Source organism: Ciconia boyciana, chromosome 4, assembly GCF_034638445.1.
Source record: "Ciconia boyciana chromosome 4, ASM3463844v1, whole genome shotgun sequence".
In the NCBI taxonomy this organism is placed as follows: Eukaryota; Metazoa; Chordata; class Aves; order Ciconiiformes; family Ciconiidae; genus Ciconia; species Ciconia boyciana.
The window spans coordinates 93,747,582-93,819,670 of NC_132937.1; positions in this window are offsets into that span (position 1 = coordinate 93,747,582).

A 72,089-nucleotide genomic window follows, 5' to 3' on the forward strand; every position below is an offset into this window, starting at 1 on the left:
GTGTACCCCTGCCTGTTTGGATTTTTTTTTGAACCTGCTGTGTGTTACTGTCCATTTGTCAACATCCAATTTTAGTCACCCTATGTCAGACCATTTGCAGAGCAATTCCAAATCCTTATGAAACCTGTCTGCAGCTGTCTTGGGGTTCAGCACTTCACTTTCTCCATCAACACTCCATGGAATTTATCTACATAGAAGAAAACAACAAGGGCTTCAGTTCTTGTCCTCTTTGAAACCTCTTTTAATACTTGGCCCAGCTAGAAGAGGTCCTTCAGTATCCTGCTGTGTTCTGTTTTGTGAACTGTTACCTTATTTAGTTTTTTAGCTGGGATCCTCAATACCAAGTGTTGTGCAGAAGCTTGGCAGAAAGTGAAACTTTTTCAAATTCATATACTCTATGCTATTATGTGAGCTGTTAGTCTGTCTTGGTAGTACTAGCAGGGATGTAATTTCCTGTTTGTCTTTTATTTAAATCTGTTCCTGAGGTTTTATTTAAGCCCTACCAAAAGAAATACATTCCAAATCACAGCAAATGGCTTTTCTAAAAGTGTTCACTATAAGTACTAATATCTGAATTAAACTACACATATATGTGTTTGTGGCTGAAGAGATGAATTAAAAGCAGAAATACAGAGTTTTCTTTTAGGTATATTATGAGAATAAATCCAGTGTGCTGGCAGCAAAATACTGTCCTTGTTAATAGAAATTCTGTTTAAAAATATTGTCGTGTTCTTCAGAAATCTTAAGCATCAGAGGTGACCATGGATAGTCCTGCTCCCAAAGAAACGAAGGGCAGATTTTCCACTCCTTTCAAAAGAAGTCTTCACTGAATAGTGTTTTAGAGAACTAATTGTACTGGATTAAAGACAAAATGGTGCAGGCATGTTGCTTACCTGAAACTTTTAAATTATTGATGTTTTGAAGAGTGGACTTGCCATTTGTTCCTTTTCTGTGTGCTTGAATACACTCTCTAATCAAGAAGGACTGATCTTCTCAACCTCTCACCATGTTATACATTACACGTCTCCCCCTGGTAAAATTGTACTCTCCCTTTTCCCCATGTTTCATACCAAATTGGCAATTTGTAATTGAAATGTATTGAAAAAATACAGAATGATGACTAGGAAAAGAAAGTCAGAGAAAACCTTTTTGGGCATCAGTTTCCTGTAGTGAACAACTCTCTGCAAATCTCTCAAGTGAGGTTTGCGCTTCTGCCGTATCCAGGGCATTTTCTGTGCAAACTGTGCCTTTGCTTTTGAGCTTCCTAATGTGGCTTCTTCGGCAGTAAAGATTACTGATGGCTTCTTCTCATGTGTCACGCTGCAGCTACGTCATCTCTAGACAACTTGTGCTTGCAATCAAACACGTTCAAGCCATAGAAGAGTGGCTGGTTTCTGAGTTCAAGGAAGATGGGAATGGTTACATTTTTCATCTGCACACATGCCAGTGCCAGCCAGAGCGCTACTTGTATGAGCACCGGTAGCAGCACTGACTGGTAGCGGTCACTGCACGCTGTGACGTTACTGTGTGGTGGACTGTGACCTCGCGTCCCTGGCTGCTTATCTTCAGGCGCTGGCAGAGCCTGGCCCAGCCTGGCTCGTGCCTGGACTCCTGCCGAGCGTGCCCGCGAGGTCTGGAGGGTCGAGCGAGGCTTTCCCTGGTGCTGAGTGGTGCTTTGGGGGCTGCCGTCGGCAGTGCTGTGCAGGGAAACGTCCCCCCGGGGCAGCCATGGGGTGGGTGACGGGGCTCGGGGAGCTGGGAGGGTGTCCTTCCTTCTCGAGGGGCCTGGGCATTTCTTCCTGCCCTGCAGGGGACAGCGAGGGACCATGGCCTCTCTCCCTTTTGCAGTGTGTGACACCAGCGAGGGGGAGCAGGGCCGTGTCCTTGTCTCTCCCCAGCCTGCCACAAGAAGCAAACATGGCCACGGAGGCAGGGTGGAGCTGCCCCATCTGCCGTGAGGCTCAAGAGGACGTCGCTTATGTGACCCCCTGCCTCCACTCGTTCTGCCTGGGCTGCATTGTGCGGTGGGCAAAGAGGAGCCCGACGTGCCCCCTTTGCAGGCAGACCGTCAACACCGTCATTTACTCTGTGCGGTCAGAGGATGACTTCTTGGAGATGGTTATTCCGCACGTCTCGGATCCATCGGTTGCTGGCCACCAGAAGGAGCAGGGGGCTGTGGAGCCGGTGCCCAGGACTTATGTGGCAGGCTTACAGCCCGAGGTCTGGGCTGGCCTTTTCCGGGACTCCCGGGAGATCCTCGAGCCTCTGCTGCCCTGGCTGAACCAGGAGCTGTCGGTGCTGTACGGGGCCCGCTGGTGGGAGGCGGCTGCGGCACAGGGCACCATCACAGTATATCTGTGCCGCTGCGGGCTGGACGAGGAGGCCCTGGTCCGGGAGCTGCAGCCCATCCTGCAACACCAGATGATGATGTTTGTGCGCCAGCTCATCGATGTCGCCACAGAGCAGTGTTGAGAGCAACCCTAACCCGGCAGCACTAGGGTGCCCCAGGAGCCGGTGAAACCACGGCCAGGTCAGCAGCTGGGGCATGCGCCAGCCCCCAGGGGGACTTGGAGGCACTTGTTAGTAATTCTAATTATTAAAGAAGAAAATAAAACTATGAATACTGCAGGAAAAGTCTTGGTCTCTCATTACAAGCAGCGCAGCCAGCATTGCTGTCGCCACCACCTGTGATGCTTTCTCCTCCTTCTCCTGGTGCTGTGCACACCTTCCCCTTCATGAGTCTGCTGCAGCCTGAGGTCAGTGCGGCCCGTCTGGTGGGAGAGGGTACAGCTGTGCAGCCCTTTGCTGGAGTGGGGAGGTGTCCGGGCCCAGCCTGTGCCCTGTCGCTCATTAGCCCAGGCCTGGCTTCCTTCTTACTTCACCCTCTGCCCTGACGTCTTGGGGCTCTGCTCTCCTGCCAGCCTTCGCTGCTCGCTGCACCCTTGATATAGTTGCCCCCAATACCTCCTTCTGCACAGAAACACATCTTGGTGCTGGGGTCTGTGTACAACCACACTTGTACGGTACTGAGGTGAGCAACAGCGCAATGAAGGCACTGTGGCTGCCTGGTCGGCAGAGTAAGAGCTGTGGCAGCTCAGCCCAGTGAAAGCCCAGCTCCAGGCCAGCCAGGCCGCATCCTGGCAGAACAAGCCTGAGCAGTGTCAGCTGGGAGGCCATGTGCACTCCATGCAGAGCCTGTGCCCTGCTGCTGGCAATGGCCATATGCTGTTCCTGGGTTATGTGGCTCAAGGGTTGGGGTGCAGGAACACCCCTCTGGGCACATGGATGGAAGACAGGGTGGGGCTCAGGTCCCAGGAGGAGCAGAGGCACAATCACCTGTGCTTTGATCACCCTGGCAGAAGATGGGAATGCCTTGCACAAAACTCTTCCTTGGGGATGCTCTGGCTTTAGCGAAGGTGTTCTTTACTGGAAACATCTTCCCGGTGTGATCTGGGTGTGTTAGAAGCGGTTTGGGGAGGTCTGTGTGGAGCCCTGGTGTGGATGCACTTTGCGGTGCAGGAAGAGAGAGCGTTGCTAGCCTGGGACTTGGCAAGAGCTTCCGAACACATGGGAGCCCCCAGCAACTGCAATTGGTCTGTGCTGTCTTCTCATCTCCCCACTCTTTGCAAATGTGTGTGTGGCCTTTTCTGGGGAGAGATCTGCTGTTTATTTCATTTCCATCTTGGTGTTCAGAACCAATGCCTGCAGCCAGAAGTGACATGCCTGGGGGCTTGTTCTGACCTGACAGCGGAAAAACAGCACAGCTGACAACAGCAATGGAAGTTGAACTGTGCCGTCGCCTGGTCTGTCCCTTGCGCCGTCCCCCAAAGGCCTGATGTCTCCCCCGCCTGCCTTCCCAGCCGGAGTGAGAGCACAGGGACACCGTCCACCCACTTCGGAGCTCTTGACTATTACATCGTTTCTGGAAGCAGGTGTCAAAAATTTCCCTTTAGATCACTAAATCAGTAAGAACTGCTGTTTTGAAACCTGAGTTGCTAAGTGGCCAAGTATGTCAGGATGCAGTTGGGAACAATGTGAGCTCTTTCCTGGGATTCTCGTACCCAGAGACAACTTCCAGCAGTTGCAAAGGTGCAGAACTTGTACTGCAGTTTGATATCCTACGTAACTTCCCTCTTTTGTCTGTGTAATAAAAAATGTGCCCGTGAATTGAATAATGAAACTTAAATTTATGCTGAGGCTATGACCTTTGCTTATTGTCAAAATTTCTAATGAGTAACAAGACACTGAAAACATAACTGCTGTTAATAGTGGGGAAGAAATTTGCAGATGTAAATCATTCCACAGAAGATAGTGAGAATGTGATCATGCAGCACCCTGTTCTTCTGTAAGATAACGGTTGTCTGCAGTTCAGTTTTATTTCCTTCTGCCTTTGCTCCCCCGACTGCTGGTTGCTTTGCCAAACCCAGACTTAAAAAGTACTCAGCATCCTGATGTTAAACAGCTTTCATGAGCCCTGTAGAGTTAACTGTTCACATGCATCATTTATGCTCCACACTGTGATAAATGTGCTTTCCTGTCAGTCTCTCAGGACACAGGTACTGCTGAATGAGCCCAAAATAAATAGCAGTCAGTCATAATGGTATAAACACAAGACCTTCCAAATACAAAAAGTTTCAGAATTTATAGTGAGCTGATCAGATGATGGCTATTTGACACTGTTCAGCAGAATCTTTAAAAGATCTAAGGTAAAAAAGCTATAGCAGACTGAATTCAAGAAACCTTTCCTGTCTTTCCCCATTTTGTATGAAACTTAACCTAATTGTCATGATTACCATAGAATAAATAAATAAAGAAAGCAGAAAGGAAAGAGAAAAGGAAAAGAAGGAAAAAGAGGGCAAAGGAAAGGGAGAGGAGAGAGAGGAAGGAAGAAGGAAACAATTCCTGCAATCTCTATATGTGGGGGCAAAGCATATTCTCACATCCTGATGTGCAAAATGTTTTTGTATGTGTTTTGTGATAACAAAAAGAACAATGTTTTGAACTTTGATATGTGGAAACTGCTACAGAGAGATGAAGTTTGGTACAAAACAAACATCCAGGCACTCTAGCTTCCCTAAGACATTACTGTATTCCTCAAGCCTCAGTAACAAAGAGATGCTGCTTATGGAGAAAAATAGTCTTGGCTTTTCCATTTGGATTTTCTACTGGAAAAAAGAGAATGTAAACTCAAGAGTCTTGTTTATGACAAATCTGTATTTCTAAAAAAGATTTTTCTTTTCACAATAAGTAGCCAAAGGCCTTACTGAATTCTACCGTGTGTTAGGACATCTTAGGCAGACTAAATGCCTCCAGAAATACTTGAGTTCATAGAGTTCATAAATACCAGGTACGAATGAAAGGTGGGATACTGAGTCTTCTCCCATTAAGAATTTGAATTTATTAAAGCTGTCAAGCTTAAAAGAAGAATCATTCATTCACACATAAAGCATTGGAGGTTAGCCAGTTAACTAAAAGGAGATTTTCTTCCTTTCAATTGTTCCCATAGTTTTTCCCTCTTAATAAAGTTGCTGTTGAGTTGTCTCATTTTAACCAAACTAAAAAAGATGGAAGAATTTATTTTGTTACAGTAGATGTTCGATCAGTCGAAACATAGCAAAAATAACATGCCGGGGAGCTAGTTCAGCTTTTGATAAAGGGAAACTTAGTTTTTTAGCTCGCTCTGAAGAGCATACCAGGTGCTCTGCATACCAGGCTGCATGTGGAAAAGAAACTTTACCTAGAGAAAGAGAAAGGCTCTGTGCTTGCTAAGGTGGACTTGAGTTCTAGCTGGGCTTTTGCCTTTCTAATCTTCTCTCTGCTTGACTTGACGAGATCTCTGTACTCTTCTTGAGTTGCCTGCCCCTTCTTCCAAAAGTGGTAAACTCTCCTTTTTTTCCTGAGTTCCAGCCAAAGCTCTCTGTTCAGCCGGGCCGGTCGTCTTCCCCGCCGGTTCGTCTTAGGGCACATGGGGACAGCCTGCTCTTGCGCCTTTAAGACTGCCTTCTTCAAGAACGCCCAGCCTTCCTGGACCCCTTTGCCCTTCAGGGCTGTCTCCCAAGGGACTCTCTCAACCAGTCCTGAACAGGCCAAAGTCTGCCCTCTGCAAGTCCATGGTAGGGGTTTTGCTCACCCCCTTCCTTCCTTCGCCCCGAGTCGAGAACTCTATCATATCATGGTCATTCTGGTCGCTCTGGAATAGCTCTGGTTACACTGCAAAAAGTGTTTTTCTAAGAGCAAAGAAACCGGAAGCTAAAGGAAAGAGCAATGGGAGGGGAAAATACTGGGAATGACTAAAAATGTGAAGGGAGGCTGTGACATATGCCGGCATACCCATTCAGAGTTTTTGTGGCACTCGACTCGAGATTCAAACACTCATGCTGTGCTTAACCTAATTATTCTGTGCACTGCGTTTTGGCCCGCATGGGAAAGGGGAATCGGCCGCAGGCGGCTGATGTGAGAAGCGAGTACCACGTACCGGAGAGGCGACAGCACCGTGCGCGGATCAGAGGGCAGTGCGTGGGGAGGAAGGGAGCGGGGGCACGGGCACGTGGTGTGCCGGAGCTCTGACGCCGTTTGGGGAAATTTGTTAGCCGAACGTTCTTGGTCTGACTAGCGTGCCGGTAAACGCTCACGATACTGGGACTGTGTCTCTCTTGGGTTCTTCTCTCTGGTCTGGGATAGGAGCAAGTGGTGACGAGTGCAGAAAAGGCAGGAAAGCAATGCAAATATTGGAAGACGTTAATTCCGGGTTTGGGGAAAATGGTATGCCAAAACATTGCTGTGTGGTAAAATAAAGATATTCAGATTTTTTTTTATATGTGGTACCCATGGCAAGGTTTCAGGTCTCACAAGGGTCAGCATTGGTTACAAGTATCCCAAAGAGGAGCACCAGTATCTCTCCCTGTGCTAGCTGGAGGTGGCTGGTGTGATACATGTGCCACAGTTTGGAAATGCAGAAAGCAGGATGTTAGAGCCAGGCATTAACTGTTTTGCAAATCTTGACATAACTTTGCAAATCCAATAATCCTTTTCAAATCCATCTTTTTTCAAAAAAGTATTCTTCTATGGTCTCTTCTAAACCCTCTTATAAAAAGCTTTGAAACTTCCACATTGTCTATTGTAGCTTGCCCTGAAGCCCTGATTCCTCAGGTAGAGAGCATATTTCTGACTGGTTCTTCAGGAGATTATACTATTTTAACTATTGCCATCTCAAGTCTTACTTCCATGTGTCTCCGTTTGTTATCAAACCGATGAACTCCAGGCAAACAGAATTTTCCGTTGTACTGCCATTTACATTTGACTTAAGCTACATATGACGACTAGGAAAAGAAAGTCAGAGAAAACCTTTTTGGGCATCAGTTTCCTGTAGTGAGCAACTCTCCGCAAATCTCTGAAGTGAGGTTTGCGCTTCTGCCGTATCCAGGGCATTTTCTGTGCAAACTGTGCCTTTGCTTTTGAGCTTCCTAACGTGGCTTCTTCGGCAGTAAAGATTACTGATGGCTTCTTCTCATGTGTCACGCTGCAGCTACGTCATCTCTAGACAACTTGTGCTTGCAATCAAACACGTTCAAGCCATAGAAGAGTGGCTGGTTTCTGAGTTCAAGGAAGATGGGAATGGTTACAGTTCTCATCTGCACGCGTGCCAGTGCCAGCCAGAGCGCTAATCGTATGAGCACGGGTAGCAGCAGGTGGCACACTGTGACGTCACCATGTGGTGATCTATGACATCAGCGAGCGATGGATTGTGACCATGTCGTGTCCCTGGCTGCTTATCTTCAGGCGCCGGCAGAGCCCGGCCCAGCCTGGCTCGTGCCTGGACTCCTGCCGAGCGTGCCCGCGAGGTCTGGAGGGTCGAGCGAGGCTTTCCCTGGTGCTGGGTGGTGCTTTGGGGGCTGCCGTCGGCAGCTCTCGGTGCCCGTCCCGGAGCCATCGCCTGTGTTTCCCCGGCCCTGCCTGCTTCAGGCAGCCGGGCTCCGCGGGACGTGCTTGCAGCAGCGGAGGTGAGCTGTGCGGGGAAACGTCCCCCCGGGGCGGCCGTGGGGTGGGCCATGGGGCTCGGGGAGCTGGGAGGGTGTCCTTCCTTCTCGAGGGGCCTGGGCATTTCTTCCTGCCCTGCGGGGGACAGCGAGGGACCATGGCCTCTCTCCCTTTTGCAGTGTGTGACACCAGCGAGGGGGAGCAGGGCCGTGTCCTTGTCTCTCCTGCCACAAGAAGCAAACATGGCCACGGAGGCAGGGTGGAGCTGCCCCATCTGCCGTGAGGCTCAAGAGGACGTCGCTTATGCGACCCCCTGCCTCCACTCGTTCTGCCTGGGCTGCATTGTGCGGTGGGCAAAGAGGAGCCCGACGTGCCCCCTTTGCAGGCAGACTGTCAACACCGTCGTTTACTCTGTGCGGTCAGAGGATGACTTCTTGGAGATGGTTATTCCGCACATCTCGGATCCATCGGTTGCTGGCCACCAGGAGGAGCAGGGGGCTGTGGAGCCGGTGCCCAGGACTTATGTGGCAGGCTTACAGCCCGAGGTCTGGGCTGGCCTTTTCCGGGACTCCCGGGAGATCCTCGAGCCTCTGCTGCCCTGGCTGAACCAGGAGCTGTCGGTGCTGTACGGGGCCCGCTGGTGGGAGGCGGCTGCGGCACAGGGCACCATCACAGTATATCTGTGCCGCTGCGGGCTGGACGAGGAGGCCCTGGTCCGGGAGCTGCAGCCCATCCTGCAACACCAGACGGTGACGTTTGTGCGCCAGCTCGTCGACGTCGCCGCAGACCGGTGCAGCGAGCAGATCCTGCGGCAGCTGGAGCTCCTGGACTCCCATGCTGCTGAGGAGCGGGAGGACAGCCCCGCGGCCACCCCTGGCCCCGCCGCCTCCCCGGGGGGGACTCTTGCCCCCAACGCCAGAGCGCAGGAGGAGCCCCATGAGGAGCCGGTGCAGGCGGTGGCAGATCCCTCCGTCGCTGGCCGGGGCAGGGCCTGCTCACCTGGGCGGCCCCGGCGCCCCCCAAAGAGGAGGGCCAGCGGCTCCCGGGCCTCTGCAGCCCACAAGAGGCCACGCCGCCGGCAGCACTAGGGTGCCCCAGGAGCCGGTGAAACCAGGGCCGGGACAGCAGCTGGGGCATGCGCCGGCCCCCACGGGGACCTGGAGGCAGTTGTTAGTAATTCTAATTATCAAAGAAGAAAATAAAACTATGAACACTGCAGGAAAAGTCTTGGTCTCTCCTTACAAGCAGCGCAGCCAGCATTGCTGTCGCCACCACCATGATGCTTCCTCCTCGTTCTCCTGGTGCTGTGCACACCTTCCCCCTCATGAGTCTGCTGCAGCTTCCACATCGTCTATCGTAGCTTGCCCTGAAGCTTCAATTAATCAGTCAAAGCATGTATTTCTCAGAGGTTCTTCAAAAGATTATACTATTTTAACTATTGCCATCTCAAGTCTTACTTCCAATGTGTCTCTCAGTTTATTAACCGATCAATGAATTCCAGGCAAACAGAATGTTCCATTGTACTGCCATTTAAATTTAACTTAAGCTATATTTTATTGTCTTCTGTGATCTGCTAATAATGATAAAGGGAAATTAGTTATGGCATTTGACTTCTCCCCCTTTTTAATTTTTTCCTTGAGTTGTTTGTATAGACTTCCTGTGAGTGTACAGACTTAATTCTTTCTATAGAGAGATTAACATATTGCTAATCCTCCAGAAACAGGTCTTTAGCTTTTTTAAAAAATAAGGAGTAATAGTAGGATGTTTGAAATGGAGCTTTTATTCAACAAAACAGCAATAATTCTGGAAACAAATGGTCTTGAGCCTACACGCGGCCAGACCAAAGAAAGGCGGCTGCTCTCTGCCTTGGCTGGAGGGTTATTTCCCTGAAGCACTGCACCTCTGTCCTGTTTCCAGCTTTCTTCACCTGCAATTCATATGTGCCAGTCCCAGGGGGACGATGTGTGTTGCAGCAGCTGGAACACAGCAAGGAGAGCTGGCACTGGAGCTGGACACTGTGCCTGGGAAACAGACACAGGTGGTCTTCCAGAAACCAGCTCCACAGGTGAAGAATTGGCTCTTTGTGGAGAAACATCAGTATGGCATTACCATCTTTTTCCATGAGATTTCTTTCCTATCCTGGGAGTCATGCAGCGTGGCTATCTTTTCATGATAAACAGCCAAGGCCATCACCCTGTGGTGAGGGTCATTCTGTGCCTGCAGAGCTTGAAGACGGGGCGGGTGAAGAAGAGATCCAACTTCAGCTTACAATGTCTGCTCAAATCAAAGGCAAAATTCCCAGTACTTCAGCACTGGAGGACTGCACCTGTAGTCTGTGGTTTTACGATGAAATCACTCTCTTGGACAAAGCTAAGCATGCACAGAGATGTTCACACGTCCCCAGCATTAAATTTAAAAATACGCATATAGAATTTCTATAGTAATTTTCCATTTAATATCTGTTCCTTATTTTTTCCCCCAGATTCACATGTGGACTTTTCACACTCTTTTTTGGTGTGTTAAAGCCGCAGCATCATTCCCAGTTGTTTTGTTTGTGCTACTGAGAATTACTTCAACAATTTTCTTAATCAGGTCTGCGTAGAAGGTTTCGTTTTTTTGACGATCTTTTTCTTTAATAAATACATTTTGCACTAGTGCACTTAAATGATGGTAATAACAGAGCACTTGTAAGAAAACTGCCTTTTTTTATAAATTCCCATTTCCCCGTCTAGATACTTTGAACATCTCTTTGGGGTTTTATTACTTTGGTTTCCATTCTCTGTCCTGTTAAGGAATAAAGCCTTTACCAGGTTTACTTGACTCTGAAAAGCAAAAGGCAGTATGGTGTCATTGACTTAATACGACTGGAAGCCACTGTCTGCTGCTTCCTTCTCCTCGCTTTTCAACTGAATCACTGGACAAAATTTGCAGGGTTTGAGATGTACTCACCATCCAACTATTCCCATTAATGATAATGATACTTGGGGTGCTGGGCAGATTTGCAAACTATGATTTTCTATTCAACTTGTATTTAAATGAAGTCACACCATTGCTTTACATTGATGATGGGTAGGTGATGCTTGCAGCAGGTTTTAAAGCTGGTAAGTCTTTCCATTGCTTGTGTCTCTCTCCTCTATACAGTTATCCCATCTTCTTTCTTTGCTGCTTTCTTAATGGTGTTTTTTTTCTTCTATTATTCTTATGAAGTTCTGCCTCTTGTTATTTTAGAGGGATCCTGTTATATTTCCAAAGAGCTCCCTTCCTCTCCAGACACCTAATCCAGATGCCACTTTCAGCTTGGACATGTCCTCTAGCTTTTCATATTGTCTCAGCAGAGCAGCCATGGGATAAGCTGAATTATGTTGGTCTGATGCTCGTGTCAGTCTCTGCAAGCTCACTTAAAACCACGTGAACGCCCTGCAAGCACAGAAAACCTGTGTGTAGGCCATAAGTAGGGGTAACACAGGTGTTATCTGCCTTTTCAATCTGGTTAAGAACAAGGTGTTGATGACTTGCTGTAAAGACAGACCTGTGTGAACCTACTCTGCTTATGTGAACCTACTCTACTGATGTGAAATTCACTTTGTACTCTTAGTGTTCTCAGTATTGTTAAGTCTTTTCTAAGTGTAAATTTATTATATAAATAGCCTTACAGAAATGCCAAAGCAGTACAGGCTCATGCTTAAAACTATTGGATATAAATTCCCCATACCTTGTTCTTTCTGCTGTCTCACCGCCTTACTCCCATTGAAGAGCATTCACATCCCAAGAAGTACTTTTGGAATAATCTAACAGTACACCAACAAGGGCTGTAGAAATAGTTATAGGAACTAATTTTTCAGATCCCAAGCCATAGTCTTGGGATCTGAATTACTCTTCCAGAATATTGATTCAGTGATCTTTTCCGTCATTCTGCTTACCCAAATGGTGCTGAGGAGCAAAGACTGTGGCATTGTTTCTTATGCTCCCCTGGGCTCAAACGCACAGGGTTTGATAAGGGGTAGAAGGAGGAAGGGATGTTGAAGGAAGTTCAAGCTGAAACAGATCATAGCATACAGAACTAAGGTGATGCATCCAGAGGAACCCAAATATGCAGCAAGCACTATGTCTTCTGAGTCCCAGTCCAAAACTTCAACTAGAAAATTAACCTTTGCTTTTTCAGTGGAGCCAGAACTCAGCTTTTACAGAGACAAAGAAACTGTGAGAAATAAACTCTGTTTTCATTTCCCTCAAAGTTCTCTTGGCATTTATATCAATTTTGCAGCATATATGAATGAGACTAATACAAATATAACAGAAACAAAAAAGGGAGAAAAAGCTTGGGGGGAGGGGTTGTTTTGTTGGGGTTTTTTTTAACATGGGTTTGGTTAAAGTAAGTATTTTTGTTCAAGAACTTAAAAGAGATTAAAAAAACAATGATGTCTTCTGGATTATCAAAGTGTGGGAATGGAGCTGCTTTTACATCCAGAGCTCTTTAAGAGTTTGCCTTTACCCAGCAAGATGCCTTTGAGCGTTTACATAAGGCTTTGATCTCGGTGTCTGAATAGGACACAACGGACAGACGGTGTGCTAGGGCATTATCATTAAGTGTTCTGGATTTGTTCTCTCAGCTGCTGACTTTGCATTGTAACACGCTGCTGTTTTTCGTACAATTCCCAGTCCCCAGGCAGACACTGGCACAGGTGAATCCTCCCTGCAACTATCACTGAGCAAAGGTTTCTAAGAGCCAAACAAAATATTGATTCACCACTTTCTATAAAACTACATTTACGCACTTTTTTTCAAAACAGTTTCCTTATACTGCCAACTCTTCAAACTCTTCAACTACTTCAACTCTTCACCAAATAACTCTTCAATTTAAATTCACTTCAAATTCACTTCATCTCTTTCTCTCAAAGATTTAATTAGATAAAATGGTATCAAGAGGTCCACACCGACCCCAGGATACGATGATTTTTAAGTAGGGAGCTATTGTGAAAGTTTTCCTTTGGCAGCTTCCCTGAGTTCCCTGCAGACTCCATCCCCCAGCACCGAGCAGTCTATAGACAGAAATGAATATTTCTTGAGGAAGTAGAAGGTATTAGCAAATTACAGGAACATTAGCCAAGTTACAGAATTCACAATCAGTTACAGTTGTGCTTCCTCTTTGGAGTGCTGGGAGGTGTGCGGACGTCTTGATAACAAATGTGAGGCTGTTCCAAAGAGATTACTCAGAATAAAAAAAGTTTCAGCAGCAGAATACTTGCACGGAGAATATACATCTACCTGCTACAAGAAGTGAGATGTCAGAAAAATATCAGAGAGAACAAATTATGACAAATTGAGACTTATGAGATGAAATGAGTGATGGAATTAGTAAATTTCCTCCATTAGCTTGCCTACTTAGGAAGGATACACCTAAGTAAAAAATAAACTGCCAAGCCACAGTAATGTAAGAATGTGAATGCCTGTGTGAGAGATGTGTGTCACCTTATGCAAAATTAGATGTATGAGCAATAAGTAGGGCAGGGGCAGATTAATAGAACGGGCAGAGAAAGCAGCTCTAGATTTCCTTTTCTGACATGGTAAAAAAAAGGATCAAATTGGAAGGCACATATTGCATATGGTAGCAGGTGAAAATTATATCATAATACAAACAGACATTCACTGCAAAAGAGAAATCTAGCCACAAATAATTAAGTCATCCAATTACCTTTTCTTTTGTTATTTTTGGATGACACTTCTTTGCAGCATTTTGACCTTGCAAGGGAAAAAAAAAGAAAGTGGAGTAGAGTTGAAGGGAAAAGTTGATTCTGATGTTCTGACACGGGGGCTTTCCAAAGCCCTTAGCAGTTACCCAAGCACCTTTCTGATGACAGCAGCGGTGGATGCTACCTGACTGAGAGTTATCTGTAGTGAACAGAAGTCTGAATGAGGATTAATCAGAACAGTAATGTGCTGCAAAGGAGAAAGCTTTGGAAGAAAATTGCCCATGAAGGGGGGAACTAGAACAAATGGGGAAGAATGGGAAATACGCGGGGCAGGTCATACACCGTTACTTTCTACCCTCAGGTCTGTGGTTTTATAAAATCAGAAATGCTTCTGCTTATTTGCAAAGAATGTGTGGTGAAAGCAAAAGTGTTTGCTCGGCTGCAGGTTGGCAAAATTGCCTGTAAAGGTAATTCTTAGTATTTAGCCATTACGGCCCAAGTAGGTAAAGGGCAGTCCTGTGGCAAGGCTACAGCAGTGGGCAAAGGGATCTTTGTCCTCTCGTTAGACCTAGTCAAACAAGTTGCTTCAGTCTTCACCACTACCTTACATCTCCCAGTGACTCTGTCTCTTAAAGGAGAATAACATTATCAGCTAAGAGCCGGTGAGATTTACATGGCGTTATTGTAGTACTCTCAGCCTGTGCTGTAGGAAACAACAGCATTTCAGGCTGTGGCTGTATTACCACATTAGCTGAAGGTTTGACTCAGGGTCCCAGCTTGACCCCACTGCTTCCTCTTTGCTTTAGCACTAGCCTAGCATAGGCAGCTGGCTTCAGGCCTGAGGTTTGTCTCAAGTTTGAGCTGCACAAAGGGGGTGAAGGCATGGCTGCTGATAGCCACTCCAAGGGCAAGTTTTCTTTTTAAATGCTCCTCTCAGAATGGTCTTGGAGGAGTGAGCTTCCACCAAGCCAAGTATGTTAAACTTGAGAAAGCACAGAGAGGTCTTTGAAATGGAAGAGGTTCTACTAACCTGGCAAACGAGTGTTGTTATTTCCACACTGCTGATTGCTGAGAGTTTATAAAAAATCAGAAGTAGTTGTGGTCCTGCTTTGGAGGGGAAGAGGATGCAGGAAGAACAGGGTTGCACAGTGGCACGCCATTTTCACAGTCATTTAATGAAGATCATGTCTCCCACGCCAGGTTGCTAACAGAGGATCATAAATCCTTTCATTGTCACCTTTTGACGGCTTGGACATATCTCTCCACATGAGAGAGGGGAGTAAGGGGCAGAGCTCCTTGGATAGCAGGTGTGGTTTAGTTACGCAAAGTTCCCATGGACAGAGAGCTCTTGGAAATTATGCCGTCACTGAAAGCTAATGACAGCCCTTTGGTCCTGTGCTGGACTCTGTCATGTAAGCAATGGGGTCCCATCCCCACAAGTGCAATGTGGTGCTTCCTCAGGAGTAATAGTGCTGATGCAGCCTGTTCTTAAAAACAAGAAGGTGTGCTGTGGGGTGATGCCGTGTATACATAGCGTGCATATGCAGATACTATGTGGTGTTTCTGTTGTCAAAAGGGGCAGAAGATTGCATATGCTTCATTTAGAAGCTTCCTGACATCCAGTTCAGCATCTGCACTGAACTCTTGACTCAATGAACTGGCTCTAATGGCCTATGATTTAATTTTACTGCAGATTAAATATTGACAACCTAGAAGTGTTACTCTCTGCTGACACCTTGATAAATGTTTATGGCTTGATGTGTAGAATGTGAGATCGGCTGTCTTCCTTAACATTACTTTGAACGCAGAAAATAAACTCTTGCAAATAAGATTATAGTGAACAGCATATCACTGTGAATGTTGCCACATTGTGCTAATTAGATGTGGAAATTCCGATAGTTTCTGTGATACATATAATTAATTTGTATGCCTTTCAAAGCTTTTGTGGAACGGATATCCTGCTGAGATTAAGACATTAGCACAAAATACAGAACAAAATATCTTGCTCTATTTTTCATTTCACAGCGTTGAAAGCTAATCAGGCACCTTTGCATAGCATTGAAAAAAAAAATTTCGGATGCATTTTGCTGGATTAAATAGCAAATCCAACCCTTGACATGGACATGTGGGCTTATGTTATAAATTAGCATTCTATTAATTGCAGTGGTGTTATGTAGATTGTTATATCAATGTCAAATGCAGCCAAGGGTTCAGGGATCAGCTTCCCAAAGGAGGAATGATGACCGGGAAACAAAACAACCCTGGAGTAAAGTAGCTTGTCTTGAGAGCTGTTCTCCAGCCTGCAGAAAGGGGAGAAAGATGATTTTACTTGAGTACTTAGTTTTTTACATGTTTCTGGGAGCGTTGGAAAAGGTGTGCAATTGCTGCTTTGAAGACAACCTCTACTGAAGTTACAGAAGGAGAGGAACATCCATGCTCTGCTCAAAGGCAGCTACCTTGATCTGGCACTAGCAGCTTCGGCTTAGTTCATGGTGCTAGAAGGCTCTTTCAAGAAGACCCAGACTATTAAGCATTAGGTTGTGTGCAGTTCCTCACAGGTGTCTCTGTCTGCTCCATAAAATAGAACCGTTTCCACGTGACATCTTTTGCATTGTCAGATCTTACTCAGATGCGATTTAAACATCTTCAGAACAGCAAGTCTCTTTCCACAATTGCATACAGATGCTCAGCAGCATCCATGCTTGTGTTTAACCATGCATGGATCATGTCATTGATTCACAGCATATGTTCAACTATGTAGCTTCTGGTGGTTTATTTCTTTTTTTCTAAGTTCTTTCACAGAGATAATTTTCTGAGATTTCCATTAGGCAGCAATTGCTGTGCGTCCAAAAGGTAGCTGTGTAAACCTTCAGACTGCCAGCAAGTGATGAACACCTACTTACCTGTAGCTCACTCAGATGTGATGGCAGTCCAGATTTCTACAAGTTACTTCCCATTTCTCAGAGCTGATTCTTTTTTAATTCCTGCAGCCCTGCCTAATTTGTCACGTGCATAATTGCAAACAATTGAAACTGGTAACAGAACTCAAGTCAATTAATAACAACGCTGCCAGATAGAAATGGTTAGCTTCATTACACCTGCCACTTACAGCAGATACTGCAATGGATGGTGATCCTAACAGTCACTTTTTGGAATGGGTGGGGCAGCTGCGCTACCCACTCTGCTCGACATTCAGCCTCCAGGTAGCTCTTGCTGTGGCAGCTGGAGGCATGGGCTCCTGCACCAGGGCAGAGTGCATTAGAAAGTGCATTAGAAACAGCTCACCTTTGGAAGGAGACTGCCTTTTCCCCAGCAACCAGTATTTCTTCATTGCAACAGCTGATATTTTTCCAGGTTTGATAACACAAATACGCACTAATCTTAATCATTGCAAGCTGTCCTAGCTCCTTGAGTAGCTGTTCTGTAGCTGTGGGTTTGCCCCTCAGGAATGACAGGTTTGAGCTTTACATATTCCCTGCAACCCACAGGGCTTTGCGGGAAAGTACAGTCTGCATGTGGAGACAATTTCAGTCGATGGTTGCAATGTGCTGGTGGCTACGAGCTTTCTAGTTTGAGGGCTGTGCATTTTTAAGTCAATAGGCAGTGGGCTGTGCATGTGACAGCTTTTTCTCAAGTAGAGGTCATGTAGGATGAGGATTGGTAAAACTTTACACGTTTGCTCCATTTGAGCCATTCCACCAGTGGCCACCATCGTTGCTTGTATTTCTATTCATAAGTAATGTCTGCCTGTGCTTCATCCCTGCCTGCTGGCCTGAACTCTTTGGGGGTGTCCCAGCAGCAAGGCCAGGCTGGCAGCCCTGAAAAAGAGCAGGAGAAGGAAGGTTTATGTGCTGTATGGCTGGGTGTGATCAAAAGGAACGAGATCTCTATGCGCCTGACTCTAAAATCCTGGAGGAGAGTCCACTTGCTCAGCATGCTGCTTGAGATGGAACAGAGAGGAAAAATACGGTCGGGTCCTGAAGAGTCTTCTCTGCCTGTGGTAGGCAGGGATTGTTTTGAGGAGAGTGGTCTCAATCTCATCTAACCTTTACCAAAACTGCTGGTTTGGAGGAAGGACCATTTCTCCTTCTTGCAAGTCAGGCTGACGTTCAGAGCTGTTCTTCATTTGTACCCCAGTTATTCCAGCAAGGCTCCACCTCAGGAAGGAGAAGTTGCCTTCGCTGTGCCCGCGAGGAGCCGAGACGCAGCAGAGAGCGCAGGGGCAGGAGCTGGGAGAGCTGCGTTTCGCCTCCAACTTCGGCAGTGGCCTGAGCTGCCGAACCTCACTTCCACCGGTGCCTCATTTTCCCCATCTAAGAACCTCAGAGAGTCATGTGTCCTTGAGGACTTTGGGATTTACAGAGGAAAGTGCTATGGAAGAGGTGGTTATTTCAGTGCTGGTGACGTTAAATGCCAACTGCTCAAAATATGCTGCTGGAAAACCCACAGATCCAAAAAGCTGTATTTCTAAGTGTTACATTTTTAATGCTGTGTAGGTGGGGAGAGTGGGAAGGCCAAGGATGACAGGAAATAAGTGAGGAATAATAGCAGTTTGGGCTTGCAAGAACTAGCTAACATTAGTGGTATTTGGTGCACATCATTGTGGTATGTGAGTACTGACCCGCTCCTGCTTGTCCGTCCATGCATAAGGAGCAGGAGGAGTGGAACTTACTGAGTGTAATTCCCTTATGAAATATTGATGTGGAGACAAAATAGAGCATTTAATCCATTGAGATTTTCCATTTGCTGCTTTGTTAAGGAGGGCGTAAAGTAACAAAGCCAAGACAGCTTTAAGAGGTAAAGGTTGTGGGAAAAAAATTATATTTCAAAAGATTCACTGCTGATAGCTAGAATAAAGCATACAAGGTTGCAGGTCCAGTTAGCCTGCTCTTTGCCTTTCTTGTTTGACAGAAAAAAAAGTGTAATCTGTTTCTGTTACTTATTTATTTTACTTCTTGCTCCTCAACGACATTTTTCAACAACAAAAATGTATACAGGCAAAACTTTTGGACCAGCTCCACATGAATCTATCTTTTTACTATTATTGGACTTTTGAATTTAGGGTGTAATTTCTGATCTCTTATTTCAAAATTGTCAGCTGAAAATAGCTTTTGCTGAACTGATTTCCTGACATGAGAGATTATGAAGGAATCACTTCTAAGTGGTGCTCTAAGCAACAAAATACACTCTTTACTGAAACGTCATCATCTTATTTATGTTTTGAGAATGGTAACATTTTTTTGAACTGCCAGTTTCACTGTATTTCTAATCTGTGCTCATTTCAAAACATTTGGAGAAAAAAGAATAAAAGCATATATGCACTAAGGAACAGGTCTGATGAGACTGCACAGGAGATTGCTACTTGAAACTACTCTTTTTATAGCATGACAAGTGTCTTGAGCATCTGATGACAGGCACAAATGAACACGTTACTCATCATTTCTGAACTGAACAAAGTAAATAACCTAGTTAAGGTCAATGACAATGATTGATGGATCTGCTCAAGACTTTCACAGATTCATTGCAACTCTGTCATCCTTGTCTTTTAAAAGGGCCTTCAATCAATGAATGAACAGCGGTACAATGCACTGGAATCAGAAGCATTGAGCAGTTAACAGAAATTCATGCTCCTTCTGTTAGGCCAGAAAATTAACCGTGCAGATAAACTGCTCTTTTTGTTCCCTCCTGTCAACATGCCGATAACACACTCTCCTTCCATGATCTCTGCATCATGTTGTTTTGGGTGCATGATAAAGGGCACACAACGAGAGCAGTGCTGTGGTTTCTGAAGAGCTTTCCCCGTAGTGACTCGCCCCAGACAAACGTTTCATTCACAGACAGTAAATGATGCTGTCTCAGCCAGAGTGGGTACAGGGAGGAATGTGTTATAAAATAAGCAGAGAATGTACCTACCAAAAGTTACCACACAGCTTAGGTTCCAGGGTATTCAAATTCATTTGCCTTGAAACGAATTTGTAATTCAGCTCTGGGCTGAACACCATCACGGCTGTACGCTAGGATGCTGCGGCTTTTCCTGCATCGGGGTGCACTCTCCGGCATGTAAGAGCATGTGAACCAGGGAAGACCTGGGCTTGTGTCAGCTTCTCCCAGACTTCCGTCTCTGTGCAAAGGAAACCCAGGCACAAAGCGCAGACTGGCATCTTGGTGGGCATACACCGTTAGCTAGATTTAGAAGTAGCCTATAAATTTAGGCTTACAGGCTTACCAGACTTGCATTTTCTTTGGGCTTTGTCTTTTCTTTCCAGTAGGTCTTGTTTTGAGGCGAGGCCCTAAATTGTCACAGTTTACAGTTACCTTGTTCTTGGTAGAAGAACGCCATGTTGACACAGTGCTGGCCTCTCGTGAGAGATCAGCGTTTCATGCAGATATCTAAGCTGGTCCGGAGTTAAGAGAATGAGAAAGCAATAGTGGTACTCTGTCAGGCTCTTCCAGGAGATGATGTTCTGCTCCCTTTGCTAGAAATGCGATGCAGACATGCGAAATGTGTCCGGCATTGTCAGCTGCTCCTTGCTTTCTCTGTACCCCATCCCGGACGTATTTCCATCTGCATGGAGAGCGAGGAGGAACAGGACCCAAAGGCCAGGTAGCTGACCTGGTTGGCAGCATACTCCAGTTAACGACCTCTCCTGAGAAGCAGTGTATTTGATCTCCAGCAAGATCTCCATGGAGTCCTGCACCTGTGGGCTCCCAGCAGGCTTGGTGCAATAGAAGAAGAGTGAGCTCCCACAGGCCTGTGGTCTACTAACTGCTCCCCAGCTCATTGCATCCTCTTCTCAGTGGGGTTAAATGGAAAGGATTTTTCTCCAGAAAGATCGAGGTCTCTTTGTGTTTGGTTTATGTCTGTATAGCCTGGGTCTTCTAGTGGATTTATAGAATGGATTTCTTTTACTGCTTCAAATCATTGGCCTACTTCTCTGGCCTTTTGAGCCTTTAGGGTGTGAAATAGATGAAGAAGGAGGTGCATCTTCTCCAAATGAGTTTATTTGCAGAGCCAAATGAGATGCCAAGTGCTATAGATTGGAAAATCTATAGGCTTGTCTGTTTCTTTGCTAATTCTTTTTGGCCTGCAATGAAATAGTGAGGTGGGACAGAAGTTTTACACCACTTTTTGTTGATAAGAACTATCAAGTTTCTGCAGCAAAAAACCCCAGGAAACTCCTTATTGAGCCTTATGGAAGGCTCTTGTAACTAGCTGTGATTCTGATTCGGGAGAAAAAGACAGCACCTTCACAAACTGCAATCGTGAAAAAGAAGGCTGGAGGATGTTTTGAGACATCATCCAGTGAGACTCCTCACTTTCCTCCAGAAACAGTAATCCCACAAACTCTCTGGATAATTACACCGTACGTTTCCCCTTAATTTCTTTCCTAGACCTTCCTTACTCCAGTTTTAGTTCCTGATTTCTTTTCCAGTAAGCTATACTCTTTAAGGAAGTTTATTACTTTCTCATCAGAAGCTATCTTCTGCATATTGGAAGCTGTCTTCTGCATATTGGAAGACTTGTATCTCTGGCTGATATCTCTAGACTTGTATATCTGGCTGTATCTCTAGACAAAGTACTACTGCTTCTTCAACCATTCATCAGAGGCTACATTTTGCAGAGCAGTCCTTATTCTGGATTTCCATCAGTTGGTTCACAATCACCAGTTCGAAGTGTGCTGAACTGAACTTCACCAGTACTGGATAGGAGAGAAGTATTAGTTATCTCACAAGATCTCACCCCACCCCATCCAATTCATTAATATCTATCAATGACTTCAGGATCCTGCCTTGCTGACTGTAGTTATATTTTATTCTGCTATATACCATTATAGGGAAAAAAAAAATCCGTTAACACATAGAGTGATTAAAAGAATAAAGGACTGTCGTAGTCAGAGAAGCAAAAGTAGCTGATGTATCACTTGTAAGAGCTCTGCAATGTGTTTAATGGGACAATAAACAGGCTGCAAAATGTTCACAGTAATACTCTGACTGGCAATATAACCTTGAACTAGACTGAGGAATTCTTCTTCTCCCCAGAGTTTGGTGGACTCTACCTCCAAATATGAGGGTATGACAAACCAAATTCTGTATCCAGTCACAGAAGTGTAGGTCTGGAGGGTTTCCTCTGAATAAAAGAAAGGCATTTGGATTTGCACCAAGATCAGGATCAGGAGGGATCAGGATTTGTCCATCAGGGGGGTATTATAGCAGAAAGAAAGGTACTGCTCCAAGCTGTATTATCCGATGAGGCTAGGGCTCTTTTCCCATGGTATACATGCAGCACTCTGTGCAGATCAGTTTGCAGTACATTCAGAAGACAAGCTAAGCAGTTGTCCCCGTGAAACTTACAGGTCATTTTAGCCGAATTTCCCTGAAGAGCCAAAGCTCTGCTAAATCCAAAATTAATTTCAATTCTATTATCTTGTAAAAGATTTAAAGATTTTTCCCTAGCTTCCCCCTTTTCCTCCCTTTCCTCCTCCCTACTTTTTTTCTTTCTTTTTCAGAGAAATAAGATTAGAAGCTTTTCTTCCAAGAGGTCAGACTAAAGAAATATATAGTTCACACTAAAAAAATTCCCAAAACCCCAAGTGCCCACAAGAATGAATAATGCATGGTGGAATTTTCTCCATTAGGAGAGATGAAAATATGGGAAGCAGTCCTACATTTTATGCTGTATTGCAGGCACAGATCAACAACAAGCATGGTACAAAGTCAGCAGTGACTCCATTAGTGTGATAATTTTGCCTCAGAGTTGCCTGTATGAACAGGAGATTTTTATTAGCATTGCAAAAGCCAAGATGTACTCTGTGCTTTTGTGTGTGTGTGCACACTAAAAGGGAGGTGTTGAATTACCTGTTCACTCTTTTCTCTCTTCATGGAGTGTGAATCCCCTTTAAATTCTCAACACCTGAAGCTGAAGTCCAGAAAACCTGAAGTAACTTTTAGAGGGATGTCACAGAATCTCTCCATGATCTAGCCCTCTGGCCCCTCCAGCCTGCACAACCATCACTTTAACCGACTGTTACAAACCGGGCAATGTCTGTAGTTCATTTGGTAGCATGGAATTAAACAAAAAAGGCTATGAAAAGCTCCTGAAAGGAATGATGCAGAAAAAATGGAAATTTTCCAGTAATCTCTGGAGCACAGGTTGGAAGGCATGAAAAGGATGCAGCCACTTCAGCTTCTCATGATGAGAAGATACTACTGCTTTTAAGGTGAGTGGAAGGGGTACGTGGCAAAATGTCTGTCAGAGACTGGAAGGACTCGCACAAAGGCAGAGCAGTCACATACCTCACTATGTCTTTCCCACTCAGATAGGACGACTGGCTAGAGCTCCTGGAGGTGAGGAAATAAGGAAACAAATAAATGCATTCTAGTATACTAGAATATTTTTTTATCCTTGGCCTTGCGATGCTTTGCACCTTTGAGAGCATGGGGCAACAAAGCCCTGTTTAAAAGGGGATTTCTTTTTTTTTCTTTTCTTTTGAGTTGTACTGCCAGCTGCTGAGTTTTCAGGAGATGACCTTTGGAAGGTGTAATTCAACTGATTCTGCTGAAGTAGCAATAATTAGTACTGGGGTGGGGAGTATCCCCTTATCTGTTATATAAGTAAGTGTGAACTACAAAAACATCCCCCAAAGGAAACTGAAAGGTGCTCAAAAATTTGGTCCTGAAGGTCACCCTTCTAATACTTTCCCCTTGCAAAAGCATAGAGTCAGTCATGGTGCAGTTCAGAAATCGAAGTGACAGTGGAAAGAATTGACAACTGAATATTAAATGTGGTCCATTTCCTAAGAGTTGGTTTATTTTTCAGATGATGTTTCTATCCCACTATATGTTGGAACATTTGAAGTGTTTTCTGAACAGTGCTTTTGGTGAAAATTTTTTGTGGTATTTCTGAATAATCAGGTCATTCTTCTACTCTAAAGAAGAAAACAGAAGTGGTGAACTTCTATTTATGACATAACTATTTAAAAATTAATAACTGGAATAGACAATTTCCATACTAGTGCTTATTATAGTCCAGAACATTTTCTTGAAGAGTGACATTACAATGTTGCAAATCCATAGTAGCTGGATGTGGCTTTAACCCTGGAGAATGGGATTTAGTACTTGTTTCTTTTCAGTTGATAGTTTCTGGAGGTGGTTAGGTCTTAACTTTGGTGGCATTATGAGATGGAGACCTACATCTGCTATAAAAAGTAAAATCTGACACTTTTTTTTTTTTTCCATTCACCATCTCTTATTACTACAGGCAGAGGCAGGGGAAACAGAGGTGCCAGAGATATGTGATGCATTTCACCCTTGGCATTCATTATTTTTGTGCATTTGGGCCTCTTTTTAAGTCTCCTTGTTTTACAGTGGGCAGTCTTCGTCTTTTCAAGGGATATTTGCACTTGCCACATTTCTCCCTCCCCCCAGTAATTCTGCAGAATTCTCCACCAGCCCCATTCTGAATCCACTGACTGAGGTAATCACAAGTGCTGTTGTGCTAATGCAGGCAGGAGCAATTACAGTTCCTCTCCCCTTGCACAATACACAGTACTGTCTCCCCTTTCCAGGCACAGGATTTTGCTTACACGCTTTTTCACTGGAGCTGCATTAAAAGTTTACAGTCTAGCAGTGTTGCCATGCTTGATTCGTGCTGTGTACATGTATGACATGAGGTGACAAACGAGAGTGGCTCGTGGCTGATCCTCCTCCTCCTGCACAGAGATTAATTGCCTTCCCATTATTAGCAGGAGGTAGTAGGGTGAAATTAAATGACTGTTCAGCCTTCAGTCAAGTCACAGGGCTTCAGCATAGCCTGGTGGCAGTGGCTGCTGCAGCCAGTTGCTGAGCACAGTGTGCTTTCTGTGAAGTGTTTCGTGATGGGCTTGTCCTTCGTGTGAGTAACTTCAGATCGCTCCATAGCTAGGCAGGCACTCCTGTCCACACTTCTTCACTTGAAGCTTACTTCTGCCTCCTGCTTATGACCTTCCTGATGTCTTCTAGACATTTGGTAGCAATCCAGGTAGAAAGTACCTTGCAGCTGCTGAATACCTCATTGTTTAGCCAAAGCATCATTTTCTAATTCTACAGGTTTGCTATTCAGATTTGCATACAGATTTCAGTAGGAAACTTTTCTTAACAACATTTTCCTTACACAGGTCAGTCTTCATTTTTACATGAGGCATGCAAGTATCACGGTAGAGTTATTGTGCTAATGTCAGTTTCTCATTAAAAAAGAAGTATGCTGCAGGAAACTTGCATCTATGTGGAATTTCACTGACCTTGTGGCCAGGTTCTGCTGCTGTCTACCCTGCAGTACTTCTGAAGCAGCTTGAAGAGTTTCACTGGACTACTCCTAGATTTCTGTGGCATCAGTGGAGATGAGGGTCTGTGCCCACACTCACATACGCTGTGCTACTGAAACTCTTTCCTGTGCAACTTGCTCACCGAAGGGACACACGCTGCTATCATTAGTTCCCCGGAAGAACCAGTTGCTTTGCATGGAAGAGGAACACTTTCACTCCTTTCACACTTTCACACAGTGTATTCAAGGATCTTCTTGAGGAGCTTGCCATAACTGGTGCCTCTGCAACATTTTGCAGGTTGCTGTGGATCTTCCAAAGGGCCGTATTTGCAATTTCTTAATTATTGTCCTTGGTTTTGTTGACTACAGATTTTCTGAACCATAGCCAATGATATTTAAAGCTATAAACATGTTCATCTAGGATATCCTTATATAGGGGACATAGTTCTGCGTTCCATTGACTAGCACTCACGAATAGCACTGAGTTGTTACACCAGCAAATATTTCACGGGTAGGTCAGGGAGGTGACCGTTTTGGCTAAGTATTGCAGACGTGTGTGCATGACTGAGACTCCAGGGAAACTTTGTCAGTATGGGAAACACTAACACAATTTTCTCCAGCTTCTGAATATTAAAGTCTCCTGGCATTTTTGGCTGACTTCCTGATTGAGAGACTAATTGAAGACAAGCTGGTCCTATTGCAAATGTTTTCAGCAGTTATTTTCCAAGCCTGGTGAGGAAAGACTGCAAACCAGAAGAATTATTTTCTAGTGTTTTATGCAGGCATGATTAACATCTGCTGTACTGGAGAAAATGGCCAAGATGCTTGTGGTACCACATAGGCAGATTTTTCCCTTCTGTATTAAAAGATTTAAACCCATAAGATGAGGGTTTCCTTTACGATGCCCCAGCCTTGACCTCAGGGTTTTTATTTTAATATGTCTAACCTCATCATCTCATGGTACCATGTCTTCAATACACTGCTTGTGATCAAGGCTACTAAAACATTTTTTCTGGTATTAATCATGCCTTTTTGTGCAGATAAAGGAGCTTCCTTTTAAGTGGAAAAGTGTACATATAGTTCTAGCTTTTACAACAGAGATTCACAGCAAATTCATTATCCTGTGTCCTAACATGTGTTGGTCTGTGTTTTGTGCTATGTCCAAGAAAATGAATGCATAGCCTTGTAATTGGTTGAGTTGTATAAGAAGTGAAAATGAGTTAAGCCACCATCCTTTCCTAATGAAGTCAGTGGGAAAACTCTCATTGAATTCAGGGGGAACAAATTCCTGGCAAAAAGCAAATTTAGAAAAAGACTGATCGGCTGTGCCTAGTTAGACATAGTCAAGGGTGGCAGTTAGAAGTAAAACTCTGCAGCTCCTAATCTGTCCTTTCAGACATGTCAAGAGCATTTTGTGCAGTTAATTTTCATTGATACTTAAGGGAATAGGTTTCAGTAGAAACCCTTTGAAATTACTGGAGTGTTATTTATGTAAGAGAGTGTGGCTAATTGAGATAAATATAAGTTTAAACTTATGGACAATTATATTGCTGTCCCTCTGAAATCAGACTTGTGACCTGTATTATTGTTATGACTACATCATATTACACACACTATAATATTCATTTATGTACATGGAGGTTCCACTCTTATTTTCTAGTTAAATTCACAAGGAGGTGGAGAGAACTGGGGGAGGCTGAGACAGAGGAAGAGGAGAGGGATTAGTTAATTGTCATGAATTATGATTTAGTATTCTCTATACTGAATTCCTTTTAATATTCAAGAACAATAAAAGATATTTATTGCTTTGATTGCATATTTTTCCCCTATAACTGGCACATGTGTGCGCTACATGAATGTTCATTGTTATCGTTCAGTTATAGTTAATATATTGCTTTTTATGCACAAGTGTATTATGTTTAGTGGACAGCTCTATGATTTTATCAAACTGTGGAATATTAATCCCATGTCATGCCTTTATAGAAATTTAATACCTCAATATTTTTGTGATTTTTATTTAGCACAGCAACACATAAATTAAGAAGAAAGTAATAGGAATAGTAAAAATACATGAAATCTATTTCAAGAGATCACATCAGTCACAATAATAATAAAATGAAGGAGATAAAATTATTGGCAATCAGAATGAGGCAGAATCAATACAAAATACACAAATTCATAAACTAAAAGCACAGCACTTTGCCAGAAGTTGAGGAGGAAGCCAATATTTCGTAAAAGATCAGGCTGTTACTCATAGAGGGCAAGAGCCTTTTTTCTCATTAATCATAGAATCATAGGATCATAGAATGGTTTGGGTTGGAAGGGACCTTTAAGGGTCAGCTAGTCCAACCCCGCTGCAATGAGCAGGGACATCTTCAACTAGATCAGGTTGCTCAGAGCCCCATCCAACCTGGCCTTGAACACTTCCAGGGATGTGGGCATCCACAACTTCTCTGGGCAACCTGTTCCAGTGCCTCACCACCCTCATGGTGAAGAATTTCTTTCGTATATCTAATCTAAATCTACCCTCTTTCAGTTTAAAGCCATTACCCCTTGTCCTTTCACTACGTGCCCTTGTAAAAAGTCCCTCTCCAGCTTTCTTGTAGGCCCTCTTTAGGTACTGGAAGGCTGCTATAAGGTCTCCATGGAGCATTCTTTTCTCCAGACTGAACAACCCCAACTCTCTCAGCCTGTCTTCATAGGACAATATATTCATAGGATAATATATTTCTCCTAAAACAGCTCCATCAAGTAGTGAACCAATTTGTTGCTCAAGGAGCAATCTGGCAAGAGTATCAGTCTCCAAATGTAGTCCATGACTGCTAAGCTTGCTAGCTGAGGGGTAAATCACTGCTATGGCTTAGTCTTGTGAATGGGACAGATGGTGCTGGTCCCGGATATTAAGCAGTGGGGATAGACAGTGTCCTGTTTGTGGCTGTTTGGCAGAGAGTGTAGGGAATAGATCAGAGAGATGTCACTTTTGCTCTGGTAACCTTGCACATGCACAATTTCTTTGGACCAGAATGAGTGATGAGAACAGAGTAAAACATGTCCTGTAATGAACTGGCAGCATCTGTACAGTTTGTGCTGCAGACTGCAGTGCACAAAACAGCTGGCAGAAGGGAGTTTTGCAAGGCATGTTTCAGCCCGCTGCAGCTGACGCAAGAAGTACTTGCCTGGATGGAGAAAAATGACAGAAAGATGCACTTCAGGGTTGAGCACATGAAAGCCATTGCTGATGGAGTGCGTGGAAGACGTGAAACCCTTTGTTTCTCTAGCTGTTCACCCATTCTTTTTCTTTTCCTGCCCCTCTACTACTTACCTAGTGCTTTGCCAGGGAGTTCACTGGGTGCCATTTCTGTATGGCATAGCCACATAGTCAGTGCGGATTTCATAGGATGCAATCTTCAAAAGCACTTGCTGTTGGCTTAATCTTGTCCTCGTTGATACCACTGAGAATTTTACTGTTGCCTTCCATAGAGGAAGGAGTCTGGCTGCTTAAATTTTGCCTGTTGCCGTTTCCTTTAAAAGCATCAGTGCCTCTATGGATATGTATCATTTGCTCATGAAAATGATTTTAGGATCTCTCTGAAACTTAATTAGAAGAACATTTTGTACTTTGCAAAACATTAAGTAATTTTCTTCTTCCATGTCCTAATTAATGGTGTTGAGAAAAAAACAAGTTCGTCCCTCAGCTTTAGTGTTGCTGAGTGCTCGGGTGACTTTTTTACAGGTGTCCTCAAGCAGACAATTCACAGGCATGAGGCTGTGGCAAAAATATGCCTATTACTAGCAAAAATTCAGTCTTCAGAACAAGAGCTTTCCTCTGTTTATTTTAAAGCTTCTCTCAGATTTCAAAGGTGGAGGAGTTGAAACTTTCTGGTTAAAAGGAAATCCAAAACTCCTGTTCAAAAGACAAGCATTTTGAGCCTTAGAGGTGTTCCCTTGTCCTGTATTCCCGTGCTTTTGTCTGTGATTCTGTCCTTTGAGTCCAGCTCGTTGACTCGGGAGATGTTAAGCTTGTGATCAGAAATACTAAACCATGGTGTGGATCCTGGCTTCCCGTACAGTTAATCTTGCTTAAGCCAGGAAATACGAGTAACATTTATGAGAGCTCTGTAAGTGTCCATGCTGTCCAAACCTGCCTGTTCTGTTTAGAACAGGAATTCACTTGTGTGATTCTCGAATTCTGTCAAGACTTAAGGTTCCAGAAAAAAGATTTTTTCTTGTATTGACAATCAAAATAGACCCAAGATGACTGACTAAATTACTTCAGTGTCCTAATTTCTGAATACCTTTCTAGTGTATAAACTTGAAGTCTGAGAGCCTCCACCATCACACAGTCTACGAAGGCCTTAATTGTAACTATTCAATACAAGATGTCTGTAGTCCGGGCCTGGCTAGCCAGTCATCTTTCTTTCTATAATCCCCTATGTCTTTCCACAGGTTTCCCAAGTTCCTTTAGTCAGAGGCTATATACAGGATTGATGAGTGAATCTACAACTCTTCTATTATTATCTTCTATTATTGCCTAGTCAAATATATATTTAAACTACGGATGCTTCTGAGAATTAAATTAATAGTGATTTAAGTATGGGAAAAGATAATTAACTAGCAGACTCCAGGGATCCTCTATCATCTCCTCACTTTTTTCTTTCTTGCCTAAACATAGCTTGGGCATTTTATTAATTCAAAGATTTGCAAAACCAGGACACGTTTACCTAGTTCTCATGTGGAATTAACCTTTGATATGTCTGTTCTAGTTGGTCATTTCATGTCTTTGCTCTATGCAGAATTGTATAACTCCTCTTCTCTCTCTAGGAAGGGAATGAGAAACACCAGGGAGATATTGATCAGAGTCAGAGTAAATGTGAAACTTCAGAAGCCAGAAGAAAAACATTAACTTCTCATTTTCTTTTGCTTATGGGCTTTTTTTGTTTTATTTTATCAGTCAATTTATTTTTAAAAAGTATTTGATCAATGAACTGAGAAAAAAACCCCCACAAAATATGATTATTCATGCAACTCTGCTATTTCGATTATTTGGGTGATTAATATTTCAATTATTTAGTGTTTTACACTTGGATTAAGGGAAATACATAACAATGATATATTAATTGAAGACATAAAAGAACATTAAAAATCTCCGTTTTGAGCAGGCTCTTTTCCTAGAATAGAACTTCAATTTATAGCATACCCTAGAAACACAGTTAACTGCTGTATTCCTTTTTTCTGTAACCTTCTAAACCTCAGCAGAATGATAGAGTTTTAAAGACTTATTACATTAAACTGCCTTCTTTTGATTCTTTTTTTTTTTTTTCACTGTGCTATGAAGGCATTCCTAGGTTGTGTAGATAATTGTTTTTCAGAGGAAGAAAGAAATATTTGAGGACAACACTGGAGTAGTTTATAGTGTAGTGTCTTCCTTTATGATTTTTGAAGAAAATGAGAAGGAAATTGAAAGGAGCCAGATAAAAATCCTGAAGAACTGAGTCAGAAAGAGCAAAGAGGGCAATGCTGCTTCAGAGTGTAGGTGATGTGGGATAATCCCAACATGTTTCTGTCCAAGTTGGATGGCTCAACGTTACTTGACTCCACTCTTTACAGTAACGTAATCACACCATTGTGATATTCCTCAGTGTATTTGTCCTATTGCTATTTTCAAACGCAGTGCACATTTATCAAACACAATCAGCTATTCAAAGAAATAAGCAGGCAATTTTGTTGTGAATAGCATTTGATTCCAGAACTCTTGTGGGACTCACTAGATGCGCTATATCCACACTTTATGAAAGTGGATAAAAATCCACACTAAATGAAGCTGTACCCTAGAGACCGCTAACAATACGCAGACGTGCAACCAGAGCACATATGCACCTCTGTAAATCAAAATATTTTTTAAGTACCTGATAGTACTGTGATTTTAAACTATATCTCTAATGGTGCCAAGATAATGATAAGGTAATTGTAAGGCCTGTGCCATGAAGAAGGTACTTAAATTTTCTCCTATTTTATTAGATATATAAGATTTCCTTCAATATCCTTTGATTATGGGATGAATGTTTCAGAAGATCAGCCTTGCAAAAAGGTACCCTTCAGTCACATCAGTAGAAGCACAGCTGGCTGAATATTTTTCAAATTACTTTTTCAGAAGAAAGTACTTCAGTCATTAAAACACAAACTGATTGGGCATAAAGGTCCCTTTCAATGAGATTACCATTACAAAAAAAAAAAAGCGAACATTTAAATTTGAAGAACAGCTTTGAGAATATACAAAACAAATGCTTATTGGAGTTGAAACATGATCTATAGCAAGTACTACAGATGAAATATAAAAAGTCTTCAGAATTATTGAAACAAAGTATTTGATTCCCTTTTATTTATTTTGAACAAGATTTTTGCTTTTCAAGCTTTTTTGAAGGTTTGAAATTTTGACTTGATTCAAGTCAGTGAAAACGTCAAGAGTTCTTGCAGGATGGGGAAAATGTTTTCATTCCCTTTTTAAAAAGTCTGTTCTGAATGCGAAGGAGAAACACTTTTCTATTCATAACTTTGAAATACTCTTGCTTGTTTATACCACAGACACTATGCACATCCTCTAACCTTGATGCATAGGGTGCTAAGTGGACTTATTGCAAGTTTTCCTTCTGCTAAAACAGTGCTTGACTGCCTGAGTTAAAGAAGAGTCCCTATTAACTATTACTAGTGATAGAGCCTATTTGACAAGATAGATAAAAACACTGAAGTTGGTCTAATTGCCTCTGGCAAAATGCAGTGGTGCATATCCTCACTACCCTTTTCACTGCAACTTATGTCAATATCTCACGTGTTGGAACCTTCCAGAATAACCTTCTTCTAGAATCACCATAAGGCTGCTTATGCTTCAGTTTCTTTCCTTTGCTGTTGATACCCGATGGTTTTCTATCATATGGGGTCTTGCATGCCTGTAGGAAGTTGGATGCACTAGAAAAGGTCACTATGAAAAGTAAAATAAAAGGACACCTTTTTGTGTATGGCTGTTCTGGCAGTGAGTTTCAGGTATGTCTTTTTGTTATTTTTAATATATTGTCAGATAAAGCATGGCTTGGTTGGGGACAAAAAAAGTTTTCTTACAGTTTGTCTTCCACAGATTGGATCAAAATAATGGCAGAGTGATTCTTTTGGGTCTAGTCCTCTTGAGTGTGCCCTTTTAAGTAGTTCAGCTGCAAGGCTTCCTCCCTTAGTTTTTATTTTTCGCTCTGCCATGCCTGCCTGCCTGCCAGGCTGGGTTGCTGGTCTGCTTAAGGGTTTCTCTTGCCATGTAGCGCTTGTTTCTTTGTTGTTTCAAAATGATACCTCCTGGGGTAGCTGCCTTTTGAGATTTCTTTTCTAGCTTTTCTAGCTTCTTCTTCTCTTCAGGAGAAGTTCTGATTTTTATCATTCTGTTCTGATTTTTCGGATCATATCTGTTCTGATCATATGTATATGTATCATATGTATAGATGATATATATACATATCTGATCATATGTATATATATCATATCCGTTCTGATCATATATCGGTTCCCATCATATGATCCTATCCGATCATATCCGCTCATTTTTTGGATCATATCCGTTCTGATTTTTATCATTCTTCGCTTGACGGGTTCCCATAATGACCTGATTAATGTCGCTGCCTACCTTGGGAAATTGCTACCCTAAACAGCATGACATTACACTGAAACAGCCTGCTGTGCTGCTGGAAAGCGTAGGGAAAAGGGGAGGGGTTTCTGCCATGGAGTTAGTAGTGAAAGGGAGACTTCCACTTCCGAGTTCATCTCTAGATGTCCTGTACACGGGCAGATTTGTTGCTGATTTCCTGCAACAGAGTGTGTCTAATTATTTGAGAACAGCTAGTCTCCGTGAAACTAAGGCCTAAAGCTACATCATCTTAAAATTTGAGTCTTCCTCACAGCTCACTGCCTCCACGAGGTGTTCTAATCTCCTGCAATGGGTACTTCTCCCCTCTTCCAAGTCAACAAAACAGAAAGGTAGTGTATGTGTAAATAACTCAAAAGAGATCTCCGATTTCCTTTCTGATTTTTTTTTAACGCAACCTCCTGTTTGTTAGCGTGCCTTCCACATTAGATTGAAAGTTAAGTTCTGTCTTATGTCCGATTTCCACTTGGATGAAGGAGTCGGAATTTGGAGGTGCTTTCTGGGAGTGGCCTGAAATCTGTCACAAGGCAGGGCTGCAGCTGAGCTATTGTGAGTGCACACCTGCAACCGGACCCTGACTGGGCTGTGAAAAGGACCTTGCCTTATGCCCACTTTGGAACGAGAAGGGACCTGCGCTGTTGGGTTGGATGGGTTCCTGTTGCCTTCCACATTTATCTTCTGCTAATTAGTCAACGGGATCTCTTCCAGAGCTGAACAACTGGTCTTTCCCATAGAGTCCTTCTGTGTCAGGAAATAACTTACCATAGTGATGGACTCATCTTCCTAAAAGATTTTAACAAAATAGGCATCTAGAGCCTAACTGTAAACTGTCCCAGTTAAGGACGCTTACTGTTGTGGTTTAACCCCAGCCAGCAACTAAGCCCCACACAGCCATTTGCTCACTCCCCCCTGGTGGGATGGGGGAAAGAATCGGAAGGGTAAAAGTGAGAAAACTCATGGACTGAGATAAAGACAGTTTAATAGGTAAAGCAAAAGCCACACATGCAAGCAAAGCAAACCAAGGAATTCATTCACTCCTTCCCATGGGCAGGCAGGTGTTCAGCCATCTCCAGGAAAGCAGGGCTCCATCATGTGTAACCGTTACTTGGGAGGACAAACTCCATCACTCCGAACGTCCCCCCCTTCCTTCTTCTTCCCCCCAAGAAGACTGGGGGACTCTATCCCAACCAAAACCACCACGCTCACTAATGACGAGTTAACTGAGCACGGCTTCTCTGGAGATATCTGACAACAAGGAACTCTTTCTAGTGATTCTGATGCTTTTTTGACAGATCTTGAAGGTAGAACTAAGCCCAAGAGTCTGGAATTCCCCTTACCACTGAGATCATCTTAATATCAATAAAACATCTTTTTGCAAGTGAACCTATGAGGTGACTGTGTGCTGTATTTCCAGTAGGGTTTTTAGCAATTGCATTTTCATAGCCTGGCTTCTCACTGTGGATACTTTAAATGTTCCCAGTGAAGCAACTGGATAATCCAGCTAGTTCTCCAATGATGCAACAAAGACAATCAGAAAAGATGGTCCGCAGTGAATGCATGCAGGATGTTCAAAGTACATGCCTGCTGGATACTGTATCTGCAGGGACCGGTTGCAGGGGAGACAGGAAGGAGAAAGTTTCTAGCTGAAAGTTTAATAAATACAATAACATGTTATTAGATCAAAATAATTCTAGGCCATGCCTAGCAATAAGATATCTAAAGCACCCTCTTTCCCACCACCAGTGGGAAAGAGTGACCAGTATTTTGTACCTTGATAGTTAGAAGGAGAAGCTGGCTGCCTTACTGGATGGTCCTGTCTCACAACCACAGATTCTCTTTTAACTGAAACAAGGATCGATAGTGAATGAGGACATAAGGAGAGATTCAGGACTGCAAGTGTCCTTGTCTGCTTCCCTTCACCTTCCTTGGTGATGATGCAATTGGTTGTAAGGACAGTTTTGAACTGCCACTTGGAGGAAATCCAAAGAATTAGAGAAGAAAAATAACTGCTAAACCACCAAATCTACAAGCTGTGCTCCTTAGGCTATGTGACATGTACTACTGCTGGTTTGGGCCTAAAAACCCCAATGCTCTCACACTCATGAATGCCTAAGTGCTATTATTTTTGCATGCACTGTGTAATGCATTCTGTACAAAGCAGTCTCATGGAAATCAGTGGGACCACCGTGCGAGAACAAATGTAGTCTTCAGTCCCATTTAGGATTCTCCTGCATTGAACGCCACAGTGACATTGCCAGGCAAGCAATCTGGTCCCAAAGGAGATGGATTCTCATTATGTTTTAATTCATAGAGCAATTATTGTTTCATGTATGATATATAGTGAAGACTCTACAAAGTTAACTTGTGAAATGCGGGTGATTTTGAAGAAGCAGAGTGTGAAGCTCCTTTGACTCGAAGCCATGGTGCTCTATTTTCTTTCCTGCCTTTTGGGTTTTCAGCTGCACCATGATACTGGAAAGAAGGAGAATATCCAACAGAGATACTGTTCTGGAAGGATAAAGGAAAGAGAAAATAGGCCAGCAAAAGAAAGTATACTCTTCTGTACTCAGAACAGATTAAAAAAACTTCAATAAATTTCTCCAATTAATAGTGCATGTCCTTTGAAATGCTCCCACCAGAGGCAGGAACAGAACTCTTACCATCTTTAAGAGTAAAATTTTGGCTCCATAGAGAAAGACAGCACCTGATGATTGTCTGCCAATTCAACTGGTGTGTGCAGAGGAGGAAGAGTGAGGTGGAGAAAAAGAAAGGTGGCTGAGGAGAGGGGCAATAAATAATAAATGAAAGACAGAAAGTATTTTAATGAGTTGTCATTCTGAACAGCATGATTTTGTGAGTCCGACACAGAGATGTCTGCCTTTGTGGGTACGTAGGAAAACAATTTAAAAATCTTGTCCATGGTATTTACACTGACTATGGAAAACACACGCCCAGCTTAAATAGGTTTGAGATTATGAGCTGAAATGTTATGGGCAGGAGGAGAAGTTTCTTTCTGAGTACCTCTGAGAACTCTTATACAAAGTATTTTTAGTGTGGCCGTAAATCCATGCATTCCTGCATTTCTGATACAAAATACTAATGTATTTGACTTTGTATTTGAATTGATATTGTTAATCAAGACTGACTGAGGCTATGTGAAGAAGAATTAGTCAGAGGCTGGATCTTTTAGCTGTCAACAACCCCTCCTTATTTCTTTGATTCCTGTCCTATCTATTTGCAGGTCAAAATACAATTGTGTTCCCATCACACTCATTGTGATCCCACGTAAGATTTATTTAAGCTGTTGTGTACTTGTGATACCTTTTTAAAAACTCACTATACAAACCAGCCACAGCTTTGAAAGTGTTTTGAAAACTGACTTGAAGTCTTGCAAACATCAAGGTATTCAACTGTGAAACATGATGCATAATTTAACACTTTGCAGTTATTAGATATACTTGAAAAATTCAAGTAAGACTTGTTGAAAATAAATCTCTTTGAAGTAATTGTTTTCATTTATGAATTACAAGGTCCTACAAAGTTGAAATATTTTTGAAGAATTGTCAAAAGCAAGAAGTGACTTTGACCTTAAACTTCGTTTGTATGCAAGTCTAAAGCTCAGATCCATGTGTTTAGGATAGCTAGATAGCTAAAGGCACCAAACCCAATTAAAATAAGATATTGTGTGGGACAGAAGTGGCCTAGTAATTTTCGAAATGAGGTCAAACCTCTAAATTACTGGGGCTTTTCTTGAAAAGTTACATTGGAACTCTACTGTATTTTATGGAAGAAAATGAACTGAGCACCAATATCATAAAAGTTGTGTTTTTAAATGAATGTGACAGATTCTGAGATGAGACATATGACTAGGACAATTCAGAGTGTGCCTGCTCCTGGCCACAATCTTCCAGCTTGCTCTGTAGGCAGAATTGTATTGTCCAAGCTGGTACATGTTGTCATCAGTAACAGATATTTTTCATGCCATTCTAAAGGAAAAATTAGCAGAAAGCCTGAGTAATGATGAAGTTACATACTAGTGCTACTACTGTTGTATTACTAAATGATATCGCTGCTCAGTCCTGTTTCTTCATTTGCAAGATTCAGGTCAGTTCTTAGGAAATAAGCCCTGGCCCCTTAGGAAAGCTTAAAAAGTTTCAGGATGGGATTGTTACAGGAGTACAATTTTCAGTCTTTTCAGTTCTTGCCTGTGCCGAGCGAATTAGCAAGAAAAAAAAATAATTTAATTCAATTACCTGTCATAGTTTCAGCAAAATAGTCTGTTCCATTTCAAAAGAATGGTAAAGCTTTCAATTCAGTGTAGAGATATAATGGAAATAATGTAGGAAATTGCAAATTGTCATATTAAAAATTTCAAAATATTTTGCTTAAAATAGGAAAATACAGAGCTTTAATTTGAAAAAGAATGTAATTTGTAATTCAGTGTCATCTGCATTGACTCAATGACTGTTTTGGCGTAGATGAATTTCCATTGGTGAAGCAGAGGTTTCTTCCAAAACAGCCTATCCTAGAACCTAAACTTTTCCTTACTTGTCATGCATTTTACATTTACTTAAGCTCATTCTGATTAACTTTGTATATAATGGCATGGCCATTTTTCAGAGATTCGCTCCTTTTTCTGTGGACTTCAGCTATGTGTTTGCTTGGTCAGCTCATTAAAATTGACCGCTGCTAGGGGATAGGAAGTACGTGTAAACCTTTGCCCTTACCTTTGTTCTTAGCAGATATATCCAGAACAAATGAAATACCAGAAACCTGGATCTTCATGTGCTAACTGTTTTGGCACTGCCAGTCATGTTCTTCCTCATGTATCCTTTGTATTTCCCTCATACGCATGGGGATGAGTATTTTGTCTTAAGATCACAGGGATAATTCAGGCTGGAAGGGATTTCAGGAGAACTCAAGTACAATGCCCTGCCCAAAGCAAGATCAGGAGTGAGATCAGACTGGGATGCTCAGGGCCTTTTCCACCTCATTCTTGAAAACCTCCCAAGATGGAGATGATAGAGCCTCTCTGGGCAGGCAACCTGCTCCTCTGCCTGGCTGTCTTCATGGGTAGAAAGCTTTTCTTTATCTCCAGACAATGCCGTTCAAAAGGCATTTGCATGACTGGCTGTTGGGCCAGATGACCCAGACACCAAGTGTCCCTGGCAGTCCACCGGAGCCACGGCATTGCTTATGATCTTGTGTTTGCCATCGGGGATTGGGTGAGTCGCCGTATGGGTGCATTGTCACTCATCTTTCCTGCTCCCTCAGTAAAGCTTCATTTTATAACATTTTCACAGAATCACATAATTGTATAGGTTGGAAAATACCTTTAAGATCATCTAGTCCAACTGTAAACCTAACACTACCAAGACCACCACTAAGCCATGTCCCTAAGCACCTCATCCAAACGTCTTTTAAATACTTCCAGGGATGGCGACTCAACCACTTCCCTGGGCAGCCTGGTCCAATGCTTGATAACTCTTTCAGTGAAATAAAATTTCCTAATATCCAGTCTAAACCTCCCCTGGCGCAACATGAGGCCATTTCCTCTCGTCCTATGACTTGTGACCTGGGAGAAGAGACCGACCCCCACCTCTCTACACCCTCCTTTCAGGTAGTTGTAGAGAGCGATAAGGTCTCCCCTCAGCCTCCTCTTCTCCAGGCTAAACAACCCCAGTTCCCTCAGCCGCTCCCCATCAGACTTGTGCTCCAGACCCTTCCCCAGCTTCATTGCCCTTCTCTGGACATGCTCCAGCCCCTCAATGTCTCTCTTGTAGGGAGGGGCCCAAAACTGAACACAGTATTCGAGGTGTGGCCTCACCAGTGCCGAGTACAGGGGCACAAGCACTTCCCTAGTCCTGCTGGTCACGCTATTTCTGATACAAGCCAGGATGCCACTGGCTTTCTTGGCCACCTGGGCACACTGCTGGCTCATATTCAGGCGGCTGTCAACCAACACGCCCAGGTCCTTTTCTGCCAGGCAGCTTTCCAGCCACTCTTCCCCAAGCCTGTAGCGTTGCATGGGGTTGCTGTGGCCCAAGTGCAGGACCTTGCACTTACACACATTGCACCTTGTTGTCAGACTCCATTACTGTTTGGACCACACGGTCCCACCAGGCACCTCTGCAAGGACCCTGTCCCCGTCTCCTTGGTCCGTTCTCCTGCTAGGTGTTGTGATGCTGTCTGTGCTCCAGGCTGAACCAGCCCCAGCCCTGCAGCCCCTCCAGGCAGGGCGAGGGCTCCAGCCCCACTGTCCCGGTGGCCTCTCCTGAACTCCTTTGCTTTATCAATGTCTTCTGCCTGGGACCCCAAACAGGACACAGTACCCAGATGAGGCCTGGCACGTGATAAGCAGAGGACCCTTCTCCAGTCCCCAGCAGGATTGCTGCCAGGGGTCTGCATTCCCAGGGCAGGGCTGCCCATTGCTCCTGCCTGAATTTTATGGGGACCCTGTTGGCCTTTGGCCTCTTCCTCCCCCCGTCCAGCCCATCTGATGACAGCCCTCTCCTCATGTGTATTGACTGGTCCTTGACACTTGGTGTCACCTTCAAAGCTGATGACAGTGCCCTCCGTTATGTCCTGCAGGTCACTGAGACATGTTAAATGGACACGTCGCACAATACCCCCTGCAGTAGTCCACTTGTTGCCAGGCTGTCATGTCCAAACTTGGATACGTGTAGGGTGTGGCATAAAGTGTTGACAGCCTTGGCCAAGTCAAGTCCACTGCTCCCCTGTCATCCACAAATCCAGTCATTTTGTCACAGAAGGTAATCATCTGGGTCAGGCATGATTTACCCTTGGTAAACCCATGCTGACTGTTCCCATTCCCCTTCTACTCTTTCATGTGCCCAGAAATGTGTTCCAAGAGGACTCAATCCATGATTTTACCAAGAGTCAACACGAGGCTGACTGACCTGTAGTTCTCTGGATCATCCCTTTGGCCTTTTTTGAAGGTGTGTGAGATGAAAAAGTGGTATCAGTTATTTTTTATTAGGTTCTTATCATCAAAGATCTTTGTGTTTCTATTAAAAAAAAAACCATCCTCCTTAAAGTCATAGCTTAGGTGAAGTACCTTTCATGACAGTAACTTGATTAGATTACATGTCTAATTCCTTACTCAATATTTATCCTCTTTAATTATTCTATTTCAGGCTTTGGAGTGAAACCAACCTTTTAACTGGCAGTTACAGAGAAACGTATTTTCCCCCAAAAAAGACGAAATTGTAAAAACTCTGAACATTTGTGAGGAATATGAAACTAAATAATAGTTTCATGTTTTCTTCAAAACTGGCTATTTAAGGAAGTTTTTTTCAGTCTTGTGCAGTGTTTACAATCAAAAGTGAGTTTGTTGTTCTTTCCTTTAGTAGCCTGTCAATTTATAATTCACAGGCAAGTTCACTCCCTAGTTCCCATTTGCTAACACGAATATATTTAGATGTGTATGATGTCTGGGGAATGTTTGAAATTAACACATACTATAAACCAATATTTTTAGGCATCATGATAAAACATATTTGTTTCCAGCTTTGGAGAATCACATTTTTGAAAAAAAATCCTGAATTTTGATGATGTGCTACCTGAAAATGTAGACTTCATTACATACATAATGCAGCAACCATCACGTGATTTCTGAAAATTCTTCCTGATTCCTTTAGAAAGCACAGGAAAAGTATTTCCCCTGTGTTCAGAATAATGCTGTTATTTTTCCTGTCTTAAAGGAGGGAGAAATGGGGATGCTGCAATCCAGGAACCCAGCAAGGAGGAACTAGAGGAATGACCAGACTAGATATGTGTTTCTTGTGTGGTTGTAGTTGAGGCCATATTGCTGTGGCCTCTGTAGACCAAAGCTTAAAGGCTCTTCGTAATTCACCTGATAGTTTGGAGGAAAAAATAATCCTTTCCATTTTTTTTTTTCAGCTGAAACTATTTGATTTTTGATTTTCAAGAAAATTCAAATAGAATTCAGGAAATCTTCAGGGTTGGCTGAAACTGAAACTTTTCTCTGAAATAATTTACTGACTCCTCATCTCATTCAAAATTTGTCGTTCAAGCCACAAGGACCTGGGTGTTCTTCAGCAGGAGTTCACTTGTAATTTACTACTGTAATCAGAACAATGGTGGGGAGAAGGGAAACAAGCTGGCACGGTTATTTGCAGTTTCCAGAGCTTCTGGCAGAGTCCGCCACAAAAGGCTGTTTAACAAGACGTGTAGTTATAGATGAGATGTAAAGTGCTTTTATAGATTCAAAGCTAAGAGACATGAAACAAAGTGGAAGACAAAGGACTGCTTTTTAGCTTGGTTAAAGCTCAACAGCAGCTACTGCTGAAGCCTGTGTCAGATCTGGCTTTTCTTCCTGAATTCATTAACACTCCCCCCACCCCATCCTCCCTCCAAACAACAACAAGAAAGCAGCAATCAGTAAGATGGGAGCTTCTGTACATTCTTTAGGTTGTCCAAGACAAGACAAAGCTGAGACAGAGTTCATAGTATGGTCACTGGATAACTCCATCACCAGTTTAAGTCAGCACTGGTAAATTTAGTGCAACATAATATGCACTGAAATGAGACATTCAGTGACGAATAGTAGAATGAAATATAATCCCATAAAGAAAGTTGTGGATAGCGCTCAAGGCCAGGTGGTGAAAATCTTTGTTCATTGCAAACATGGTGACTGACTGATGAGGACAAATTGTAAGGGGAATAGACTACAATGGCAAACAGTACGGCAAATATTGCTTATATACTGGATTAATTTAACATTTGATTTTTTTTTTTAAACGGGTGTCGTAAAAATGTGAGAAAGATGCTGGAAATGGTGATAGAAATTAGGAGGAGAAATAAGCTTCTAAAAAAAAAAAGACTGGAAAAAGCAGGAGAGGAATGGGAGGGTGTGACAGAAATATACAGAATATCAGATGGCATTTTTTCAGTACTTTGGGAAAAAGGGAGTGCTGCCAATTGCCCTTTCTTGCAGAAGATTAAGCTGCCTACATGCCATTGTATGAAGTGGCTCACAGACCACTCAGGCTTGCATAAAACTGATGGAATCTGGAGACAGAGAAATAAAGTTGGAGAGGATCTTGCAGATGGTCTAGAAAAAAGCAAAAGCACTTGTCTGTCCTGAGACTGTAGGTGCAGATTGAGATTATGTATTGGCTGTTGTCTACATTTGATGGACAATAAGGTGTGTATTGGGTGCATGTGGCATGCTGGAGCTGTTGTTTGTGAACAGAGAAGGTCTTGTGGGTGATGTGATGGTTGGAGGCTGTCTTGGGCCTAGCAATCACAAAATGACAGAGTTTTTGATTCTTGGAGAAGTAAGGAGCTACCTTGGAGTTCCGGAGGGCAGACTTTGGTCTGTTCAGGACACTGGTTGACAGAGTCCCTTGGGAGACAGCCCTGAAGGGCCGAGGAGTCCAGGAAGGCTGGGCATTCTTCAAGAAGGAAATCTTAAAGGTGCAGGAGCAGGCCATCCCCATGTGCCGAAAAGACAAGCCAGTGGGGAAGAAGACTGGCCTTGTTGAACAGAGAGCTTTGTCTGGAACTCAGAAAAAAATGAGAGTTTATGACCTTTGGAAGAAGGGACAGGCAACTCAGGAGCACTACAAAGATGTCGTGAGGTTATGCAGGGAGAAAATTAGAAGGGCCAAAGCCCAACTAGAATTTAATCCGTCTACTGCCATAAAAGACAATAAAAAATGTTTCTATAAATACATTAGCAACAAAAGGAGGGCTAAGGAGAATCTCCATCTGTGCTGGTTTTGGCTGGCATAGAGTTAATTTTCTTTATAGTAGGTAGTATGGTGCTATGTTTTGGATTTGTGCTGAAAACAGTGTTGATAACACAGGGATGTTTTAGTTGTTGCTGCACTGGTCAAGGGCTTTTCATCTTCCCATGCTCTGCCAGGTGCAGAAGAAGCTGGGAGGGGACACAGCCAAGATAGTTGATCCAAACTGACCAAAGGGCTGTTCCATACCATATGACGTCATGCTCAGTTTGTAAAGCTGGGGAAGAAGAAGGAAGGGGGGACATTCGGAGGGATGGCGTTTGTCTTCTCAAGTAACCGTTACGCATGATGGAGCCCTGCTTTGCTGGAGATGGCTGAACACCTCCTGCCGATGGGAAGTAGTGAATGAATTCCTTGGTTTACTTTGCTTGCGTGTGCGGCTTTTGCTTTACTTATTAAACTGTCTTTATCTCAACCCATGAATTTTCTCACTTTTACCCTTCTGATTGTCTCCCTGATCCCACCGGGGGGGAGTGAGCAAGCGGCTGTGTGGGGCTTAGTTGCTGGCTGGGGTTAAACCATGACACCATCCTTTATTTGATGTGGGGGGAAACATAGTGAGAAAGGGTGAGGAAAAGGCTGAGGTACTTAATGCCTTCTTTGCCTCAGTCTTTAATAGCAAGACAAGTTGTTCTCTGGGTACCCAGCCCCCTGAGCTGGAAGACAGGGAGGGGGAGCAGAATGAAGCCCCCATAATCCAAGGGCAAATGGTTGGCAACCTGCTATGTAGACTCACACAAGTCTATGGGGCAGGATGTGTTCACCCAAGGGTACTGAGTGAGCTGGCGGTAGTGCTCACCGGGCCGCTTCCAATCCTTTTTCAGCTGTGCTGGCTCACTGGGGAGGTCCCAGTTGACCGGAGGTTAGCAAATGTGACACCCACCTACAAGAAGGGCCAGAAGGAGGATCCAGGGAGCTACAGGCCTGTCAGTCTGACCTTGGTACCGGGGAAGGTTATGGAGCAGATCATCTTGAGTGCCATCGTGTGGCACATACAGGACAACCAAGTGATCAGGGCCAGTCAACATGGGTTTATGAAGGCAGGTCCTGCTTGACTAACGTGATCTCCTCCTATGACCAGGTGACCCGCTTAGTGGATGAGGGAAAGGCTGTGGATGTTGTCTACCTAGACTTTAGTAAAGCCTTTGACACGGTTTCCCACAGCATTCTCCTGGAGAAACTGGCTGCTCATGGCTTGGACAGGTATACTCTTCGCTAGGTAGAAAACTGGGTATACGGCCAGCCCCAAAGAGTTGTGGTGAATGGAGTCAAATCCAGTTGGTGGCCGGTCACAAGTGGTGTGACCAGGGCTCAATATTGGGGCCAGTTCTGTTTAATATCATCATCAATGATCTGTACGAGGGGATCGAGTGCACCCTCAGTAAGTTTGCAGATGACACCAAGTTGGGTGGGAGTGTTTATCTGCTTGAGGGTAGGAAGGCTCTACAGAGAGATCAGGACAGGCTGGATTGATGGGCTGAGGCCAATTGTATGAGGCTCAACAAGGCCAAGTGCAAGGTCCTGCACTTCGGTCACAACAACCCTATGCAACGTTACAGGCTTGGAGAAGTGTGGCTGGAAAGCTGCCTGGTGGGAAAGGACCTGGGGGTGTTGGTTGACAGCCAGCTGAATATGAGCCAGCAGTGTGCCCAGGTGGCCAAGAAGGCCAACAGCATCCTGGCTTGTATCAGAAATAGTGTGTCCAGCAGGAGTAGGGAAGTGACCGTGCCCCTGTACTCGGCACTGGTGAGGCCGCACCTCGAATGCTGTGTTCAGTTTTGGGCCCCTCCCTACAAGAGAGACATTGAGGTGCTGGAGCGTGTCCAGAGAAGGGCAACGAAGCTGGTGAAGGGTCTGGAGCACAAGGCTGATGGGGAGCGGCTGAGGGAACTGGGGTTGTTTAGCCTGGAGAAAAGGAGGCTGAGGGGAGACCTTATCGCTCTCTACAACTGTCTGAAAGGAGGTTGTAGAGAGGTGGGGGTTGGTCTCTTTTCCCAAGTAACAAGCCATAGGAAAACAGGAAATGGCCTCAAGTTGCGCCACGGGAGGTTTAGATTGGATATTAGGAAAGATTTCTTCACCAAAAGGGTTGTTAAGCATTGGACCAGGCTGCCCAGGGAGGTGGTGGAGTCACTGTCCCTGGAGGTATTTAAAGGGTATGTAGATATGGTGCTTAGGGACATGGTTTAGTGGTGGACTTGGCAGTGCTAGGTTAACAGTTGGACTTGATGACCTTAAAGGTCTTTTCCAACCTGAACTATTCTATGATTCTATGACCAAAAAGATCTCAGAAGGCAGTTTTTGACCGTAGGCTAAATTGATGTCATGAGAATATGGGAAAGCATAGAAGAATGGTTCTCTTCTCTTTCTGCAGCATACTGCATATTACTCCTTTCTTGACTTTTTTACCCTGCAGATGATGGGGAAAGGCAGACTAGTCCAAACAAAGGTTGAAAATGCTTAGAGCTATGTGCTTTTTACAACAGAAAACCATTCTCTGAAGTTGCTGGAGTAAACAAGTGTTTTCAGTCTGCATTGGCTTGAAGAGACACCAGGAGGACTGCTGCTACTGAGCTTTACGTTGCCTTTAGGTAGGTGACTACCTGGAATTCAGTAAACAGCTTTCTGGAGGACAGAACATTTACCTGTGCTGGTGGTGTGATGCCCGCAGGAAATAACAAGCAATAAAAGCTTCCACACTATATGTAAGGCTAAGAATTATAATTGGAAACTCAAAAGACAGGAAGGTGGAAGGAAGGTTTTCTGAATACCATCATTCTCTCAGTCTTTACACCAGAATGGTATCATTGACTCTTCCTTAGTAAAAAATCTTTTCTGATCAGACATACGTCCCTTTGATGTGAAAGGTGTTTTTGAGCAGGAATTCTAGGATAGTAAAACCTTAAGATTTACTTTACAGGGAAGTTTAATCCCTTCTTTAATCTAGAGGAAATAAATGTCTGGATGCTTGTTTCCTGCTCCCGTTGCAGGACTGTGCTGTGCTTGAGAGGTTTGTTCAGCATTATTGTTCTGCACTAATTCAGCTTGTATTTTTCAACCCTTTTGTATTCTATATAAGCATATTAGGAGAAAAAAAAAATGCTACTTTAATCCTAGAGAAAACTATTTTTCCTGGATTTCCTCTACAGCTAATGGAGAAAAATAAGTATCTCCAAGCAGACTTTCTGAGAACACACAATTAAATAGGAGTTTTTGTGTTCTGTCTCTCTCCATTGACTACAGAACGAGCAAAGGAAAGCATCCATCTTTGGATAAATTTAGCACTTGTTAGATCTATGAGAGTCAATTAGAAAGTGCTGTTGGATCTAGTTACTTAATTGTCTTCCTTTCAGGGTCAGTGATTATTAAGTAGTATTGGTATTTTTTAAAATAATAAAAAAGGGCAATGTCTTGTGTACAGGGAGGAACTCTAGGTTCAGAAGAAAAGTAGCACTTTTATCTTTGGAGACGGGTTGATTCACACTAGCTGATGTGGTGAAAAGGCCTATCTCCTAACACAGAATCAAGTTAGTCTATTGAGACTTGCCGTGATTAACCAGCCTGCCTGGACATTTATACCTAATGATAGAGATGGTTCAGTTTCTCTCCCTGCCTAACGTATTCCTTTAAAAATAATCTGATAGAGACAGCAGGTCATTTATGCATTCAGATTCAAATATGTATTTTCAGAAGCAGGCAGAAGGATTTGTGAGAAAGTGCACGGAAAGAACATGCTGGATATAGCTAGCACCTATAGACAACACTGCTGTTGTCTACATTAAAAAAAAACAGTTTAAAACACCTACTGAATGCCATATGCTCAGACAACAGGTTAAAGAAGCTGCACAAAAGCATAGTACGAGTACAGTGAGGTGCCTGGGAAGGTGTGTGTTTGGTAATAAACCCGAGAAAGTCCTTTGAGACCAATTAGACCAACTGCAGGAATTAATGAATAATGCATTATTCAAGAATGCATTGAAATTATTAGCTTTAACCCCATTTTACATTGGAGTAGTGAGTTTTTAAAGACTGCCAGTTCGAAATATTTAGAAAAGGATTGGCAGAGTCTGATGGAAAGCTGTTGGGATGGGGGGGGGATAGAAGGTGAAATAACTTCATAGTTTCTCTTGCCTATGTCTATCATCTTTACTTTGAAGGAGAAACTGCAACCTGACAAGAGGAGGGAAAGGGTCTGGAGAATGCCTCCAACAGTACTGAGCATGGCTAGGTTCTTCCCGCAGCATCCCATTGATGCCACCATATTTCAGGAACCAGACTGCTCTGAACAGGCAGGCCAATGACTGGAATTCAGGAGACCATTCAAAACTTCCTTATGGGCTCATTTTCCAAAGTCATGCAGTAATATGATCTGTTGCACACCTTAAAAAAAGGTGTGTGTGGGGTTGTTGGTTAATATTTCCCAGTAGTATTTTAATCATGAGTTATCTTTGGCACAGCAAATGAAAATGTTGCAGGCAACAAGACATGGCCATTCAAGATTCCCTTTTAAGTCCGCAGGTTAAGAAATAAGCCAGGTCAAGGAGCTGCAATGCCCACGTTCTCTCTATTTGTTGAATGCATTTATTTCTAATTAAAGCAGCAGAGCCTAGTCAGAAATATGCCAGTGGAGGAACGTCGATATATAAATGTAAAAACAGTATGGAAATGATGAAATAAAGCACTTGTGCATAAAGTGGACATTATCCTTCTGCAGCTTGCCTAACAGAGGAAAACAGTATAAGAAACTAATGCTAATTATTTGCTAAATGTGTTTCCTGTGCTGGGATTGTTGTCAAGCACTGACAATGAATCTCAGGGTCTGGCCTTGATACCGAACACTTGTGTCTTTCTATGTTTCTCTGTTGTCTTCCTGAAGCTATTTTCCTTCACTGCTTCAGTGGAGGTAATAGGGGAATGAGGGGGGATGAATCAGGAATTGTAATTGCCATTAGCTGATGTGGAGGAGAGGGAAGAGCTGGAGGTGAAGCTGTGCAGATGCTCTGAAGAATGAAGTGGAGAACCTGCAGCAAAAATTTGAATTCTCGTGATGCACGAGCCAAGATTTCTTTTTTCTTGATCCATCCTGTGTGTATTGCTTTGTTAGTATACCACCAGCGGAAAAAGTCCGTCCCATCAAGCCTTGGCCTTTCCTTGGCATGGAGAAATATATTTCAGAGCAATCAGAGATGACCTGATTAGTTTCATACTGCATTCATCTGCAGCTCCTGAGCTCAGATTGTTTATAGGGAGTACAAAGCAAATCCTTCTGTCCAGGCTATGAATTTGGAGGGACTGCTAAGAGTCATAGAAACAGAAACATGTCCCAGGAAAATCCCAGATATTTTGATATTTTTTTTCCATTCCAAATTAGTCCCCTGAAAGCAAAATTTCAACAATCCCCCGTAAAATGAAAAATGGTTTTGCTGTCCCATTTTCTTATGCTTTGGACGTGTCACCTCTTAAGAGCAAATTTGATCTATTTATTAAAAGATACACCCCCCCAGATAAATCTAAATTACTTAGAGAAAGTAATTTTGAACTACAAAGTCTGGGCTTACCACTTAGAAAATATTGATATAGGTTGTTAAACAATATTGAAATTGGAAATGCATTCATTTGGATGCTTTCTTGCAAAAACTTTTAAATTCACTGATTCCATGTTTTTTTACTGGAAAAATGTCTAGCAGATAAGTCCACAAGGTGCCCTAATTATCAGCTTGCTGAATAACATTAATTCACAGATAAAAGCAACAAAGGCAGAGCCACACTATTCTCCCCTTTCAGTCAATGAAAACCTGGGCAATCATTTGCAGCTACGTTTGCTATTTTATTTTTGTTAGGATGTCAGTTCAGTCTCTGCATTTTGTGACAGTTTTGGTGACATCAGATTGCAAGAATGTGAAAGATGTGAATTGTAATAATCAGTTCTTTTTTTTTAGGAAAAAAATCAGTGAAGGTATCTTCTGTGTTCTCCTGTCTGCTAAAGACATAGGAGGACTTTTTGGTTGTCAAGCTCTCATCTATATGATTTCCATACTTCAAATGTAGAAGTTGCTTATTATTGCAATACCATGATTCTTACATTTTACTTCTGTGAGAACTCTATTTTATTTTGGTGAAAAATGGACCATGAAATAGGATAATCAAGATTCAGTGGCTTAAATGCAGCTAATTTAAGGTTGGCGTGAAGGAATTTCGGCTAACTTCCTCTGTAGTTTGCGCAAAATCTGGTGGGTAATGCAAAATGCGCAAAAATCTGGTGGGAACGACTGTATACTAGTAAAAAACTACGGTTGCATGCCTTGGTTGCATACCCTATCACGGTTGCATGCCCTGTCATGGTAGAGAAATGATTCTGTAGTAACGAACTCGTTGCAACCCATCACACACCACAGCAGTGTTTTGAGAGTGCTCCTGCTTCTGCTAATGTGTACCAGTCTTAGTTACAGAGATAACTGGCTGGCATCAGCAGAATTATAATCACCTGCAAGACATCAAAGCAATGGGTATCTTTGCTGAAACCTTAAACTTGCTTACGTTATTGTTTTATTGTCATTAAAAATTATTTCTTTCCTATATCATCTCACAAGCATAGTGTCTAGTAAAAGATTTTTAGGAACTAATCATTGGCATTTGCAAGAGCAAATGTCTTGCTCATAATACAGAAACTTCAGCGGAGACTCTTGGGAGCCATTTTGATGTAGATTTCTGGAGAGGAGTTCTACCTATAAATACAAAAAATCCCAAGACATGAAGGTTGATTTCAAATCCAATCTTCACCTCACTTCCTCTAGATAACAGACGAGTTTGGATCCAGGGCCGAAACGTTCACTGTAAGTATAAAAAATCTTCTGGGGTCATAGGGTGTCTTCCCAGATTCAATCTGCATCAGCAGTTTTTAATGTATTAACTGTGGCCAAAGATTATCTAGGAGTTAAAACATTCCCGTGGATTAATGGCTTTATGGATTTTGACTATAAAAATATTTATATACTACATAATTTTTGCCTCTGCAGGAGGAATAATTTTCAAGTGAGTGTGGAAAACTACTAGATCAGCCAGAGAAGCTCAAAATTCTGGACTGTGTCATTCCCCGGCACAGCTTGGCTCTTGATAATGACAGTGTTACAGCAATTCAGAAATTATCCATATTATGCAAATACAACCTCAGTTTATTATTGTATGTACCTTGTAGCATGGATGGGTCACCAGAACCATATCTATGGCACAAGAAACAATGGAGGCATACAAAATTATGTGAAGTCTCCATTTTAAACAGCTTACTGTTTAAAAGGCCAATAGGATAAGAGAAAACTGGCTAGGGAGGGAATACGTGTGTGGGGGTGGCGGGTTTGCAAAGCCATCACAGCCAGTCAGCAAAATATTATTAATTATAATGAGTAATACCTCATTTGCATTTCCCAATGTCATATCCTCTGCATACTCATATGAGTAGAATAATCTGAATCTGCTGCACTGATCATTTTTGAAAAAGCAGTGTGAATGCAGTAAAAGTTCAACACAATCCAGGGCATTGATTATTCACTTGCTGTATTTGATCCTGGGAAGCAGTCAGCAATAGTAGTTTCAGGATAAATACAAAGGTGTTTTCCTCTCCCTTCTGCACCCTGGCGATATAAAAATTGCCTCCCTTTGAAAGGAAGCGTTGTACATGGAGGCATTGAGCTGTCTGCAAGTCTGAAAAGAGACTTAGCAGGACTTACGTACAGAAGAGTGGTGGGACTGTCAGAGCTCTCAAGCACTGGCTAAAATCTTTACCCATTTAAACCAATAATAAAACTCCTTTTAACTTCAAAAAGACCTGCAGGATGAGGCAATAGCGTATATTTACATAGTCCCTTCCTGGCAGACATGCCAAAGAGGTGAAAGTGTCAGGAAGGGGAACCATCTACCAGGACTTCTCTCAGTGTCACTGTGGTGATTCAACTGTCCTTCTTCTGTGTGGACCCGTCCTCACTCAGCCGATGGAGGTGGCCATCAGGGCGAGTGTCCTAATGCTCTGTGCAGGAAGAGGATGCTGTCACAGTCATTATCAAGAGCTAAGCTGTGCTAGGGAACAACGCAGTCCAGAATTTTGAGCTTCTCTGGCTGATCTAGTAGTTTTCCACACTCACTTGAAAGTTCTTCCTCCTGCAAAGGCAAAAATTATGTAGTATATAAATATTTTTATAGTCAAAATCCATAAAGCCATTAATGCACGGGAATATTGGATAACTTTGGGGCAGAGTAGAGGGGGATGTAGCTGAAAGAGACAATGCAGAGACAGGAGGGTTAAAAGGAATAGAGGAGCTGAGCAATCTTCCCTTCAGTTTTCAGTGCTGTTTCCCTTTTGCCATTTCTCTTAACAGTGTTCTGCCTTCTTATACCTGTACCTTTATTTTATTTTTCCCCACGTTACTGTGGGAATACAAACAGTTAAAAATAAGTCTCAATGATTTTTATTTTCTAGCAGTTGTAGCACAGGGGAGCCACATTTAGGAGCCAACTGGCTGTAAAGCAACATAGCATGTGCACAGTCTCTGCTTGTGACAATTTACAGCATACACAGGCAGAACTGGTGCTTGATGATAGGGGTCGTAGAACCACACAGGGCTGAAATATCCTTCCTCAAATTAAAAAACTCCTGCATTGCAAAACTAAAATCATTTGCACCATCTAGTACAACCAGTTGGATAATGGGCAGTACACAGCACAGCATTTCCAAGTGAAGAAAAAAATCACATTTGTGTGGATAATATGTTTTAATACTTAATAGCTTTCTTGCATAGAGTCTGAGCTTTCTTTCAAGTCTAAATGCTTTTCACTTCAGTTTTCAGCTCCTGAGTGTTCATATATATTTTTCTGCTTGAGCGAGAAGTCAGCTACTGCAGATGGGACTTTGCCTTGGAAGATCCATTTATCATTCAGCTTTCCTAGAGATGAATGGAGGTTATATCTACAGTGCAATCCAGAGAGCAATGGCAAGTTGTTTAAGAATTATAGACAATCTTGCTCTGTCTGAGGTCTGTCCCACTGAGACAGGACAATGCCCATGCTAGGTGATGTACAGCAAGCTCATCTGTGTGGGTTAGCAAGTGTTTGGACTGCAGAATAGATACAACAACCTTTGATGGTGACACAGGTGGTAAGTAAAAATGGTCCTGACCAGTACCACTTTCAGAAAGGGCTCCAGTGTCTCATGTCTGAGTCTTACAGAGTAAATCATACTCTCCTGTCATGTAAAATTATGAAATATCCATGAAACATCCACATCTACTGGGAGCCTAGGGTGAGTGTAAGGCAGGCAGAGCAGCTGTGCCCTCACCAACCAGGATGCAGTTCCACAGCACCCAAACAAGGAGAGCAGACCAAGTCTCCTGAGAGCAACAAGGTTCAGCCAAGAGTTCAGTGATCACCAGGCAAATCCATAGTGACAAGTCACATCCAGAGGTGAACCAGCAGGTCAAATCGTCACCTCAGTGACAGGATCGGCAAGGTAGGTGCCTTGGCACAGGCGTACCTGCAACAAGTTGAAACCAAAATCAAGCTCTGAAGACTAAACACAGCCCCTGAGCAAAGGAAACGAAAGTGACCCCAGTGAAACTTCTCTTGGCTGTCTCTCAAACCTCAACTGTTTTCACAGAAGTCTGATCCCAGGTTTCATGGTTGCACCATGTCAGAGCTGAGCTTGAGCACAAACAGACAAGAGACTGCAGAGGCTGTTGGTGCATTTAAGACACTTACTTTATGAACATAAAAAGATGAATAAAAGGCTGATAAATTAAATCATTCTGCACCAGACAAAGATTCTTAAAAACAAACTTTCCTATGGTGACATCAATGTATGGTTACACAAAACCAGAGATTACGAACACCTCTCCTGTCCTGTAGAATGTCACTGAGAATTTTGTGCTTTTAATTTGGCAAGTGGCCTCACTACACACTAATGCAAAAGGATTTATAACTCCTTTAGATTTGTATATAATTTTATGTAACTATTTTAGTTATATATAAAACTAATTAAGTTCAGTTATTTTATAAATGTTTTTTATATATTTTATATAAAAATATTAAATATATATATATATAAAAATATAAAATAATAAATATATAAAATAATATAATATAATTATATATATATATTATATATAAAATAACTCAGGAGGCCTTGTGGTCATCTGGAGGCTTTGTTTCCACTGTTCCCTTTAATTCAGAGTGCGAGTTTAAGAACTAGTGTATTTAAAATGTTGATTTCATGATTAAACCTTGCCTTTAGTCAGTAAAGCGGTGGAAGGCAAGTTACTATCTTGTTAACATAAACCCAGGTAGAAAAGGGCTTGGAGCTAAAACTTGCCTCAAGTGTTTCTTCCTCAAAGTCCGTGAAGTCCAAGTCATACTGTGACGGAGCTACATGGTAACTGCCAGTCACGTCAAAGACCTCTCTCTAAGGGCTGCACCCCCCATTTTGGTAAAACCAAGGATTCATCCTGCATTACGTGCTAATTACAATCTTCATCTAGCTCATATAGAGAAAGGTAAAAGTTAGATATTCCATCTAAGATAGTAATTTAAAATGCCTTTGTTGTCATCAGAGAGAATTATGCGTCTCCAAAAGCTTCTCATACTAACAGAGAACAGGAGGAACTGGTCCCTGGAAGAACCTCTCTGTCCTCTGATTCAAGGAGCTAACAGAAAAATTATGGAGAAGATTATACTGTGTGCTATTGAAAGGCATTTAAAGAATAATGCAATCATCAGGCACAGTCAAAATGGGTTCACAAAGGTAAAGTCCTATTTAACTAATTTGATATCCTTCTATGATAAAGTCACCCACCTAGTGGATGAAGGGAAGGCAGTGGATGTAGTTTTTCTGGACTTTAGTAAGGCTTTTGATACTGTCCCTCACAGCATCCTTCTGGACAAATTGTCCAGCTGTGGGGATGGGCGGGTTCCTGGTGTGCTGGGTGAAGAACTGGCTGAAGGGCAGAGCTCAAAGGGTTGTAGTGAACAGGGCTACATCTGGCTGGCAACCGGTCACCGGCGGTGTTCCTCAGGGTTCAATTCTAAGGCCAGTTCTGTTCAATATAGTTATCAACGATCTGGATGCAGGAGTTGAATGCACCATTAGCAAGTTTGCTGATGATATCAAACTGGGAGGTGCTGTTGACTCTCTTGAGGGACAAGATGCCTTGCAGAGGGATCTAGATAGATTGGAGCATTGGTCAGTCATCAGCAGCGTGAAATTTAACAAGACCAAATGCCAGATTCTGCACCTGGAACTGAGTAACAGTATAAATTGGGCACAAGTATGAACTGGGAGAGGAGTGGCTGGAGAGCAGCCCTGCAGAGAGGGATCTGGGGTGCTGGTTGCCAGCAGGCTCAGTATGAGTCTGCAGTGTGCCCTGGCAGCCAAGAGGGCAAACCGCACCCTGGGGTGCATCAAACACAGCATAACCGGCCGGTCAAGAGAGGGGATGATCCCGCTGTATTCAGCGTTGGTGCAGCCTCACCTTGAGTGCTGTGTGCAGTTCTGGGCCCCACCATTTGAGAAGGACGTGAAGGTCCTTGAATGTGTCCAGAGGAGGGCAACAAACCTGGTGAAAGGGCTGGAAGGCATGTCCTATGAGGAACAGCTAAGGACTTTGGACTTGTCCAGTTTGGAGAAAAGGAGGCTGAGGGGTGACCTCCTTGCTCTCTACAGGTTCCTGGGGAGGGGAAGTGGAGAGGGAGGTGCTGATCTCTTCTTCCTGGGATCCTGTGACAGGATGCGTGGGAATGGTTCAAAGCTGCGCCAGGGGAGGTTTAGACTGGACATTAGGAAGCATTTCTTTACCGAGAGGGTGGTCAAACACTGGAACAGGCTTCCTAGAGAGGTGGTCGATGCCCCATGCCTGTCAGTGTTTAAGAGGCATTTGGACAATGCCCTTAATAACATGCTTGAACTTTTGTTCAGCCCTGAAGTGGTCAGGCAGTTGGACTGGATGATCATTGTAGGTCCATTCCAACTGAAATAGTCTATTCTATTCGATTCGATTCGATTCGATTCGATTCGATTCTATTCTATTCTATTCTATTCTACAGAATGAAGTGCCTGCAGTGTTAGACATCTCATCTTAAGTGAGAGACACCTAATACCACTGACAGTTTTGTCTGTCCAATGCATATTCATTTTAGGGGGTGACAGCAGTGCCCTGAACTTCAGACTGGTGAAGATGTGAATATTTAGTGGATTTAGACATTAGAATTAGTGGGATTAGGAAAGAGAGTAGAGGAGGAACTAGAAAAGTGAACTGTTGTTGACTAACAGTAAACAATCAGCTATCACCATGTCACTTTGGACAAGTCATGCCTTGGGCCAATGGAGACTCCACACACTCCCATGAAAAACTCTCTGAGCACTTTATTATTATGACTATTAGTAAATATTTCCTAATGTTCAACCTAAAACTCATCCGCTGAAGGTTATATCCTGCCCTGTTCATCACAGAAGTGGCAAAGAGATTCTTCTCTTCCTGTTAGCTGCTCCTTACATCTTTGCAAGCTATTTTGTTGACTGTATTCCTCCTTCTAGGATCCCTAAGCTGTTTGAATAACCCCAGCTCTTTCAAAGTAAAGCATCTGGGGAGGAAAAGACAGTAAAGTCTTCTCTGCTTGAGGAAAACTGATCCAAAATATCCCCAAGGAATCCCTTACATCACAGTATTGTGTTGTCTGCTGGTCCCAGACAGGATCCAAAGAGCATTTGCAGAATGCTACTTGGAGTCTGTAATTGTTTCAAGTGGATCTCTTTCCTGTATCTCTTTGACTTTGTGAAGGCTGCTCTCCTTGGTCTTGTGGGCAAGGCAGGTAGAGACGAAACATGGTAGATGTCTTGAATTTTCTGAGGTCCTAATGATTGAAGGCATAGTTCCTAAAGGCAGTCACTTAAATCGGCAAGCAAATACCTATGAATAGCTGTATAATGCAGTGAACAACATGAGCTAACCTCTTAGGCTTCTTTTGTAGGTGGCTTCCAAAGGCCTTGCAGAGAGTTAATAAAATCTTTCTGCTCATCCTGCATCTCTGCTGTATTTTCTCATTAGAGACAGATTTTAGGACCAAACCTCCCTTGTCTTTTATGAGTCTTGGTATCTGTGCCAGATGAGGATCCAACGTTTAATTCTTTGTCAGTGTCCCCTTCTTTCTTGTGCATTTTAAGATATTTCCTTCCCCCAGCCTCAGCTTCAGGCCACTGCATACATGCACACATCCTCCCTTGTTCTGGGCTGTTTGATATATAGATCATTTAATCTAATTTATGTTTCTTTCTCTTGTCTGTAGTGGAATGAAAATGGTAAATGTTCTGACATTAATTATTTTCTTTAATATTTAATATTCTGTGCTTAGAGAAATCTACTCTTACATGTAATTTTTCAGTTTTTCTAGCTCATCTCCTGTGCACATGTCACTTTAGTCCTAGGATCAGTACACTTCTCCATCACTTTTTAAAGGTAAAGTGATAACACATACACACAAACAAAGGAAAGATTTTGTTAACCATTTTTATAAATACAAACGCCTACTACCATTTTACAGAACTGTTGCCTTAAACATAAGAAATTAAGTGAAGCTGGTGCCATCACTCTGGATTTGCATCAGTGTAAAAGAGAATAATTTACCTCTAGATCAAAAGAAGCACAAGAAAACATTTTTTATGTGGAATTCAAAAGGGTGAATTAAGCAAAGATCAGGGAATGTACCAGGAAATCAGCCTGAACAGCAGCTGATGTGGCAGCATTTTTATGAATACTTCTCTTAATCAAAAGTCTGCTGAGCCTTATGAGTGTGGGATCTTCTTCCATCACTAGTAAGCATCCTGACATCACAGACCATAGAACTGCATCCCAGTGTGAGACACTGCTTTAGCAGGGTTTGGGTATGAAGTCTTCAAAGTCATATAAGTAATAAAATCCTTTCAATAAAATCATAAACCCATAGTCAGTAGAGAGAGAGAACATTCCCCTTTGATGCAATGCTACTTTGAGTGACTGCAGGTATGAGAGAACTGTTGGGTTTTTCTGTGAAATACAGCATAGGTATTCATGGCAGAATATCCAATTGGATAAAGTGTGATTTTGTCCTCCTGTCAAAATTACCTACTCTGTTTGCCACTTGGACTTCCATGTGGATGAAGGCTTTTCCATGTAAATCTCTCCTGGAGTTATTTGTCACAGTCAGCTTCATGTGTAATGAATATACATCTTGAGATGAGCTGGACCATCTAAGCTTTCTGCACAGTCAGTGGAGACAATCCACTGAAAGAAATTAATCTGGTTTATTCTCACTGTGTGCCTAGACTTCGCAAGCTTTATTGACTAGCCTTCTACTGACTGGATGCATAGATGTCTGCAAGGTTATTATGCTGCTAAATCTCATGTTTTCATAGTTATTTCCACCTTTTGAGGACCATCATCTGAGCATGAGATCCAAACATGAGTGAACTGACTATGCTTTGCACCTCTATTCCTGAAACGTCTCAACAGCCTCTGTAAGATTTTAGCATTTGCCAGGAGACATATTTGATTGCCAGATGGTAATGTATGGACAGGATACACACACTTCCTCCATCACCACTCCCAGCATCATCCCTATTCTTTAAAATGCTTTGCTTTCATCTCTGAAACAGCAAATTGTCTGAGGGAATATCAGTGGGAATGGAGGAATCTTAGAAAAACCTGTAAAGCTGTCCTTCACTAAATCAAAGTTTGGCTTGGGCGAGGCTGAGGACAGCTGGTGTTTCCAACTCTGGGAAGAGTTGCAGTAGGATCTTCACAGAAACTGAGACAAAAAGTCTCATTCTCATTAGTAACTTCCCCACTTGTCAAGCTCAGAGATAGTTTCCTGAGCATTGTGTAAATAAAAATAAAAAAGAATGCCAACTGTCACTAGACCAAAATAATTAAAATGTCCTTCAGCTTTATAAATTATATTTTATTGGCTAGAAAGGATACACGCCATTACCAAGCTCATGTCTGACAACTCATCCATCAACTTCTACCTGTCACAATCAGTTATATGTAATGGCCCAAGTGAACAGTTTTTTCTTAGAGTTTCATTTTTTTTTCTATTTCCAGAAGTAAATAATTATTTCTTTTATTTCTAAAGTAAGTTCCGGTGTATGGGGTACAATGCCATGAACAGTCCCTGCAATGAGACAACATTGCACAATGCAACAGAAAAAACACATCTTTAGTAAATGGGCCAGACAAAAGCTACTGTCCTTGCTTCATAAGCACCCAAGGAAGTGCTAGAGAGAGAAGAAACTTTGCTGATTAAAAAGCTTCATATATCTGTCACAGGAATCAGTCTGAAAGACATATTTTATGTGGTCTTTTCTCTGTAACAGAAAGGGAATGGCAAAAACAGACATGAAAAGTGATTTCAAAGGCCCAGTTTAGCCTGGTACTACATCTGAGTAGTACCAGGAGGTTTGTAAATTAAACTGTGTCAACACTTGTGTTTGTTTCAGTGGATTTATTCACATGCTGTGCATTGTGCACATACCGAAATGCCCCGAGGAGCTGGAACCATGATCTGCAGGTTATCAGGCTGAGTTTTACAAAACTGCTAAACAACACACAAATCTGAAGCATGTCTCTGAATTGTAAGTCTGCTAAATGAATATGTCTTGGAGACTTGACCTTAAGTACAAAATACAGAGCAGTGTCCACATAGATGCCCCTGGTCTTGTAGTAATGGCTACATATTTTAAACATTCTCTGATGTCTTGCTTCTGATGCAATTTAGTAATACAGAATTTCAATATGGTGTTTCTGTTTGATAATTTCATCAGAGTAAGAAACTTATAGTTATTTACTACTAGTTTTTTACCATATGGCTGCAATGAAAGGGAATAATATTCATATAATTATTTGCATTTCAAAAGATCTAAGAAGCATGCAAAGTATTGGAATTGCTCTATATCACAAAGGATAGGATAAGGATCATCATCAAACTCATACAATGCATATCTGTGTTCATTAATAGATTTTCAAAACAGTGATTAGTACTTGTGCAGTGTTGTTGGGTTCTTCCTTTAAAGAAAGAAGGTTGTTAAAAGTTCTGGGATGAATATTTAAAGAGCATTATTAGAACTACACAAGGTTCCCAGAAATCAAGTGGTGAAAGCGATAACATTGCATTAATGCTGATTAGCAGCTGAATTTTGCAGAAAGGCATATCGAGGAAACTCTTTAAGACTGAATTAATTAAAATGGAAATTGCAGACACAACTAGATTACAAAAGACAATGAGCTAGAAACTCAGCTGGTACAAATCACTACAGCATCATTGAAATAAAAACCTAGCTCAGTGGTTGCTGGAGGACTTCCATATCCTGATTCCAAAGTGTCTTATAGAATTTGTGCTGTGCCATTTTAATTGTGCCAAGGAAAATTATAGTGTTCCTGTAATCAAATTATTAATGACTATACAACATAATTAATGGATTATGTGCAAACTATGGAGCTATTTTTTGTCCTTTTTATCACAATATTTCTGTTTAGCTCAGCTAAAAATAAAAAATTTATAAAGGACATGTTGTTTTGTAAAATGTACATTTTAAATACTGGGTTTATAATTACTTTTGAATAATATGAGCGTCAGCTCCCTGCTCGGAACAAGAATATCCATTTCAAAATAGCAGCATGGGGTTTTGTGACCAACACAACAAAAGCTGAAATGACATTTTTAAGTGGTGAGCCCAAGCTGAGAACTTTTCTTGGTGTAAAATGTTTAGGCAAACATGGATCCTTCTTCTGCCCCAGCAATTATATTGTTCTATCATTTTTCACTTACATTTATAATATGTATTGGTGACAAGTTTGACTTTTAAGGCCTTATTTAAACAGATGGGTAAATGCCATGCATAGAGATTTCTGTTTTTCATGATACAACAACAGTACTCGAGTTTTGATTCAGTAATGTCAAAGTTCATGAGGCTGGTCTTCAGTGCTGACCTTAATTGCTATGATTTATACAGAAACTAAAATGATATTGCTTCTTTTTCTACTCATACATAATAAGCTGTCATGAAAGGATTTATATTTGTTGTAATTTCATAAAGGTGGTTCCCTTTCAGGATTTAAAAACATGAACGGCACTAAGATGTCGAACGTCCCTTGGGAAGCTCTGCCGTAGTCGCTCGTTGGGATATGAAATTATGCACTAGGTTGGGTAGATGAGCATTTGTGGGGTCAGGTCCTCCAGATTACTACGTATCTATATTTTCATTTCACTTCTCAAAAATCTATGAAGAGCCGATGTAAAAATTATTTACTTCTCAAACAGGGAAGATTTCTACATGTTTGTGTAGAGAGAGAACAGGTGATATTTTGTGTGTGTGTTTGTTTTTATTTTAAAAAAGGACAAAATCCCTGGCATTTTGGTAAGAAAATAATTAAGTGGAGAGTACAGAAGACATATAGTTTAAACTGCCTCTCTCTTTAAATTGTTTGTATAAGGCTAACATAAATTATGTTCAGATTTAAGCACTGATGAAGAAAGGTCATTAGTTTGTAAGCACATTGTCCAAACATTTCAGGAGAATTACATTCTCAGACTGTGGTACAATTAAAGAGAGTGATGGAAGTCTTCTAGCATTATGCAATTTTTAGAGCAGATCCCTTCCCCACTCAAGTTAGCTCGGTCAAGAAGAAGCTTATTCTGCTTTTGTTCAAGGGAAACTGATACTGAAACTGAAAGAGAGAAGGAAAACTGGATGATTTACAAACAAACCAAGGAGTCTGAATGCACTCTGAACAGTGGAGAACAGAGTTACCACAATAGATTAGGTTCATGTTGCAAAAATATTGCTACCACTTCTGTGATGCCAGCTGTGACAGTGCTTCACTGTCAGAAGCTTTCAGTAGACTTCTGAAAAGTATCATTATGGATCATAACCACGGTCCTTTTCCTTTTTTTCTCCTTTTCCTTTTTCTTTTTCTTTTCTTTTTCTTTTTCTTTTTCTTTTTCTTTTTCTTTTTCTTTTTCTTTTTCTTTTTCTTTTTCTTTTTCTTTTTCTTTTTCTTTTTCTTTTTCTTTTTCTTTTTCTTTTTCTTTTTCTTTTTCTTTTTCTTTTTTTTTCTTTTTCTTTTTCTTTTTCTTTTTTTTTCTTTTTCTTTTCCTTTTCCTTTTTCTTTTTCTTTTTCTTTTTCTTTTTCTTTTTCTTTTTCTTTTTCTTTTTCTTTTTTCCCTTCTTTTCTTTTTCTTTTCTTTTTCTTTTCTTTTTCTTTTTCTTTTCTTTTCTTTTTCTTTTTTCTTTTCCTTTGCTTTTTCTTTTCCTTTTTCTTTTTCTTTTCCTTTTCCTTTTCCTTTTCCTTTTTCTTTTTCTTTTTCTTTTCCTTTTTCTTTTCCTTTTCCTTTTTTCCTTTTCCTTTTCCTTTTCCTTGTCTTTTCCTTTTCCTTTTCTTTTCCTTTTCCTTTTCCTTTTCCTTTTCCTTTTCCTTTTCCTTTTCCTTTTCCTTTTCCTTTTCCTTTTCCTTTTCCTTTTCCTTTTCCTTTCTTTTTCCTTTTCCTTTTCCTTTTCCTTTTTCTTTTTCTTTTTCTTTTTCTTTTTCTTTTTCTTTTTCTTTTTCTTTTTCTTTTTCTTTATTAGTTCTCTATTCTCTATTAGTTCTCTCTCTCTATTATTTTCTGTATTAGTCAAGCTGCACTGGATCTAGTGTGAATTGACATAGCTAAAATCAGAATTACTGTCAATTCCCCAAATATGAACATTTGGGAATTCCCAATATTGAATAGCTCAGAATAACTTTTGCTGAGAGTTCTTGTTTGGCATTGGTATATTTGGTTGATGAGTAAGGAAACTTCTCTTGGGCAGTCACACTTCTAGCAAATAAGTTGTGAGGATGCAGAAAGCAGAATATTGGTCATCCGTGCCAACTTGTTAATGATGAATGAAAGCCTTAATGTTTGTCAGCAGTTGATATGCTGTACACAGACTCAGACATCAATTTTTATTCATAATGTAGCATTGTCCTTCAGCTACTAGATAGAATTCAGAGCACTGTGAAAGCAAGGTAGATCTCAAAATTCTCTCTATTCTTGTGTAGATGGTATGATTACAAAAGCTTGTGGGACTTAAACTGACATTCTGTTTATTGTAGGAGCAAATTATATAAATATAGCTCAGTCGCTGTGATTACTTCCTGTTACAGCAAAATCAGGGCTTGCTTATGGAAGTCATTTACCATAAATACTGGTATCCTTGACAACACCAGAATCCAATAAAGTGCTTTGTAATGAGCTACTTTTAAAAAATGTATTCCTTAACTTGTATGATTATATGATAATGAAATTATACTGGGACCATTTTTGGAAAATATTTTAGGTGTTACTTTGTGTCACATTTGTGCTGTCACTGTAAAATATAATATTGCAAGACATATTAAAATGTCTCAACTTGCTACCAGGCATACAGCATGAAATAGCTAAACTGGTGTAAAATATCCTTTGTTTTTTTTTCTGTATTTGGTTATCTTTTCTGTAATATAGTCAAAATGATGTCTTAACAGTCTTAACATTAATTAGAGCAATGGACATTAACATAATGTGTATCCATACTATGCCTGGCTCTTCCAGGTATATTTCTTCCATACAGACATATCTTCATTTAGATAACATGAAAGCAGAGCTACTCAATCAGTATTGACACATGAAGTATATGTAAATACAGCCTCTGAGATATGATGAAATTGATATGTTGTTATTTTAATTTTCTGTGGTGTCAGCACTTCCAGGCTCAACAAGTAAATAACACAGAATAAGAGAAGCTGATCTTGATTTTTCTATCCAAATGCCTGTGGAAGGCAAGTTGCTGCAGGTTCAGGGCATTGAAGACAGTCGCAGTTTGAGTTGGAGTGACTGGTTATTCTGTTCCTGTGCTTCTATTTAGCTGGAGGGTGGAACAAAGGGTCAGCTGTCATAATTTTTCAGTTTCAGAATATTGTGTGGGTTACCTTCCAAACATTTTGAGCTTCTGTCTAATGAAAAGCTGTCTGTCACGTGGCAACCTTGGATTTGCTCCGTAAAAGCAGTGCATCACAGAATGCTGAGGTACTTTCTGACAACATATCCATTGCTATATTCTGCTCTCCATGAAAAATGCTGGGGACAAACAAGTGCAACTTGCAAGTTAAAAAAATAGCCAACCTGCCCCCCAGAAAACAACCAGTGTCAGGAACCTGAAGGTATAGAGGAAGAGCTCCAAGTAAATGGATATGCGCTGGCATACAGATGATAAGGAAACGAGAATGACCACTGATGAGGAATAGAAAATGCCTAGCTTCTTATAAAAGGGCAATAATATTGAGATGAAAAGGATAAAGGAAAATTTGGCCAATTTGTTCTTCAGATTCAGGGACCATTCAGACACTCCCTTGATAGATCCATGTTGTTTCATAGTTAGTATGAAAGGGGTGCACGCTCAGCTGTGCTGTAAATAGGAGCAAAGTGCTTCTTGTCCATAGATTTGAGGGAACATATATACACATAGGACTGGAACCAGCCCTTTTCAGGTATTTCTAGTGCCTCTGTTGTCTGAATATCCAGTTTGCTCCATTGCACAGCCTACACCATTTCTAGTTCCTGTAGGACATGATTTTCTGTTCATAATCACCAGAACAATGATGAGGATGCCTATTTATTAATTATATATTTTATGTTGGTTTTAACAGTTCGTGGATCAATGAGAACGGAATTAATGTTGTTGCTCAACTGATGGGACACAAAAATATTAACCTTGAGTTTAAGATTGTCATTAACCATTGGCAATGATGTGTACACGCTTTACAATCCTCTTAGCAGTCTATAAGTCCACGAATGATACATAACAGTGCACTAAATAACATTTACATGATGCCTTTGAATAGTCACAGTGCAGTCAGAAACTGATAAATGAATATGAGATGTTTTTTACTTAGAATGTAGATCTCATGTGATCGAAAATACAGATAACAATTGTTTTGTTCAGAAGGAGTATATATTTTGGTCTCAAAGGGCAGATAGTTTGGCTTAAAATGAAAACATTGCTAAACGTTGATAAAGGTTAAGGCGCTTTGGAAAATCTCTTTTTTGGAATAAATGGAAGGCAAGTCAAATTTCAGTGCAAACAACAGGAGTAGGAGACAATAGATATTAATTGACTTCATTTAGGAACCTATTATATAATGAAGGTATCGATTCAAAGTTTGTTGCCTACGTCTTACTTCAGTATGCTTATTAGAAAGTGACTAAATCAAATAAATCACCATTAAAACCCTGAACCTCATTAATATCAAAAAGAAAAAGGAAGTTTCTGAGAAAGTGTCATGAGTTTGGGATGTGTGTATTGGCAGAATCTGTAATAACATAGAGTGATAGTGTTATGTCTGGAGCGCACTTGTGCCAGTCAAAATACCCATGGCATGAATGAATACTGAAAAGCCTCAATAATGCAGTTAGAACTGAATACAGAAACCCTTCCCAGTGCCTGCCAACCTCTCTGCTGCTATGCTTGCCCTTCAAATGCTTCCCCCAGTCCCATGGTTCACAGCTGCAGTCCAGGGGGTGGGGGGCTGGTACAGGGAGTCATCAGTGTCATGGGTTTCTTGCTGGGAGGGGTGTGACGGTGATGATGAGGGTTTCCTCCTCTTTGTCGGGTGGAGGAAGACATTGATGTTGATAACATCTTCCTTCTTGGCCTTGGGTCGGCCTGAGTTTATTTTAATAGGTTTCTCAGCAAAGTCTGCCTACATGCTCCTTTTTTCCCCCATTGGTTCCCAGTTATTCAGTTTTTCAGTTTTTCTTCTTGTCTCTAAAACTGTCCTTACCCGACCAACCCAAGGCCTGCATGCCTTAGTGACCCCTGATCAACCGCTGTGATCTGTGCCTAAAGGCTGGGACCCTCTGACACCATCCTGTCCCTGCAGTCTGCCACACCACATTTTACGGTACAGTCATGGATGGTTCAGTCCACACAAAATAAATACCTGCTGTCACCATAAGCTGAAGAGAAGCTACATCAAACTGAGGCCATGCTTATCTGCTTGCGAGATAGCTGCCATCATGGTTAGGCACACTACAATAACTTAGGCTAGATATAGCCCAGAGAAGTCTGGAAACCCTGCAGTGTTAGGCCAATACAAAAATGACGTTACTAGTGATGTCAAAACATATTTACTGGGCTGCAGGCACAGGAGACAGAAGATACAGGTGGGCAATAACGCGAGACTGAGGGGATGTGGGATTCATTAGTCCTGCTACTGTTGAATAACATGTTTTTCCTGTGCATTCAGAATAGGTATGAAGGATCTCCCAAACCATTCTTAAAATTGGCTTTGCAATTTCTCTTCTAATCTTATAGGGGGGGCTTGTCTTGATTACCCTTTTTTACTACCCTGGCAATACTTGGGACACAGAAGATACGAAACATAAACATAGGCCATGCAAGACTAAAATATCACCGCCTGCTGCCTCCGTTACCCTCTTGGATGTCTCCCTCGAGGGCTCACCCAGTTAACGTTAAGTTGAGAAGCTCTCTCAGACGAACCCTTTTTCTACCTGACCACGAGCTCTCTAAAGGCATCAGCTGTGATGCCAGTGTCACAGGCTGCCCAGCAGCAGGGAGATCTTCAAGGAAAAAGGAGATCTGTGTTACCCAGCAGTGCTCTATCCCTTTACCAGCCTGGAGCAGCCATGGAAGAAGAGAGGATTCTCCAGGAGGTTTTTCTGCAGAAAGGTTAGCACTACTCAAACAGGATTGGCACAGAATGTGTCAAGTTTGTGTTTCTTGTTAAAACAGTGTGCTTCTCCCTTTAGTTCTATGGCAGAAACACACAGCAGCTAGAACTGTTGGTAACAGCAGTGTGTGCTGAGCTTGTGCTGCTGTAGCTTTTGGACACAAATATGCATAAAAATGTGCAATAGAACCAGATTTGGGTTTAACACGCTCTGCATTTACAAGATGGCTCATTGACAGGATAAGATGGCATAACTGGACTCTGGATCAAGCTGTGATTCATTCAGTGCTTCAAAAAGAGAGTATTTTTTGAGAGTGACCAAACCTCCATCCTTACTATGTTCTCTGTGGCATTTACATGGCTATTTTATAAAACTGCAGAAATCTTAATCAGCTTTGGCCCTGTGAAATATTAGTACCATCAGCAAAAGTCATCATATTTTGCATACAAAAATACATAATTTTTGACGTTTGGGAACTGAAAGAAAAGGCTGCTTTCCTTTATATTGCTGATGGCACAAAAAGAGGGCAGGCTGGTGCCCTTGAGCTTACGTCTGTAACTGTTGGCTGAAGAACGGCTTTTGAAACAGTACCCTATGGCCCTGGATGGCAAGAATGGAGGTCCAGGAAGCTAGACAGGTCTTTACTACTGAATTTTTGATCTTTTATGCCAAATAGTTTTATATATTCTTAGAGCTATATATTTAAAAAAGAAAAAAAATATAAAGGAGACTTGTACAGTGTATATATATGTGTGTATATATATATAAAATGTATCATACCTTGAACATAACCACATTATAATAATACACTCTCCAAGCATCCATTCTTTTTTATGATAGTTATCCATAAGGAAATTGCATGTAAATGTTTAATTCTTTGATCCTAAGTACCTCACCTACTGACAACAATTAGTATTGCTTACAGGGTCTCAGTTGTAAATGTGAAACATTCAAAAGTCAAGATATTTGGTTATATTAGAAAACACACTTTGCTTTTCTCAGGAGGCTGACTGTGCTTTTTATGAGTTATTCATGAAAATATCCTAGGGCTGTATGCATCAAGCACTGGGATTTTGTTAGCAGTAAAAGAGGGAGAGTGCAGCATGTGTGGGAAAGTAATTCCCTTCCAAAGTACATGCTTGGAAGCTACTTGGGTCAGAAGAATTATTTTTTTGCCAAGGGCAGAGGAACCATCATCTGCTTTATCAGGAAAAAAGGGTCTTGTCTTTAGCCCCCTTCAGAGCCACAAATGCCTATAGGTGAACGGACACCCCTCCCAAAGTAAAGAGTCTTATGAGGGGGGTGGAGGCCCCTGTCTGCAGAACTGACCATTAGCCAAGGGCAGGGTGTTGCCGCCCAGAGTCCCAGCACAAGGGTCCCTGAAGGTTTGCCACATCTGCTCCCTTTTCTGGTAGTACTGCCCAGTGACCCTGAGCACAGCGGAAGGGATTTGTGAGCATGGGGAGGTAGAGAGCATGCACTCCTACTGATATTTCCACTTCAAGGGTAGCATCTAAGGCCAGCACTGACAAATTCTGGAGCTCTGGCTTCACAGATGGTGTTGGCAGTGCTGTGACAGCCTCTGTCACCAAGCGATAGCATCCTGCGAGGGAAGGATGGTGTGAAGATGCCTCTCAGAGAACAGAAAGACACCTTCAAACATAATCTTAGAGAATTAATGATGGTGCTGTAAATTAGAGACAATATGAGTGAAAAGGGAAGGGGAAGTGGAAGGGGAAGAGGAAAAGGAAAGGGAAGGGGAGAGGGAAAGGGAAAGGGAAAAGGAGAGGGAAAGGGAGAGGGAGAGGGAAAGGGAAAGCCTAATGACTGGATTAATATCTGGGCAGAAAAATGGGGAAACTTTTGAGTTGTCATAGGGATAAGAATAATGGGATCCCTTCTAAATGTTTGAGAAATCAATATGCTAATTCCAGAAATATAAGAAGCAAGCAGAAAAAAAGGAAGAGTTAGGGTGAAAATTGTCTGTGTATCACTAGTCAGAAGGAAACCATGAACAAGCCTCTTTCTTATGCTTTTAAATACATGTTATATTTATTTGCTTGACAGAACTGGTAGGTGATGAAGGGCTTAATATTCTCAGACACCAGAAAAACAAGACTGAAGGACACGGAGCATTCATAGAATTCTTGGAGTGGATTGAGTTCATTGTTTTTGTCTTGCATGACTGAAGCTACAAAGGAGAGGCTATTTTAGATCTGACACCAACCAATGTGATGGAATTGGCAGAGAATTTTAAAATGGAGGATAGAATCCTTGGAAATTCTGATTTTATGTGAAGGACATTTTCTGACAATATATTTGTTTGCTACCATAAATTCTCTTGTCCCCTTTCCTATATGCTTTAGCTTTCTAGCTCTTGATATCAACCAGCAACAGGGAGTTTTAAAAGAGATAGAAACATTTAGTAAAAAGTTTTCCTTCAAGACCAAATATCTACCAAACACTGAGTACAAGAGTTAATGTTTTTTGAATGTTGTATGTGCACAGGAGGAACCAAAGCATTAAAGTAATTAAACAGAGTTCTTAGAACCCACCATAACTTGCACTGTTAAGGAGGCTAAATAACAATAATTAGTCAGGGATTCACAATGTAGTGTAGGTTTTCATATAGTCTTGATAACACAGGCTTAGTAATACTACTTCATGCACACGTAATAACATAGAAAAATGCCAGTCCAAACTTTTTTGTCTTGATAAGTATTTGCTGCAACAGCCAGCATTTTTGTAAGTAAAGCTTTGTTCAAAGGCCTTGGTTTCCCTTTTCTGTTAAATGCTGTTTCCTGACAAAGAAAGGATTAGTCCCATATCTAGCCTTTTCTTCTTGTCAAGGAACACGCTGCACTCCAAGCAAATACAAAAGAATACGAGATTTTAGAAGTCTGGAAGGCACAATGTTTATAAACCTGACTTGAATTAAGTTTTGACTTCTGAAGAATTTAAAATCTTGGTGGGAATAAATCTGCCTAACCTTTTCTTAAGGATATGTGAAAGGCCAGAGCAAGGAAAGAGGATCTGACTTGCTCTGCTGGTGCTTGTTTAAATCAACATATACTGGACTTCATTAGGAAAATAACAATTTAAATTTTGTGAAGGTCTGTTGCCTTGGTGAATTGTTAGCCTTCTGCGATACACTTTATCTTAATATAGAGATCAGGTGGTTTGTTGGTTTTTTTCTTCCTCCAAAACACTGATAGAACAAACTTCTTATTAGCAAAACAGGACTTCTACTTTCAATTGAAGCCAAAGGAAAGCTGTGCAGGGGTGCTTCCTACATATAGGAAAATCTAGGAGGAAAATCTAGGAGGAAAAACATGAGGAAATTCTCTGGTGCTCTTATCAGACCCTATTCTCAAACTTCTGGCATCAGATTCACCTCTGGAACACCAGATCTTCTTTGTAGTTTGAAAGAGGGAAGAAATCAAACCTCAGGAACTGGTCCTACATTTAAAGCCAGTGTTCCTCCTTCCAGAAACCTCTTTTCCTGTGATCTGCAATCCTCACTGTTTATTACAATAAAATATTTATTTCTGATTAGCTTTACATCAGTTCTATATGCTTTCTGAGTTTTTATGTCTCCTTATCTATGTAAGTGTAATAAAATAATCTGTTTATTATAACTTTCCAGAAACTCCTTTCTCCTTTTTGCTCTGCATTCCTGCAGAAGGTCATGTCACTGCCTAAAGCCTGTAGATTTTAGAGGAGTAAAAATCTGGGTTGTTCAGATCCTAATCATGATGGACAAACACAACTTCTCAGCACATCTACAGCTGCTGACACACAGATTCAAGACAAAAACCTCCATTGTAATTGGAAAACAAAAGAAAAGAGGAAGTTTCTACCTATCAGAAAGTCTCCTTTGTTTATCCTGAACAACTGTCTCTTCATTTCTCATCAGCAGCTCAGCAGCAACAGCAAAAGGCAAAGAAGGATAAAGGAGGTTGGTTGACTGATTTGTCTAACTGACATTTTAACAACAGTTGTAAACAAGAGCTCTGTATGTTAATAACGTCTTTGCAATGGCAAGTCCTTGCTGAGGATGAAGAACGGTGTCACTTATGTTTAGTTTACATCAAATTAATGGCATAGTAGGTTTTCATTCTGCAGATGTGACCTCTGTGACGACAGTGTTCATTGTTCAAGGCAGTTTTGTACTCACAAGGACAGTATCGCTCTTGTCAGCAGACCACAGTTTGTTCTCGTGTTAAAAAATTTCAGACAAAATTACTTCTTAAATTAACATTTTCTTTTTGGCCTCTAGCCAAAGATTTAATTGTAATGGTTAATATGAACAAATTTTCTTCTCTTTTATCTAGCAGGGCAAGTGTAAGTTACTACCACGTCCAGATAGCAAAGCATTAATTTCGCTTCCACTGAGAAAATGTCTCTCAGCTTTGGTAATGCAGGGGGAGTTGAAGTAGCAGGTAAAGTAAATTTCATGCTGGAACACTGTAAAGTAATGTCAGTGTAAATCAGTGTGAGGCCTGGAGGATGTTATACCAGGTTTGCACCTATGTTGGTGTTAGAGAAAAAGTACATAAGGTTCAGTGTAGACCTATGTGTTTGCACAGCAGACCTTAGGCTAGCAGCTAAGGGAGCATAAATGAAAGAGCCCTTCCATACCCAAAAGGTTGTTGAGAAATGTTGGTATTTCTGCTCTTCTTCATTGTTTACAGTATAGCAAAATATTTATGAGGTTTTAGAATTGCGGCTCAAAATCGCAGGCCAGATTAAGTCATGTGCATGTATAGTTATGGAGATCAATATCGGTGTAGCTGCTTTTGATAATACAAAGAGCTCCTTCAAGATATTTCTTAAGAGAAATTTCTTTCCTTTTCATTCTTAACTGCAAAGCCTCCTCCAGGGTGTACAGCAAACAGGTCATTTAAATGGTCTTTTCACATAACAGAAAACTCCCTCTTTAATCAGCCTGAATTACACAATTCTCACCTGTATTAAGGAATTTCATTTAGTCTCTCCTGTAAATAAGTGATTTATATGCAACAGGGTTGATAAAGGACAAACTGTAACTGGAAAGAATGGTATTTATTAAGAGTTACAATTATTCATCCCCCACTTTAAGCAACCCATACCATCAAACCTGAAGCTAATATGACTCCTTGTTAAATATTTCTGATTGATTACATATCATTGTGCCAAATGGGGATTAGGACATAAAGCTAGTATTTATGCATATGTCATTGTGTATGAACAATGCATATTAAAAATGCAAAACAAATATAACTCATTATCTGTATAGTATACGGAAGACACTGCAATAACACGAATATACTTCTCTCAGCAGGCTCACAGGTAGGTTAACCAATACTGTGCTTGCAAACAGTCTGTTCTAACATCTGTTGTGGCACTTAACCTGGAAAAGCCACACACAGCTACTGTATGACCCTGAAAGTCTCTTCAAATACAAACCTGTCTCCAGGTGACACAAGTGACTACAGCAAAGCTCCAATAACATGTGGGGGGACCCAGAGCTGTTGTGTCCTCTTTGTCATTAGCGGTATGGTTTTGTAAAGGACAATTTCCTCTTTGTTTTACATGAGTCAGATTTCCATGCTTATAATCACAGATTGCTCCACTCTCAGGCAGAGGACTGCTGGGTTTACCACTGTATCTCCACGGCACAGCAGAGGTCCTATTTTGGATGGCTCTCATTGCTCCCAAAAGTTCAGGGACCCGCTACCGCTTTTCCTCCTCCTGCTTTCTCTGCAAAGATCAGTGCTTTTCCTGCCACTTTCTCCATGTTTGAGACAACTGGAAGAGATAACGGGCTGAGAATGCAGCTTCTGACAGCAGGTTGATAACACTCAACTATGTATTTTGTTCTCCACTGATGCAATCATTGCTCCACTAAGCTGTCAGGCTGCCTACAAAAAATTACGTCCTGCTTGGAAAGTGGCTGGTGTGAGCAGTAGAAAATGATGCTTGTCGTAATTTGGAACATTTCAAAGAGCTGGCCAACACATTTTGTGGAAGGTATGCAGCTCCCCTTTGTCAGTAGCATAAAGTGTGAAGGTCCCATTTAAAGACCCTCACTGTGAAAAGACAGCCTGGTCATCTCCATTACCAAGAATACTTTTCAACATTAGCTTTTGGGCTGGCATTATCCCTCACTCTGGAGAAGTAGGTGGGTGTTAGAATTCATGTATCCACCGTTTCTGGCTGGATTACCATGTCTTACCCCAGTTAATTGTGAAGACAATAATACATAGAGACCCAATCTGCAATAAAAGGTGGTTTTGTTCCTGGCTTTTCCCTTGGAATAGCATGCTACAAGCATCTGGGCCATGCTCAAGTCTCTGTGTTGGCTGCTAGTCAAATTCTGCTAGGAATTTAAGGCTTTGATTTTATTTTCCAAAGCAAGTAATGGAGCAAATCCAGCCACACCAGAAACTGAATTTCAGTCTATAAATTACAATTTTTATTTTCCTCCATTCAAGCCACGCAGAACACAAACTTTACAATGAAACTTGTGTGAGCTGGAGGCACAGTGTCCTCCAAGATCATCCATGAGTGGAACAATAGTCCAGAGGAAAACTGGCAAAGCCAGAGTTTAGTGATCCTTAGGAAGCGTTGCACAATCTTCCTACCTATGGTGGTATGCACAATTTGCACTCTCTCCTGTATGCCTGAAACCCTTACTCATCTCAGACTGAGTTTGGACAGAAGGGGAATGGTTCAGACAGTTTATGAGATGTGGGGGGGCAGGAGGAGGGAAGACTTTGCTAAAGCTGCATTCACGAAGGCAGTTTTGTTTTCATTTATGGTGACAAGTGGTAATACATAATCTTTTATTTAGAGTGGAAAAAGGAGGTGCTGAAGGGCAAAAATTCTCAGTTATAAGGACATCTCCC